Source organism: Pararge aegeria, chromosome 5 (assembly GCF_905163445.1).
Source record: "Pararge aegeria chromosome 5, ilParAegt1.1, whole genome shotgun sequence".
Lineage (NCBI taxonomy): Eukaryota > Metazoa > Arthropoda > Insecta > Lepidoptera > Nymphalidae > Pararge > Pararge aegeria.
Window position 1 is genome coordinate 17,195,789 of NC_053184.1, and position 57,418 is coordinate 17,253,206.

The window sequence follows — 57,418 nt, forward strand, 5'->3', positions numbered from 1 at the left end:
GCGTTTTGGATCCGTATCTCGTACGAGAAACAGCTCGATCCAGCCGCGGTTACGCATGAATTATCCTGTACTCGTAACTTTTTTCAGACCGGCCAACTTATACAGCGTCGTACTACAGTTATTGTTGGAATATTGTTAAGTAATGCGCTGTGACCCGCCCTGTCCCAGTGTATAAGCCTTTAAAACCATTTTATTTATGAATAGTTAAGGAGAAGCTCCTATATTAGATTGCCTATATGCCTTTTACATGGTTATCCAGCCATGCCACGTCATCATCCATCCAAACTAATAAAAGCCTGAGAGTATCCCCTCAGGCTTTTATTAGTTTGGATGGATTGTTTATGATAATAGTATTCCAATAACTGTTTACGGTTCCATTTGTTGCACAGCTTATTTGAAGAGTGTTATGTAAAAATAACTTTCTAATAATACCTAAGTAATGGGTTGATATGATGTTAACGATGAATAAATTATGAAAAAACTTCTCCTATTCCATGTTCCCGTGCTTTAGAAGGTGGGCACGTTAATTATGTTATCAGGGGATATATTTTTTGTCTCCTGCCTGTTCTAGCCCTGCAGTAGTATTTTTATACAAGAAAACTTGAGGCCGCAGTGACCAACAAACACAGCAATATACATAATAATATTTAAATTGTTGTTTATTGCAAATTTTTTAAAACTATATATCATAATTATGTGTAAATCAATTATATGTATATTTACAGATTTAAGCCGATCCCACATCTAGCAGTGAGAGTTGTAGCCCCATCGCATATGCGGTGTTGTCATTATAATTTCGAGCGGTCATAGGTTCTACGACAGATACAGACAGATGATCCTCCTACATCGCCTATCAGAATCATATAATCTCATAGTTTGGTCTATACAGCTTTTGTTGTAAGCTACTTTGTCTCTTGGACGAGGCCTTTGTGTAATATACACAGAGGCCTCGTCTACAAACTACGGCTTTCCACTGAATACATCTGTCTGTATGTTTCAGGCAGGATATACAGTACACTACTAAATGAGTGTACCGACAAATAAAGCCTTGATGTCATCTTTGACTATAAGGTCAGATGCATTAAGAGGAAACATAGTAATTTGTGTATTCACAAGTGCTACACAGGGTACAATAAAAATTACCAAAAAGCTTTGGCCTGGTTCCTTTTATTTAAACTACGAACATTTGCTCTAAAACTTTCAATTTATATATTAATTTATTTCATACAAAAAAAAAATAAAAAAAATATCTCTGTAAAGTGACATTACACTGTGGAACCCAATACATTTGATTCGACAGCGTCGAGTAGGCGAGTCAGTGATAGACTCGTGGTATGTGTGCTGCATTACAGAGTAGTAACAATTAGACTAACTATCGAGTTAAAAAAAAGTTTAATAAAAGTTGTTAATTTTCATGTAAACAACTACAGGCACAGAGCTTTCTGTTATTTATTCAATGTACAGTAACAACGCTACAGCTCATTCTGTTAGATGTGTGGAAATATTTAATGAAATGAAAGACTGAGATGGCAAATTAGGTTGATAACATCCTGAGATCGAGTTTATTAATTGCACATTCCCAGTTTGGTTCGATGGAAAAAAAAAGTTATATACAGAGTGTTATTTAACTGTAGAACATTGTTAAAGTGCTAGGAACTTTTAAAGACCAATGGTGCTCATTTAGTTCTACACAAATTACCTAATAATAATGATTTATGTTTCACAATACTAGAGAATTACTAGAATTATAGTAGGTTGGGTGGTGGGGAATATTCATAGCTGAAATTAAGGAACTCTTTTTGCAAATGCATCTAGTCGCAATGTTACAACATCAATGTTCTCGGATGGCTGACACTATTCAACTATTCAACTATTGGCTAAAATACGCAATTTTGTGAGAATACGTGGAATAAATACAGCCTATCCTATACCTATTGATAATCACAATCAACGCACTTCGTTGATCATGTCAATTGAGATTTGCGTTTTGTGTTAAACCAAATAAGCGCCAATTTGGCGTAGCGTAACCACGAAAATTATTGGGAACCAATAAAGCCGATAAGGTATTGTTCTTATAAAAGAGTAAAAATTTCCTACTAGGAAGGAGCATGCAAGACAGCAAAAGCTACTTTACTTAATGTTTGAGTTAAATCATCCTGTATATTATACCAACTTGTTAACATCTGCCATGTTTATTGTGTTATGTCTTGCATTTAGTGTGTGTGAAGTTTTTATGATATGTTTGTTTCAACCGTCAAAGTTGATATGTTTTAAAAGTTGACTAATGAACTACTTTACCAAAGTAGTACCCGCGTAACTATAGTCCGTTCTTACTTACCTGTATTATAATGTCTGTCATAGTTACTTATTAGTGTTCATTATGTTAAAGATATAATAAAAACATACATACATAGAGATAATCTGTTATTATTTTATTTGTTTACTCTTTTGTTTCTCTTTTTAAACATACAGTACAATTAAGGTTCAGTATAGTAGTACAGTACCAGTGGCGTGCACTTCATAAATGCACAAAAGCGTTGCCTACCCTAACATTTTCATATAACTGGCAACACAGGAGAATTTTATGCCATTTTAATGCTCTATGCTTACCCTGGTCTAAATTCCAAGACACGCCACTGAGTATAACGACTTACTGAACGTTTTTGGAGAAATGTAGGTATGTTTAAAAAATATATATATGATAAAAGTTGGATGGCAAGGATAGAAAGTAGATTTAAACATCAAACTCGACAGTACCGCAATAGTAAATTAATTACAGAATATAAATACAAAAGAAGTTAAGATGTGCTACCACAATGGCATGAGTGAGCGTCATGCCAGTATCCGTGATGGTATAAGAGTTGGTTTTGCTTAAAGTTGCGCGTGTTGATACTTTACATCAATATAAGTTCTTTTTACACATTTATTTATTAAAAAGTTATGAAAATATTGCTTACATTGTAAAACGGGTCAGAAAAAATGGTAAGAAAATATAAATAAAGAATGTTAACAAACCTTGACGTAAGTTCGAGGGATTATGGAAAATAAACTATATTTGTCTCTTTCTCATGCGAGAAACTGCCATATTGCTGCATGCAAGCCTAAGAAAGTCTTCTTTGGTGGAAAATGCCATTTTTTCAGCTTGTGAAATTTAAGAGACTATCACCCTCTGTTAAGCCTTAATATTATCTTGTCATCTTTATTTTAATAAATGTAAATTGACTTGTGAGTGCACGTAAAAACCTCTCGTAAAAACTATTCTAGAATAACCATCGTGCATCGGTATGCTGTCAATCCGGCATAAATCTCTGGGACTGGACTTTCAGCTTCTCCTTTTTTTTAACCTTCCTTTATAACGTAAACAATATTTACATTAAGTGTACCTAGTCAAAAATATTAAAAAAAAACAAATGCGGTAGCATAAATAAAAACAAACAATAAAATAAGATTTCATTGGTATGTTTTTGTTATTTTCTTAGCATAATAAACTTTACAGTAAAAGTAACGAAAGGGTTGTTAACGTTATGAGATAAGTAAGAAAAAAAGACTTCCCTCGCACGCAACAACGCAATTGTTTCTTTACATCCTATAACTCGTCTGGTTGGCTTCGCTTCAGACTAATGTTTTCTAGATATTACCCTCGGTACTTTATTGATACTTACGTATAGTATATGTTGCAAGTGAATAAAATAATAAGGAAATGTGCATAATAATTGTTAATAATGTTCGTAAATAAGTTACAATAAAAAACTGTGGTCAGTTTGTGATTTTTTTTATTTTTCCCTTTTTGTTTTGTAACACACATTTAGAGCGCCATTATTCATAAATACCATACATATAACTTAGAGTGTGCACCTCGCTGCATTCATCTTGCAGTGGGGTACACACTTAATTTAATCGAGGGACATCATAAATAAAACACAAGTGCAGCAGTGTTGAATAACGCTTGTTTAATATCTTGGATTACAAGCGTTACAACAATGTAGTAAGGGGCACATTACGAGCAAGTGTGATGAAAAATAAACATACTTGTGTGGTCTTCGCGTTTCCAAATGAAAAAATAATGAATGAACGAATACTTTTTTTAATGTTTACCACATACCTACAGGAAATATAATACAAACAAGTCCACACAAGTTATACCTAGGAACAATTCGGCAGCCTTATTGCTACAAAGCGATATTTCTTCGGTAACAAATGGCGTAAGAGACAGTTAAGAGAGAGTAGATGGTGCAAATTATTGTCATCATACTCGTTTTCTTTATGAAGTAATATTGTGAACGGAATTTTAATATTATTGACGTTAGTGCTGGTAGATGATATGACAACAGGTAGGTATGCAACACCGGTTTTTAGGAAAGTGAGGCAGGAGTGAGAATCTGAAATTTTATTATGGGGTAATGCTGCTGATGTAGATTCTATTCTTGTCCTGCAGAAGAGAGCTGTTCGTGCAATACATAAAATGGGCCCAAGAGAGTCATTAAGGGATAAATATAGAGAAGTTAAAATAATGACGGTGCACAGTCAGTACTTGAAAATTGAAAATTTAATGAATAGCAAAAATAATCTCGTTGTGCTAATAACTAATAATACTAGGCTACATAAATTCATTAAAAGGCAATTGTATATTATTTTATAACAATTTACCGAATAAAATCTTTGAGATTTCTCTTAATAAGTTCAAAGTTTATATAAAACGCAAGCTTACAGAAAAATCCTATTACAATGTTGAGGATTACTTAAACGATAAAAAAGCTTGGGTGTGAAATGCTTTAACTTCACTTCATAGCTTAATATTAAATTACTGTGTGATGGATGAAACGGTTGGATAACAAAAAACAAATTACACGGCTAGGTTTGTTGTGGGCTCTCGTAATCCGTAGAAGAAAAATAGCCACAGACCGCTTAACGAGTCGCGAAGCTGAAGTGGTAAAGGGCGGGACTAGCTGTGAAATCTGATGGACGTTGGGGTCCCAAGGTGCTGGAAAGGCGACTCCGCACCGGTAGCCGAAGCGTTGGTCGGCCTCAAACGAGGTGGTCGGACGACTTGAAACAAGTCGCTGTGACCGTGTGACCCAGGACCGTGGATTTTGGAACTCCCTAAAAGTCCTGGAACTATGTCCAGCAGTAGACGTCATCGGATGAAGTGATGATGATGAGGAATGAGGTCATTGAATATGTTTAAAAGGTGTTAGAATAAGAAAATCAACGCGGACAAAGTCCCGTGACTAGCTGTTAGTGAAAAATTGTACTCAAATAGATTATAGATCCTTAAGTGTCACAATCCTACAGTCACGATGATGAGCTATGATTTCTGTTTATTAATATTAACAGCTGATAAGCTGATAGAAACTATTTGTTATATAAGTCTTTTGATAAAATTATCGTATTAATAATATTTTATAAAAAATCGTCTACATAATTTCCACTGCCCCTTCCTGGACATAGGTACTTTGTAAAGATTTTTATACCTCAGTTTTGTCCTACAGGTGTCCAGCTACTCTGCGACTCTCTTTATATATGAAGCCCTAGTTCGCTCTTATTCGAAGAGTCGTTTTCGCAAACTGTCTGTGTTTGCCATACTAGACTGCACGGCTGTGGCATTCTAGTATGGTACAGTCGCCAGTCAAGCACCTTTGGATCTTTGCATGGCTAGTTCATGCTACAAGGCTCGCTTCCTGCCTCCTCCCTGCTTCTAAAAATGTCTTTATATCAGCACCTCTGAGCAAAATAGCTCATTTAATTACCCTCTTAAAGATTGATGCCCGTTTGCACTAAACCTAGGCATTGCCCAAGTCGAATTCCTAATGAACTCTCAGATGATAACTTAGTGAACGGTTGATGCACGCCTAGGAATCCCCTTAGTTTAAGAATTAGTTATTCTTTATTGCCTTGCTCGTCGTTAGTGAAAATGGGCCAACTCGAAGTTTGCGACCGGGACCTTCTTTTTTGAATCGTAATACAACCAAACAGATATCCCATCTAGTGATAAGTGCAAAACCATTGCCTAAAAGCAAAGCAACACTTCGCGGGGCACGCAAGGAACACATCCTGTATCATCCGCGCTGTGTCCGTCAACCTAAGGCGCCTCATCATATCGACCCATTACCGACCCACTGCAGGGCCGGGTCTCCTTCCACAATGAGAAGAGGTTATCCATCCCCTCCAACCATCCAACTCCATCTTAGATCTCCATCATCAGTAATAACCAGGTGAGATTGTAGCCAAGTTGTAGAGGAATAAAATAAAAACATAAAATCCTTTCGTATTATAATGTTACCTCACTTGACTTGACACACTTTGCCTCTTCCTGGTTTTATGACGCCATAAATTTGGGGACATGAAGTTTAGGTATGGTGTCATAAACGATTAAAGCATTTGACGCGGACGTTAGACAGCCAATATTCGAATCGATCACATAATCAAATATACCTTCTTAGGTAACTAAGAATTAACTAACTATTTACCGAAATAAAAAGTTGTGACTGGCGGTCGAATACGCACCATAAAGTCAATGTCAAAGTCAAAAATTCAAAAATCAATTTAATTGGGCCCATAGATAGTACTTTTGATTCATACATTACAAAAAACAAAGGTTTCTTCTTAGTATTTTGTTTAAGAATCGTAACAATTATTTAACGGTCGACGTAAGGTCAATACAATTAAGGAATCGTTCAAATAATTTAGTAGGTACCTAAACTTCAATCATTTAAGTAGGTACGTATGAATAATGACTCAAGGTCGTTGGACAAATAAAAGATAACTGATAATATTTCGTAGTCTTTTTGTGACTGAGCTCGTCCGGGGAAGTTTCATCGTCATGTTCATTTTTCTTTCGAAACAGGCCAACCTCCTTTATAAGTTACTAGTTGTACCCTGCCACGCTTCGCTGTGGCAGGGATTCGATGGTTGAGAAAAATAGATAAAAACAATCCTTGATGCGTATTATATTTCATATATATCATGCTAAAATTTCAGCCCGAACATTGCAGCACTTTTTGAGTTTTTGAAGATGTCCCTCCTACTTCCAGAGGCCAGACCAGTATTATATGAAAATTATAGATAGTTGCAATCATTGACTGCAAATCTTACATAGACTCTTGAGCACTCAAGTTTACTCAAGTTTTAGTAGTAGTACCTATTAAAGCATTTTGTGGCCAAGCTTGTCCAGGGAAGTCCCTACTAGCCCCATTTAAGCTGCCAAGCTGCGTTCCAGTCCGAAGGGTGTCATTTCATAGGATGTGTTCCTTGCATGGCATTCAAAGTGTTCCTCTGTTTATGTAACATATTATGGTTTTTCACTAACCATTAGGTTACCACAGCTTGGTCCATCATTTATTACTATAAAAAAACCATTAGGATGTTATCAACAATTATAATTATATAAATAACTTTAACGCCCCCACAATCTCCTCTAGGGCTAAATTTTTTCGAAATCTGATAGTAAGTGACCTTAATTTAACAAACATGAAACTTTTATTAAATTTTAAGTCTGTGGGAATTTTCATTTTTTTTCATTAGCACCCCCGTAACCGATTTTGTGAGTGAAACTTCATTCAATACATTCTTGTTTGCTCGTAAAATAGCCCAATAAAAATCTGTCCAAATTTCTTGTTTAAAAGAGTTAAAATTCGAAATTTAGTTTTTTATGATTTTTTCTAATCATTAACGCCCGCCCCTGCTTTACACTTCGGAGATTTAACACTTATAAAAAAGTTAGCCTATCCATTAAGTCATTGTATCCTCTACATGGATGCAAAATTTCAATTCCATCGGATGTATAGTTTAATAGTTTTAACGGAACAACCGTAAAAACTCTATAGATTTATATATTAGTATAGATAATAAAATATTCTCCTGTAAGAAAGCTCAGTTTTTTCCAACAGGATCATAGTAGGCATGTAATGTAAACTAATATCATAGTAGTCAATAAATATATAAAAAGATTTGTACTGATTTTAAAGTAAAACAGTATTTCGTAGAAAAGGGAAACATCTACCATATGGTTCATTGGTATAATAACTGGAGCGGAAGGGGCACGGTGTAAAGGTAAAGATAAAATTCGGGCTTCAAAACTGTCAATATCAACGATCCACGTACTTTACGACTTGGACCGCAAGAAAAACACGCTGACGACAAATGGATATAAGAAACCGCCATACTCGAATTGGGCATAAGTTAGTGGCATCTGCATATCGTTTGCGGAAGGTGCGGAAGTCATTTGTGGGATTGAGTATATGCTTTTATAATATAATTCCCAAGGTAATTTGTGACATACCAATGCACAAGTTTAAAACAATACACACACATTAAATTTAACACACATTTAATACACTGCTGTTACTACACGTTTGATGAATTTCTTAACGACAAGGCAGAATTGCTTGGTAGCAGACTCCGCTCTCATCTCTCACCAGATATAAAATTTTAAAGATTGTAAACTATAAAATTATGTTGAAAACGAGCTATCTGCTGAGTTTCTTACCGGCCTTTCTCGGTGAAATCTGCCTTCCAAACCGATGGTAGAGTCACTACAAACAGAGTGACTTGACGTTCAAATTTTTGATTGATGCTATCCACTAATATACATATAGGAAGGTTTAATTAAATAAAACAACGCAGCTTGTAACAAAGAAAATAGAAAATATTTATAAATTACAAAAATGTGTAACACTGCTTATTATAACATACAAAATACCAAATAAGCAATAAAAAAAATAATCTATAAGTTTTTATCGAAATGTTAATTACAAGTCTGAGGTTCCACTTCCAAAATAATTGTATCTATTTACATAGGCAAAGTTATTTTTGAACTAACGAAATAACATAATTAATTAAAGGCCAAACCAAGGCTTCCAAATAGAGTTCAAAGTGGCATGCGAATTTATAACCCATTACCAGTCGAGCCGGTTTGAGAAAGAGACTAGGTATAAGTGAAATACTTGCAACTTCAAATGCCACTGCGAAAACAGGAAAAACCCAGTAGTTTCAGGAATATGGTATCACGTAAATATAGTTAAAAAAAACAGGATGATGTGCCCTTTTTGATGTACAAAACCAGAAACGAACTAAAGCTGTACGCAGTGTACCGTGTGCAACACGGAAAACCGCATTATAATCGATCCATCCGTTTGACGCAGGTAGACAAAATCGTCAAATTCCCAACATTGTATAGGTTTCACTTTCAGTCATAGGTATTCCGCGTAACATTAAAAAACGTTTATTTAATTTTCAATCCTCAGTACCTATATAACTAATGAAACTTGGAATAAATAAACAAGCGGGTTACTAAATAGGTAATCTTAAAGCCAACACACTTGATAAGTAGGTAGGTTTATTTATTTGGTCACACAACATAGAGCTCCTATGTAAACACTCATGAAGAACCTAGAGTAAACAATAAAATATAACGTTAGTCGTAACTTTCAATGACAATTATGTACTAAAGTGCTTACCTATTTACATAGGTATATATTAAGTAATATCACTGAAAACGCTCTTGAGATAATTATTAGTCATTATCTACCGTCGTTAATAACGATTACGTTTTATTTTTCTGGACTGGGTTGCTAACATTCGAATTCGAAGCAGCAAAGTCAAAAATAATTATAGGTAATTATGCAGTTAAATTTTACAGCGCGAATTAAAGAAAAACGTGATTGTACAGTAAACGTAATACGTATTACGTTATGTAGAATAACAATACATGAACATGATTCGATAATAACTATTGAAGCGAATACAAACTCTTTTACTGCTAAATAAAAAAAAATAGTTTGAGAGATACACAAGTACGACTAAATTGGCACTCTATTTGCATGTAAAGTCCATGTTTTCTCTGGTATTACAATCATATTACTGTGTAATGTATGTAGATAGAAAAATAACTATCTCCTACACAGCATAAGTAGATTTTTATTGCAAATTATAACCCTATTTCTTCGGTTGAATGATGTATTTTGAACGTGAAAACAAACACCCAATTTCGTAAACATATATCAACTTCACACTCATTACGCTATATTGACTAAAATTAATAATTTTATCGCACAGAAACTTCTTGAAACGAAGATGATATCATTAATTGTACATATCTACTTATTGCGTACTAGCCGAATAGATACGAATACAGCACAGTCATCACAAGCCCGAGTACAACTGGGAACTTCCAAGAGGATAAGAAACTCTCTGTATTCGTCGTGGAGTCAGTTTCCGACCACTTATATTCTTTCCTTTTCGTTGGCACTTTGTCTTCTTCGACCAGTTCTCCGATGATGTATTTCTTCATCATGTCTTTGGCGTCAGAGCTGTGGCCTACGTCGTCGAAATCCTCGCTTGCGTCTTTCCCGGCCACATTTAAAAGGACTTCGTGACCTCCAGGATGGTCGTCCAGGAATTTAGTAACGTCATACACTACGTTCTCAATGACGAACACTGCATCCGTCTTCGTGTTTCTTTCGGCCAGACCCTTACGCGTAAACAGTTTTAGCTCAGACTCAGTCATGGTGCGATGTTAAATAATGCTCGTAATACACTGGCTATAGTTCAGCTGTTCGACTGGCGTTCGCCCTTGGACAGGTTGAATGAGAACTGAGCAACGCCTCTCTTCCCCTCCACAAACGTGTTACGAGTTATCAACGTTCAAAGTACGCTTATCTATACCCACAGTGGTTGCGATAATATATTAATGCGATAACAATGTTTGTTTTTAGGTTCCGAACGTCAAGATTCAAAAAAGATGCAGCCTTTCAAAGTTTGCTCATTAAAGTGACTTGATTATTATATTATATTGGTAATATGATTTATCACAGATATTTTATTAATTTGATAAGCATTCTAACAAATGTGCCGATAATTCTTATTTGATTTGATTAATAAATAGTTTCGAAGAAATATTTAAAATATATTTAATTATTTCGTCAAAACTATTTTTGATTCACAGCAATTTGTTGATGTCATTGTGCCGTTGGGTATTTTGATAATTATAGAAAATGCACCCGGAATTTTCTATAGACTTCAGTCTTTTATAAGACTCAAGACGATGCAGAGATACCTCGCGATGTCTTAGTCGTTATCACTAGTAAGTATGTTGGATTGACTGTAGTTAAAATGCTATATTTTACCTTTTCGGTGACCTAAAATCTTGAGAGGTACGGAAGGTCTCGTCGTTTTTAGTGAAAGGAGAAATCGGAGTCTTACAAGAAACATGAAAGTAAGGTGACGTATACCCACACAAGATCAAGCGGTGTTTCCTCACCTAGATTTTTACTTCTCCGCATGTTTCCATTAAGGTTTGGAATATTCTTTTAATACACCTGGTGGTACTTATTTATAAAAAAACATTCGAAGAGAACATATATATCTTTCAAGTTTGCAAAGCAAGCATTATTTATGGATCGTAGGCCCTTTAAAGCAAAAAAAGAATTTTTGAAATCGGTTTAGGCGACTTCGAGTAATCGGGTAAAATACATAAAAAAGAAAAGATTCCAACCAATTGGCAACCTCCTCCGTTTTGAAGTCAGTTAATGACTTTCAATTACCTCTCCTCAAGATCGCATTAACTTGTCATCTAACAAACAAAACAAAAAACAAGTATATTATTAAAGAAAAGGCACTAAATATCTTAATTTAAATCAATCTGCTTCGAATTGTCGATATGGCATTAGCTTTACGATAATACCTACTAAAAGGCATGGTATATGCGTGTTTCCGTGCTACGACTAATAGGCTGCCACTCGGCACTCGCTAAGGTCAACGTTGTGTATGATAGGGTTTTATTTCAAGCCATTGTATTATTAAACTTTGCACAATAAATAAATAAATATACTACGACAGTACACACATCGCAATCTAGCCCTGTTATGGGTACTAAGATGACTGATGAATATTTTTTAGAATAATATACATAAATACTTATAATATACAGATAAACACCCAGACACAAAAAATCTTTTATGCTCATCACCCAAACATTTTCCAGTTGTGGCAATCGAACCCTCGGACTTGGACTAAAGAAGCAGGGTCGCTGCCCACTGCGCCAATCGGTCGTCAATCTGCGAAGGATCGGACAATAAACTTAAGTTCTGATTGCAGCTACTAAAATAGGTATACAAGACCTACTAAAATCTATATTATATACTTGTAATAAACTGTAACATGTCTGATTTTGTATATTTATTTTTTAATAAATAAATTTACGAGAATTATTCACATCCCCATGTAGCTCAAGAGTAAGCTTAGCTTGTGTTATAGGCACGAAGAAAACAAATCATTTTTTTTATAATTAATATAGAGGCACATAAATACTTATTATATTCAGATAAACACCCAGATACTGAAAAACATTAATGTTCATTCAAAGTTCAAACATTTTCCAGTTGTAACCGAATCTACAACCTTGTACTCAGAAAGCAGGCTTACCGCAAGAGGAAAAGGGCCCTTAACTACTGGCTGTCCCGTCCGGGCACGCTTCGCTCAATTTGCTATAAATTCCCATTCCTGTTGGAAAGAAATTTCTATCAAACCATTCAAAAGGATGGCTTGTTAGTAGGTGAATAGTTTATGCTACGTGATTTAATAATAGATCAGTACACGCGATTAGTGCTGCGCGAAGGGTCTGTTTGTTATCAGAGTATATTTCGTTTATCACTCTTGATTTGTCGTATGTGAACAAGAACAATAAGGTGTTATTAATTCGATATTGTGTAGTTTAAATCAATATTGGATTCTGAAAAGTCAAGTAATAGTAGATTGTTCAACAAAGGTCTTTCGTTATGAGCTACGGGATAAATCCCAAGCAAGACGGATTTTAGATTTTTGGTTTTATTGTTGCATATAGCATCCTGATTGAAGCAAAAGGGGGTGCCAAAAACGAAGGCAGCTTTAACCCTGAGTTGAAATACTCTACTTTTCACATCTCGCAAGGAATAAAAGCAAGTTTTGGAGTTATTTATTACGATTATATTACGATCTCATATACTCTATGGTTCTAATGTAGAGTAAATAAGTACGTTTTGCTCAGACTCCGGAGCATCCTCAGGAAATGTCTATGTTAAAATGAATAATTGTTAAGTAACGCTTGCTTCCATCCAATATACATATTTAAAATAAATCTTTATTATTAAACTTGTAGGATTATTAATATTATGATATTACATCATCCTCTTTTGATCGACTATCTTAAACAAAACACGGTTATTGTGACTTAAAACTAACACACATATTAATATGGTCTTCTTCACTCGTTGAGCGTGAAGAAACGGTATCATAGAGTTTTCCTGAGGATATCTTTGATTTCTTTGTCTACTCCCATACTTTAAATCCTCTAAGATTCTGAAACAGTTAGCTTATTGCCAAAATATGAATGAATAACCTAAGATTTTCGTGGTTAATCAACATTTCTTAAATATAGATCAACGGGTACTTACATACCACGATGATATTTTGAATTTGTCGATATTTCGACCCAGTTGCATGGATCGTGGTCACGACGGGACTCATACGTCCTATAAGTATAGTCTACTATAGTCGTAAAAATTTAATAGGCCCATTTTGACATTTGTGCAAGACCATAGAATGTAACTTGGACCAAAACTGAAATAAACAATAAAATAAAAATCAATTATATACAGTGTTTTGAAAATTTTTTTGGGACGTTAAATAATATGAAGAATATATCGCGAGTATTCTTTTTGCGCTTACTTTATAGTAGCATGCAATTTATAATTGTTGCGAAACGTTTCGAAAACAGTTACAGTACAGTTCTCAGTCTTTTTTTTTTATTCTAGAGTTGTAACCATTTTTTTTTACTGAATATCGAAATTAAATAATGTGTAGTAATCTTTACTGCAAAGAATGAGCTTGGTTCTCAAAGCCGCAAATAAAATTTTGAATTGACGACACTGGGTTCTAAATAATGAGTCAGAGTTGATGGATCTGACCAAGCGGCACATGACTGAAGCGTCCCCGCGCGCACTGTGCAGTTTTTCGTTCCCCATCTTGTAAAGTTGACTGTGCGCTCGTTTAAGTTTGATATACACTGTTTACTTTTACGTTAACTTTGCCTCTTCTACTTTGGACATTAATTTAAACATAGTGATTTGACTAGATTTTTGTGTTTTTTGTTATATAGTACGAACTCTGTTTCAACATGTTGAAAAGTGGACGTGTAATCAACAGCCAGTCACGCGAATTGGTTGTGAAGTTAAAGGAATACTTTGAACGAACGAACACTTTACAATACATAATCATATTAATCAAGTACTGCTACAAAGTGGAATTGATTTATCGTGAGTATCGAGTACAGTCTTATGGTTCCATAACTAGTTACGTCGCGATGACAAATGACAAATGCCCGTTTTGACAAATGTCAAAACGGGCCTATTACTTTTTTACGACTATAATAACCATATCATCCCAACGGATGAATTAATGTTGTACTGAATTTCTTATCCCTTCTGCGCAAAGGATTTATTTAAGGGTTTAACAGACAGTCACATTCTTGATGCGTGATATCTGTATGAATTTCAAATAATAACGTCTGTGAATTTAAAAAAAAGAACATTATCAATCACGCAGTACGCCGCGCGTTATGAAATTAAGTAGGTTATTCGAATACTCCCCATTTTTCTTTGATATTAGTTTTGTTTACAAAAAATGAGCGATTCAAATTTTGACAGCACACAACCAGATATTTGTAACGCTGCAAATACATTTCTAACGATCTGCTACTGGATCTGTTTCAGTTTCTTTTAAAGCATTATTATGGGCGTAGATAAGTCTTGTGGAGCTATTGATAATTAGGTATTATATACTCATGTCATACTATTATCACCCAAACCCACCTTCGTGTAATCCTTATTATACAACAGTTGCATAAATAACTTTTCTTTAAATGCTAATGTTGATCGTTTATTTACTTTTTCTTTTTCTTTTCTGCACTGCTTCGTTGGTCTACTGGTTAGCATGTTCGACGTCGGATCTCTAGATACCATGTTCGATTTTCGGTCGCTCTAAAGGCAAACCATTTTTTCGGAGTTTGGAAATTCGTTGTCCACGCATTATTTTACATTAAAATTGAATTTTGTCAGACACAGTGCCAGCTCTAGCAACAGTATGTGCAGAGTAGGTAAATGAAGTCAAAGTTAAGGTCTTTTGTTGAAGTAGCCTTAGTGCAATATTTTTATTTCACAAACTTTCTGCAAAAAGTCAGAGCTAAAGAATTGTAGGCTTATTTGAGCTTCAAACAAATAAGATCCCTTTCACTCCGATGTCCAAGTATTACCATTCCTGAAAACCACTCCTCGATTGCGAGAGAGCAAATCTTTCGTCCTAAGGCTAAAGTATTGTGTTATCTTAAGAACGTGTTTTACATGAAATGAAAATAATAATAAAACTTCGTTACATTTTAGTATAATAGAATAGTGTAAGATTATTTCTTAGAAATGTAAAATTTGTAATTATGAATATTAATTACAAATTTTATAATAAAATTATATGAATTTTGATATATTATGAATTTTGTATTTTTTTTAAATTGTTTTTTTAAATTTATTATTGTATTTAATTATCTTTTGGTTTCTATAAGTATTTTATGTCTTTTATAATGGCTTTGTAAATAAATAAAATATGTATGGTTGTGTAAATAAATAAATAAAACTAAAAAAAAGGAAATGTCATTCGGGATGTAGAAAGAACAGAAACAACAATTTTATAATCATCACATAATTATATTATAAAATGATTTAATTACAATAAACAGAATAAGTATCATACTTAATGTACCTACACTACGAACAACTTACATTACGCAAAAGCGGACAGGATGTACTCTTCTCATATTTACATTTGTACATTGAGCGCTCGATTCGTTCATCGTAATACTAATAGGTCCTTCGCGTCGCTAGCGGTACCATCGACCAGACAATAAATAGTGCGGGGGAGGGGCGGGGCGCTCGGGGCGGCGCGGGCCGCGATAGCTTATATTTTACAGGGCGACCGGGCGCGCCTCGACTATGTACACTACAACTGCTCCACGAACTTCGTGAGCTGGTCCTGCGGCGTCATGGGCGGCAGCTGCTCGTCGGGCGCGTGCGGCGCGGGCGGCGCGGGCGACTGGCGCATCATGAGCAGCTCCGACGGCGTGGGCGGGCGCGGCGACGGCGTGGCGGGCGGCGAGCGCTGCAGCACGGCCACGCCGCCCACCGCGCCCACTCCGCTGCCCGGGAAGTAGCGCGTGGCCAGCCGCGGCGCCGCGCCGCCCGCGTACGCGCCGCGCATGCCCATCATGCCGCCCACGGCGCCCACGCCGCCCGCCGGCCCGCCGCCCGGCTTGTACCACGCCGGCGCGCCGCCCGCGATGCCGCTCACGCCCAGCCCCACGCCGGGCACGCCGCCCACTCCGGACACGCCTCCCACCTGCAAAGACTCGCTGGTCAAATATTTGCTGTTCACACAACATTCGTGCTTTCCAATAATGATGTAATTTTTCAATATCTGCATACTACTGATTTCTACTTTAGACTCAAGTCTGCATATGGGGATGGCTACTGTGAATATAAAGGCAAAATTCCATTGATATATCCAATATTTATTTCAGTAATGATATATTTATTTTATGGATATGTATATGTATATGTGCACCATCAACCCATTTTCTGTATTTGTTTTCTTCGCCATAGGTTGCCTGGAAGAAATCGCTATGAAGCGATAAGGCCGCCAAATTTTATAAGTTGTTTTGTTACACTTTTTTTTTTTATGTACTCTTTGTGGTGTGCAATAAAAGTATATTCATTCATTCATTCATCCATTCAATGTAGCTCAGATAAACAACAACGGGGTGAGTGGCGCACCTGTGACTGTTGGGGCAGCATCTGGTGCATCTGCTGCAGCCGCTGTTGCTGCGGCTGCATCATGTGCTGGAGCTGCTGCGGCTGCTGCTGTACGCCGCCCAGCCCCACGTTCACGTTGCCCACGCCGCCCACGCCCACGTTGCCCACGCCGACGTTGCCAACGGGGACGCCGCCACCGGCCTGTTGCTGGTTTTGGGCATTCTGTCAAAGAAACAATTACATGTTACAACAACTTAAAAATCATTCTTCTTTTCCTCGTTATACCTAATGCCACTGACACAGCGCCCCGATGGGTAACTCCAACCAGCCTAGGTCACTCCAGAAGCTCAGCAGGCCACCCAGGCGAGTGTTAAAAAGCATTAAGCGGCAGTGCCAAAACTAAGACTTTGAATTAAAAGCTAGTTTTATGCTACGCGCATGTTAACCTCATCCTGGCTGGCAACACGTTCGAGGAACCGTTCCTACTGGCTACTACCAGCCATCGCATCGGTAGTGGTGAGGATCCATATAATACCTAATATACTACGGTACAATTTTCAAATATAAATGTTATTGCAAAAATTTTTGTAGCTTTTAATTTGCGTCAATCTAACATTCAACAGTATTTTTTAGCTGTTTCTTATTGGATTTATTTGAATATTTGTTAATTTGCTATGATATTTTTATAATTACTCTCAATAACGCAAGGAGTTATTGAGCCTAAAATTCAGCTACCAAACACAAATAAATAATAATAAATAAATAAATAAATAAGTATACTACGACACTACGCACATTGCCCAAAGAAAGCATAGCTTGTGTTATAGGTACTACGATGACTAATAAATATTTTTATAAATAATATATTAGCTATTGGACCTTTGTTTTTTATATAGACTTTTTAATGATGCCCAAGATGCGTCTGTTTTACTTTATATAGTTTCTGTAAGAATCCCTAGGCCGTTCAGTCTTGGAAAAAACTATATGCCTTTAAAAGCTCGTGTCTCGAAAACAAATCTAGGGTTCTCAGCTAACTGAAATTCTAGTTTTGTATTCGTAAGTTGTGGCATATGAACTCGAGAAAAGAGTTCTTTACATATATATACATATATACTTAAAATATACAGATTAACGCCCAGATTAAGACCCAGATTAAAAAAGCGGAGTGCAGAAACACTTTGTTTATCTCCATTTGAGCTGTTCGGGAGCGTGGAGTGGAACCTCCGTCGATAGTGTGGGTGCTCCAATTGGCTTGCATAGCTTACCTGTGCTCTCTGTTTGATGAAGGCGGCCATGAGCGGTGGGTTGGATTTGAGGATCTGCAGGATCTCTTGCTGCTGGTTGTGGCTGGTGGGCGACCGAAGGGTGGCCATCAGCTGCTGTAACGCCTTCTGGTGCATCGGCGCCGCGGGCTGCTGCTGCGGCGGCACCACCGCCCGCTGTTGCTGCGAACCACAACACGCATATTACTGCGCCGCTCGCACGTACACACAAGCACACGGAACACGGGTATCGCACGTGTACAATGTACGCACGCGGGGTTAAAGTCACACATATTCAATAGTGCTATCCCTTTCCTACTCTACCGTGCCGATAAGGATACCAATATTAACTTATTTATCAAATGATCTGCAGATTTTGGGTTGGTAATTTAACTCAATAATAATAATAATTGTCACCATCCCTTAACAATTATGTAAACATAGACAGCACATTTTATTCTTTACTTTTACTTTAATTTTTTATTATAACCTGTTTCATAAAATCTACATATTAAATAGTTATTGTTGTTGTGTTAAAATGACAAGCAACCTTTGTAACATCAGGAACGACCTATCTTCTGTAACACAGGTATTTTTTTCTTATCTATTGTATTTAGCCTGAATAAATGTTTATCATTATTATTATTATTGTTATATATGTTTGAACGCTTCATAAGTGCCTGTGACAGGCCTACCTACATGACTAGAGAATTTTCGAAATAGAATTTGCGTGTGGTTCTGACATCAAAAACAATCCATTTTTAGTTTTGATTATACTTCACTTGAATATGGGAGTTGTGTTCGCTACCTGTATCTGCTGCGGCGCGTGCTGCGGGTGCTGCGGGTGCAGCTGTTGGTGCTGTGCGTGGTGCGGCAGGCGGTGGTGCGCGTGGTGCAGCGGGGGCGGCGCCCGGTAGCGCGCGCCCCACTCGCCGCCGCGAGGGCCCACGCCCACCCCCACTCCCACTCCCACACCGACAGAGCCGACCACAGGTGGACCCATAGCTGCTTGCTTGCCGTAAGAGGGCGCCTGCTGTCGCGCCGCCTCTTCTTGTACCTGCACATGTTACCAATTCAAAGCGTTATCGGTTAAGTATTCACAGATGAACAAATAATTATTCAATACTTGGGGCCTTAAAGCTTCTCACTCTGAAAGAAGACCCATGCCCTGCATTGGAGCCGGTAATGGGTTGTTAATGACGAATTCAAACGAATCTAACGGTACTCTAAAACACTGGTACAATGATAAAATGCGGATGCATATGGGGACTGACTGACTTTGCGATTATGGGTTTTACAAGTTACACCTTTAATATGGAAGACAACAAGGGGGTTTGATATCAGATAGACTTTCGGTTGTAAAAAAATGCTAAAAAACAAATCAAGTCTTGTCTATAAATTTGAATTGTTTCACAAAGCAGCAATGTGCATCTTCACAACATGTCTTCAAAAACAACAAACTCCGAATTTTTCTTCAAAAACAACAAACTCCAAACTTCTAGCAGATAAAAGATGATCTTTTATATCTGAGTGCCAACAGTTGTTTTAGGAAACTTGATTGCTTAGAAATATTAACGTTAACAAAAGACATAAGCATCGCGATAAAGTGATCAATAATTCACAATATGCAGTGTGGTGACGGCAAATCAGAATACAGTTGCCTCAAGCCTTCCGTTAGAAAAGGCTGTTAGCCAAGTACAGGTAGCATAGGCATATAACAATAATTGTAACCCCTGACAAGGGATAAAATTAACTTGTCCACCTGCCACAACACAGCAACAGGGAATAGGAGAAGTGTACGTGTACCATTTATTTCCACTTTTGCGTCAATGCTTGCAGAGTTGATAAATCTGTGGGCGTAGATAAAATGTTGTCCTTTCCCCGGGAACTGTCCATGCTAGCCACGCTGAAATGGACTGTTATAGGCTATTGATGGTGAGTGAGAGTGAGTAATTTATTAAATGAAATCAGATATAGGATACCAAAACCCATAAAGAGAAATTGTCAGCAACTGTAGAAATAGATATAACAATAAATACCAACATATTGATATAATTCTTTTATAAGTACGAGAGGTTTGCATCCGATATCTGGAAATGTGTTCAAGTAGTGTCCTGCTTTCGGCAGCATACCTTACCTAACTGTTGAACGCGAGCTATCTTATAAAAGCACATCTACCCAAAATATGTACCTACAAATTTGTGGAAACTTAACTGGTTTATTGGAATTATCTTATCTAATTTTGTAAGTATGTAAAATGTATAGGTGTTTGTTTTCCAAATAAATATGACGGCGCGTTGTTTAGATTTAATAAGGCCTGTCAAACGTTTATGGTAGCGGGGAAGAAAAGGATCGTTATCTTGATTTGCTCTAGAGGCGGGAAGAAACAGCGTGCCGTTTTTGCGACGAATCGCTGTTTGTTAAATTAAACAAATTACTTTACGATAGTCTTAATCGTCATACTGATAATTAGTAATATAGAGCGGAATAATTATTACTGTGATATAATAAATTCTAGGAAGGAATATAAAAGTTTTGTGTTTGTAATGACTTGTGTTGTTAATTTGCAATGAGTTCCGAAGAACACGCTTCTTCGTCTTCCATTTAAATAAAATATCCTGTGCAATTTACTCACACACGGCGGAAGTGTAACTTCTGAAAAGTAGCCTACGAGAGATTGAGGTGGCATGTAGAGTATCAGAACTATTATTATAAATGTGAGGTTTATTATTTAGTTTCCATGGTAATTAGAATAGGTAAAAAAATGTATAATGTTTTCTATCTCACTCTGTCCTACACATTTATGTGTTTGTTTCTTTATCTGGATATTATTCGGTTTCCTTGGTAACTTAAATAGGAAAAAAAACAGCTAAAATAGTACGTATATGCTAAAGCTGTCTCATCCTACACATTTTAGTATCTGTGTCTGTTACCTGTTGTTCTCTTATCCAAACGAGCGAGCGGAACATAATTACCTGCTGCAGCGCCTTCTGCACGTTGTGCGGCAGCGCGTGCGCGGTGGGCTTGGCGGGCGGCGGCGAGGCGAGCGCGGGCGCGGGCGGCGGCGAGGGCGCGGAGGCGGGCCCGGCGCGCGTGTTGGTGTTCATGGCCGCCATGCGCCGGCGCAGCAGCTGCTGTTGCTGCACGCGCTGCTGCACCTGCTGCTGCATCAGCTTCTGCTTGATGCTGCTGCAGAAGGGCACGGAGCACTTGGTCTCCTGGCAGTGCTTTGCGTGGTAGCAGCACAGCGCGATGAGCTGCTTGCAGATGGGGCACACGCCCTTGGTCTTGCGCTTGCAGATCTTGGTGTGCGTGACCACGCGCTTCATCTTCTGGCACGAGGGCAGGCGGCAGTTGGCGTCGCGGCACTGGCACGCGTGCACCAGCGACTGGATGCAGCGCTGGATGGACAGCTTGCGCGCCTCCTGCGGGTTGGCCTGCTTCATGTCGCCCGGCGAGGAGCCCACGTCCAGGTCGAGGCCGAGCTTCTCCATCTTGTGCGGATGGCCCTCCTTGTCGTAGCACGGGCAGCAGAGGTCGAAGTCGTCGCACACGGTGCAGTGGTAGCGCGTCTCCACGCTCGACTTGCAGCTGTTGCACGTGTACACGAACTTGTCCTGGCCCTGGTTGTGCAGCTCGTACAGCATGCACAGCGTGGAGAAGCGCGCGCGCCGCGTGGACGAGAACTCGTAGTGGCGGTCGCGCGCCATCGTCAGGAACGCGTCCCGCCCGTCCATCAGGTCGCAGTTGGACAGCGGGTCGGGGTCTTGGATGGGCTGCGGGGCAGGAGACAACGTATTACTTATTTTGACCTTGGAGAGATAATCTTCATTTAATCGCAATGACATATAGTGAGAGCACTTACAGCTAAACTAGCGGCAGACTGCGCGGAATGTAGCCTTATAACGAAGAACACCTCCTTGTGCTTTTCCATGGTGGCAAATATCTTTGCACTGAGATCACTGCCCTGTTGCTGGTCGCTCTGCTTCTTGCTGTTCTTTCTCTGGGCGGCTTTGGATTTGTTCGATTTCTTCGCCTTCTTCTGGCCTTTCTTCTTGCCGTCGGGGCCTTGTTCGTTTTCCTCGGATGACTGGAATATCTAAAAAATGTTAGACATATTCTCTCACGAAACCCTATCATTGAATGTATGGGTTTTTAAACAGTGAGGAAATGGTGATGGATATATTAATGAAAATTCATAAAATTCAAGTTTTAAATCAATTTAAAAGCTAACCTCTAAGCTCTTTAAGACAAAATACAAAAAGAGCGTAAAATGGGCACTGACTTTTAAGCAGGAATACTTTGAATTGCATCTTTTTCACAACAAATACCTACAATATAAAATATTGACAAAGACATTAAAAGATCCACTAATCGGCAAGTTTTTATGAAAGTATACAAGGATACTGACCACTGCCTCGGCGGCTTCGGCTTGCTTTCTCTTTTCTTCTTCCTCTTGGTCCAGTTCCTTGATGGATTCTTCCAGTACATTGGGCCAAAAGTCTCCTTCAAAGTAAGGCAGCTCCGCCGCAGACAATATATTATCCTCTATAGCTTGCTTAAGAATGTCTTTGTAATCTAATATTATCCTCTCTATTATACCTTTATCTAACATTTTTTTATACCATTCCTGTAGCCTCTTAGGCTTAGGAATCTTCTGTTCGGGCGGATGGCAGTGGAATATGTAGTCGTCGCCCTCGGAAGGCGGGCAGGCCCAAATATGCGCCATCGTATAGCCTAATTGCTTAGCGTAATCCAAATATCCTAATAAAATCTCGTGATACACGGCCGTCCTATATTGCCTCGGTTGGAAGAAATGTACAGAATCTAAATATGCTATATATACACGCCTCGTGTTTGGCGAAGGACTCTCACTACCATACTCCTGAAACAAAATTCATTATTGTATACACTCATAACACTGATTATAACTGATCTTAAACCATGAATTCATATAGACCTTTATTACAAGCTTTCAGCGGCATTATTAACAGTATCTATTAAACCAGTGGTCTTGCGTGTTCTTATAATGCATGGCATATGCATATGCTGAGCTGTACACCTTTTCTGTCTGGTGTTACAGACAGACAGTATGTTTCTACGTTGATATACGGTGTAAGTAACACTTCACATATACAAATGTATTTTTGTCTTTCATAACAGTTAGATAGTTATATTCATCAACAAACGATCCGGCTCGAAGGACCATGATTTGTTAACAGCGCAATAAAACAAATATTCAGCTGCAGATTCTACGGATTCTATCGAGAAACTGGCTGGTATGCAGATAAAGCAAAACCAAATGATTCCATACATCTATGTCATAAAAATTCCATCTCAAATTTGTTATTATGTTTCAATACAATGTCTATGGTTATACTTAAACAGGTCTAATAAGGAAGAAGAAATACGTACTTGCACATGCATCCCAAAGAAACAAATATCAGTGCCATCAACCTCCTCAAATGCAAATAACGCCTTAGCCCGATACGGGAATTCAGCGCATAACTCTCTTGACTCTACAAATCTCGTTCTCATGCCAGGTTTAACTTCCACAATCTGAAACAATGAGTTAAAATTATTACCTATTATTACACAACGCGTGACTTAGATATATCCAATACATTAATTTACTAAGTTGTGACCTGTATTACTTAGTAACCAATCCACTATAGGGATTTATTCTTCCTCTTAACATTTTTTAAAACATCATCTTATCTACACTATAGGCCACGGACTTCCCACCCCACAATGAAAACGGTTTGTGCAGTAGTAATGCGGATTCTTCACACGCCTTTGAGAACATTATTGAGAACTCTCAGGCATGCAGGTTTCCTCACGATGTTTTACTTCACGGTGAAATCCAGTTATATTGTAAACACTTAAAACGCATTTAAATTAGAAAGATAGAGGTTTGCTATTCGAACTCAGCCCCCGAAAATGAAGCCGAAGTCGGCCACTAGGCTGCAATTCACAGCGATTTTAAGATACAGTTTAATTATATTTTACTTTTCGCCCTCAACCAAGAGAAATCTTGAGGGCAACAGTCTAGATTAAGAGATGTTCAATGGTTTAAAGTTGAAGTACAAGACTGATATTGAAGTGTAATAAAGGTTAAATTTTATATTTTTAAAATGATGTTGGTAAAGCAACTGCTGAGTTTCTTGTCGGCTTCTTCTCGCTTATCTGCCTTCCAAACCGGTGGTAGAGTCACTACAAACAGACCTACTTGAAATAAATGTAATTAGATTTAATTTTAATAATAAAAAAAAGTTAAAACAGTTTTCATTACCTTGTCAGACGATGCAACCACCCTTATATGCACATCACCCGCGCCAGCCTCTTTTTTCTTAAGGAAATTATTAACTCTCGTCTCAATATAAATGCCAAGCTTCGAAGTGGGCAGTTTCTTAGCACTAAATTTGTTTTCTTTCCGCTTAGCTCCCTTCTTCTTCAGACAGTTATCACAGCAAAAGCCTATGGGCCATATTTGGTCGTGGTGCAGTACACATATTTGATGTTGCTTCCTCCCACAGTCCAAGCAGTCTACAAACGGTTCCTGCTCCAAATGATCGTTCTTCATCTCTTTGAATTGATCCTTTTTTATTATTCTAAAACGTAAACGTTAGCATATCACTTAGATGAAGCGAGACATATTTTCGGAAAAGAAAAAAAAAACAGTGTGTTTTTAATGCAAGTCAATAAAAAAAGTAAACGCAGCAAGTAGAGAAGTCAGTGGCACCATTAGGAAATTAAGTTATTTGTTGCGGTTTTTTATTGGTCTACTTTTTTAGATATTTTAATCATTTGAATATAAAACCCAGTAAAAAAATATATTTAACTAGTTGTTGCCCGCGTTTTGCTGGAATAATAAGTAGCCTGTGCTATTCTCCGTCCGCCAACCAACTCTATGCCAAAAATCAAGTCAGATTGGTTGCTCAATTAGGGCGTAAACTAACGGCAAACAAACAAACAAAACAAAACAGTTACGAATATAATATTAGTCATTTGTGTCCAAAACATGACAGAGAATGGTTACTGTTCTTTTTCTTTACACACATTGGCACTCTTTCTATTTTAATTCAATATTCATCATATGAATACGTTATGCGAATACATTTATGTGCATATTGATATTTTTTATTGTGGACATCGATACATCACACGTAACAAAACAAAATCACTGTGGTTGGTAGCGGATAACCAAACATAATTTACAAACATTAATTCCTTACTTATTAAAGCAAGTGTTTTTCAGTTTCTTACGTCCTGCAAGAGAACAACGGATTGTCGAAGTTTTTTTCCACATATATAGTTTACGGTTTGGAGGATAAAACCTATGTGGTTTGGATCTAAGCTCCCCTACTGCTACCTCTTTATGCTAGAATAGCTAAAAGGAGTTTGATGAAATTTTATATTTAGGTATCCTACCTACATTAAAACACAGGAAAGGACACTTTTCATGACGGAAAATCTGCGTTTTTTAGTAACTTTCTTATTCATACAGTTCGCAAATACTAGCAAAATTGTCAATGCGATAGTACTGAGCACTTATCGCACTGTCGTTAAATCTTATTACCAACATTTTATAATATTCGTTAATGGCCGCCAATCTGCATTGGAGCAGTGTGGAGTGTAAAAGTTCCAAACCCTGTCTCATATGAGAGGAGGCCTATGCCCAACAGTGGGACTAAGAACTATTTTTTACTAAATAATTAAAAATTTGATACCCATATTGAGGGAGTTGTAAAAAAATAAGCCATGTTGAACCGATTTTCATGAAACATAGTTTAGTTAAAAACACTCCAGAGTTATTCACCTTTAAAAAAAAACAAAATCAGAAGCGGTTCATCCGTTCGGGAGCTACGATGCCACGGACACACGCAGAAACTTAAAACTTATAACACCCCGCAGTCTTAGCGTCGGGGGTTAAATATAATAGATATGTAGATTGTTTACTCACGTCTGCGGCTGCAACGGGTCGTCGCCGAGCGTCACGGTGTCGCCCTGGATGTCGTTGAAGCATTTCTGGCAGAAGGTGTATCTATCGGACACAACCCCATACGCTTTTAGACTATTGCACAACGCAACAACGGCCGGCGAGCGAGGATGCGGGTGATGAAGCGTGCGCGGGCAAGGGCGTGCATGGAGGCCAAAATAAATTAGTAAGCCACGTCGTTACAGTACAGAGGAGTAGTGTTAGACAGAGGGGGAGCACGGGGGCCTAGCCGAAATCCATTTCCTCTACGCAATACGCGCAATATTCACGCAGCTAAACTATGCCAAGTTCACACGTATCATTGATTATTTTCTGAAAACTAAGTACGATTTATAGGATATCGAAGGAGCGCTAGTGACAGCACGGTTTTCCAGTATTGTAACTATATGGAGCTCTTTCGATACCGTATAAATCGAAGTTAACTTTCACGCGATCGAGTAAGTAGACACACGACGTACATAGAAAATGTCAAACTTGGCACTCGGTAAAAACCTGTCCTCATACCGAGCTTAACGACACGGGCAGAAATCAACTTCAAACGATCCAACACAAGTTGAACTAAACCAAATCTTGTCCCTATATTCAGAAACAGTACTTTAAAATATCAGTGTTTTCTTTGTAGGTTTCAGGTTAAACCAGTGTTAGTAAAGATAGTGACAGAAGTATGTCTTGCTTGTCTAGCTTTACCTGGTCACGCTTCGGTAATGTTTTCTGGGCATATGAACCAATAAGATTTGATTTGACTCAACACGTGTGACACCGCGCGGGGTAATAGTACCGTGTTGCCAGTGTGACCAGCTTGGCCGCATCGCATGAGGTTTTTCATATTTTCGTTTCAAAACGAAAGTATCAAAATACCACACAACGCAACGCTAGGGTAAAATATCGCCGAAATATTAATTATTATCAATTCAAACCAAAATCTTCATATCAAAGGATAAAGTTAGTAGGGCAATCCACCGGAATTTTACGGAAAGATTACCACTACTAAATTAAATTTTGATATATCTGAAGATGGTGGATTGGATTGATATTTTTTTTTTACTTTAGGGCGATAGTCGGTATTATGTTCAGCTTAGATAGACGTGAATATTGCGCTTGGAAGTAAGCGAGAATACCAAGTTGTATATAAATTACATTTGCAGTTACGTGACAATGCAAGCAAATGTTATTACCACACAACATGATCTCAGCGCTTGTATTTATGCTGACAGAAAATTGATTTTGACTAGGCCCAACGTTAAGCGACCGTACAGTTCAGAATCCACCATATAACGGGGTTTTTCGCGGCAGTTGTCTGTATTTAACATAATTTTTCCAATGATTCCAATACCGCGCAACTAAAATAGTAAAATATCAGGTAGTTACACTTTTGCCAATCTTACAGTAAACCAATTATCCGGCTGGCGAAGCTGGTGGTGACAATTTGGATTTCCTTTAACAAATTATATTGATACAATAGCGCTTACGCGGTATTGTTCCAAACGGTTCTGGATTATTTCCGGATAAATTCATTCATTTATCGTTGGTATGTATAGCACAAATACTTATATTATGACGATTTAGGAACTCGAGTATGCCTCTAAGCATTGTTCCAAAAGCAACCCGCAGGAGCTGAGTGAAGTTCTTTCATATCCGAACTGTATGATCGCTATGCTGTGATATTAGACAGTTTATGAGCCGGAAAATAATGGAAGAGACCGCGACATTGGAGGAACCCATAGCTCTATTCTATTTCTTAATAGATCTATTTCTTTCTATAGATTGTTGTCTAAGAAGGGAAATAAATAATAAACAAAGTAAGACTATCACATCAAAGCTACTTTTAAACCGACTTCCTAATGGAGAAGTATTTCAACTGCAAGAGTTTTTATCTCAAATCTTTTTGACAATGTTACTTAATCTTTTCCTAGTTAATGTATCATTTTGTATCATTTGCAAGTGTAATCTTTGTAGTCGGTTCTCTTTCTCGAAAGAAAACAGAAAACTAGGTCAGCTAAGTCATCAGTATACTTAAAACTAAGACTGGTTAACTCCTGGAAGTCGGTTTAGTTTTTTCTCTATCATGGACCAAGGTACATTATTCACTAACATATTCAACAATGGAAAGCGTCACCAAACATATTTGTTAAACAGGTATTAATGTTTCATAACTTTATATGGAAGAAAGCCCGTTACAAATTATACGCGATAGTAGGATAATGTGACTGTGATAAGCTAAAAAAAATTATGACAAACAGTGAAAACAAAATTTGAATTCAGACAGAGATATCAATACAAAACCGTGATTTCATATGAGCCGCTATAGGGCGTTGCGGAATTATTACTGTTGGTGTTGAAATTTTACAACTTGTTCCATGAAATAATGTCCTACAATAGAAATGCGGCAGCATTGACAACAAAACTTTATAGTTAATCGCATACTGCCACAAGAGCTCCACGCTTCAGTTTTAAAATTCAAATGACGTCAGCAATACGAGTAGACCGCAAACGGACTGCAAGCTCATAACCTCAATTTTAATGACAAGCCCAATACTTTTAAAGAAAATCATAAAGAATTATATTTTTAAACAATTTTTCACTGTGTTCTTTACAGTTCCTTACAGTTATATTATTTTTACTTATTACTTGCTTTTGATTAAGAAGTAACGATAGATTGATTATGGAAGGTAATAAAAAATGAATGATTATTTTAAGTATTCTTAAACTCTGAACTTTTTTGGTTTAAAAGAGCATTGCACAGGCTGATATGAATCTTTGGCTCATTACTATTTGGATTATTCTTAGGTGATGGTGATAACCTTTCAGATGAGACATAACAGTATATCAAGAGCTAAAAACACATGCGGCCAACTCGGGTTATTGTCACCGTTTATATTTTCTAAAAATGCATTTCGCGCGGTCCTTGCGAAACAGTGTGCGACTTATTTAATTTCCATTTTATGAATACAAGAATATGAAAAAAAAAACATTGCGACTATTTATATTATGAAACATGAAAGTCATCACAGGCGAATAATAGTTTTACCTAATTTGATCCAAAGTTTTCAAATAGTCTAGAAAGTTCCTCCACCGCCGCGGTACTGTTTAATGGCTTCATTATCTTATTATTAAATAGGTTCTAAACATTATATGATTCACACCTGAAAGTTGAAACACAAGGTAAATATGTGGGCGTAGCTAGGATTGGCCTCACGGGTCAAGTTAGTATATTTTAAAGAGTTAACTTAAACAAAGGTACTTAAAAGGTGTAATAATGTACTATGTTCTACAGACGACATCGCAAAGCGTTTTTGTGGTCCACTGGGCTACAATTTTCAAGTGTAGCATTGAGTCTCTGACGCTTTTTCTGTGACGATAAACTATCTCACACTCTTTTAAACGAATCATCGGCCAGAACTCGACTAAAGGTCGGACTACATCGGGAAATACAAACGTCCAATTAATTTGAATGAAACCATTAAGAATTCACTACCTCTCAGTGCAATCGAGAACAACGAAATCTACATAACGTTCGCAAGGGCGTGAAAAGTCTACCCAATCCGCATTGGGCCAGCGTAGATGACTACGGTTATAACCTTTCTCATTCTGGATGGAGACTCGTTCCCTGTAGTGGGCCGGTGATGGGATGATGCGCATTCGTAGTCTTTGTGAACACATCGTGTTTTTAATATTGACGTGTTGCGCCTGAGATTCACTAAAACACTTTATATCTTGCAGCTCAACGGACCACAAAATGTAGCTTAACATATTTCTTTTCGACGTCCAGATCACAAAAACTCATTGTTTTATAATTTTTTTTTTTTATAATCTATGTCCTGATTATTTTCCTAGCTACACCAAATCGTCATGGGAAAAGCTCATTCATGTGTTGATGGTAATTATACAACTAATGAGTCCAGTCTAAAACTAACGAAATAGATGCAGCCATAACTCAAGCGAAGGCTTTCGTACAACTAATCGTGAAACTCTCGCACGTAGGACGCTAATGTGCAAAGCAACGCGGGCGCAAATTGGCTTGGTTTAGCCTTCGCTTGTATTGTAGCTCAAACTATAACTAGCTCTTTATAACAGCTCCAGCAGCCTTAGACCAAGTGTAATCTATTATATCATATTACGTAACACTATTGAAGATTCATTACGTAAACACTGTTAATAAGATGGCAACTTTTAACAATAATTTGAAATTTATTTGCAGACGTGGGATGTTGCAAGAAGTATATATATTTTAACTAAAGAACGGGACTACGCAATGAATGTTCTAAACTACCTCTTACAGAACACGAAAAAACAGAAAGCCTGCAAAAACTTATAAGGTTTTTATAAGTTTTTTACCTAACGATATTATTCCTTCGATTGCACGTTGCCTAAGGCTGCTGCTAAGAAAGCGACAGAACCCTATGTTAAGAATGACTAAAGTATGAGCTAAAAGTATCAAAATGTAATCCCAAACACAGCCATACATGTATTCCTCGTAGTAGAAAAAAATATAGTTATTTCACAATGCAAGATGGATTGTCAAAATGTACACTACCCAACTACAGATAGCACAACTATAAATCAATGAAAAGCTCATTTTATGTAGAAAGTTTTGACTATGAGGTATCTTTGCCTAGAAAAAGTTATAGGTCGTATTGTGAAGGAGCAGGTATTTATGGACATAAAGTTCCTGTTATTAATAGCTAGCATTAAAAACGAATTTAATGTTTACTGTATATAATATATTTTCAATTCAAAAATACCAGCCAGTGAAAACAAAACTTTATCCCCCATTAATATTAGTAATACCGTGAATATTTTAACAATACGACTCATAAATTTTTTCACACAACACCTAGGTTATAACACAATAATAAATAATATATAAAAGGAGCTTTAAAATAACTTGGCTGATAGCTATAGGTATGGGACAAGTTTCCCATTATATTTTGAACAATGACTGTATAGAAAACAAAATGTCCCAATATATTTATTTTTTATGTCACTACAAGTTAGCCCTTGACTGTAATCTCACCTGTCTGTGCGGGCTAACCTGTTAGGGAGTATGGTAGTCATACTAATCCCTAATCGGTTTCTACGCGACATCGCACCGGAACACTAAATCGCTTAGCGGCACGTCTTTGTCGGTAGGGTGGTAACTAGCCACGGCCAAAGCCTCAAACAAGGCAAATATATAACATGTTAATATATAACAGCACTACCACTTTTATAAGTTACATCGACAATACCGACGTAATGCGGACAAAAACGGTTATTAACACCAATGAAATACAAGGCATATTAATTGTGTGGAGACTTAAAATACAACAAGATGCAAGAACACGTTCCGCGTACCTCACAAGAACTCGTGAGCAACAAACAATAGTCATTAGCTGGGTTTACACCAGACAATCCTAGCTTTGTCAGTGGTTACAGCTGTGGCCTCCCTTTGGGGCCACCGAGAGTTATGTTCGATTTTAATTTACGCAATTAAAACACCACTTGCTTTAACGGCAATGGCAAACATCGTTAGGAAACCTGCATATCTAATGTTCTCAACAGCGTATTATGTCTTCGCACTTGGCCAGTTTGGTACACCGGGTCCTAAATCCTTCTTATTCTGAGAGGAGATTTCTCAGTGGCGTGCACTGAGTTAATAACCAGGGTACGCAGCAGGAAGATTGCATCGAATGGTAAAAATTCTGCTCCTATAAGAGTTATATATAAATTTTAGCGTAGGCACTGCTTTTGTGCATGTATGAAGTGCACGCCACCGCTTCCCCTGTAGAGGGCCAGTATTGGGTTGTAATTGACGTTGATGATGACACCAGACGATCCACCGCGCTACTACCAGTCTCTTGGCATCTCGGTTACGTCGCGTGCGCGGTTTGGAAGCTGGTGTGTGAATCACATGATCGGGCGAAATGGACAATACACAAAATAACTGTTTAATAAATTATAATAAATAGCAGAATATGTTGCAGCTGCTATGGAAACTTGACGCCGCTTCTACAAGTATGAGGTTCGGCTGAATGATCCAGCTTTGGTTGGCTTATGCGTGAGCCGAATCAGAGAAATGCGATCCACGTTTCTAGCTTTACGATAGCGGATCGTGGATCGCCAATCAAAGTCGGATTGTCCAAGTAAACCCAGATATTGAAAATGTTTGAAGCGTCAATGTTATAGCTTGGAATTGCTTAAATATTCTCAAGCCTGCTAAGAAAATATATCTACACAGGGACACTCGTTATAACTTATTCAAGTGGTAAAATGCTTCAAAACGTGTTCCGGTTTGTGTATTTTACATGTATATCTATGGTTGGGCCTTCATACATATTTGAGCAATCAATATTCCGAACAATCTTTAGTCGAACTACGTTTTTAGTCAAACGTATGTATGGAATTTGCTCTACCCAAATCTGTGAAAGACACCCTGCGGTCGCCAAATTGTTAATAAAATCATCGGAAAATACAAATTGATGATAAAAAAAAAAGTTCTTAAATTCTTATAAATGTAGGAAATAAATTTGGCCTGAGTCAAAGTACAATAAATAAAATTTAATATTAAATATTGTAGTAATTAACTATTGGTAAATATGTATGTTATATTTCTGAATAAATTAACGCGTGTGCATTGTACATTCAGTTTACCACATTTTTTTCATACTGTGTACTATTTCATTTTGGTAAAAATATGTGACAACAATGCATCGATATCTGCCAATTGAACTTTGCATTTGATGTTTAAACTTTAATGTTTGTACATTGACTAAGACCCCAAACTTAAGTGTACGGAGTACCCTTAGTAAAAGTTATCATATATTAAAATATTTAGTGGGTTTTTATGGGTTTCCCTATTATAAGTACTAAAAATTCAATAATTTCAACAAAAAAAGGTAGCGTAAGGACTTTAAATTTAAAAAATAATCTTTAAACTATAAACTCGTACTAAGGGTGATACTCAGCCGCTACCACAACGTATTCAGAGTGCTTCCGCCTGCTTGTCACTCGAACGAGCTATTATTAACGTCCCCGGACTAATTTGAATAAGACGGGCATACGGCGCAGTGGTAGCACCCGAGTACTGCCGTGTCTAAGCATTTTAAGTGTATTGTAAGAATGAGTATAGTAAGAAGTAGACTCAATATACTCACTACACATATGGAAGTATGGTGTGGAGGATATAATCACCTGTTCTGAAAGCTGAAGTACTTGGCGTCGCGGGGGATGGTGCACAGCTGCTTGCCGTAGCAGCACAGCACCTGCGGGTTGAAGGTGTACTTCCGCCCGCAGCAGTAGCCGAGGCTCTGCATCACCGGGTCGATCTCCACCTCGAACACCTCCGACAACTGCACACAAATGTCCAATCAATTATGACCAAATCGGCATAGGTAGAACAATTTGTGGTCATTACCTCGAAGGAATAAATTGGTGTGACTAATAAATAAAAAGTTTTTGTTTTGGCTATGTTTTAGCAACCCGAAAGTTTTCAAGTACTGATTGCAACATTATAATTTTACAATATATTTTTTTTATAATATAGCAGTTTATCCGGCTCGAAAGACAAAGAATAAAGTGTGATTTCATAAAGTTATTTTTTGGCTCTAAGATCGCGTTTAGTTTAGTAACCCAAAAACTTTCGTTCATGTGTTTCGATTATATTATACTATCACCAGCACGTCGGTATTACCGTCTCGAAGGAGCAAAAGTGTAGCGTCCGTCGTGTGGCTACGGTATCGTAACAATCGTATATTCACTCACCTTAGTGCAATATCTGTAGACGCGCGAATTCTTCCGATTGTATAGCCACGCGTTCTCGAACATTAACCAAACATCGTCGACGTACGCCCACGGGTCCTTATAGTGGCCACGGTCTAGGTTGGACTTTATCGTCGACAGGTCTATGGGCCTTGTAACTATATCGAAGTAATCCGGGATGCCCAGCGCCGTTGCATCGACGGGCTGTCTAAACGGTAATGATTCTGGATCTAGTCTAAACAGCTTTTCTAACGTTGGCAGTAACGCTTGCCGCAACTCTTCGGGTTTGAACACAAACATCTTCTTTGGACCCCGGTCGGTCCCATCCGCTGTAGTGGTCTCCGTGGTTTCCTCTTTTATTTCTCTCTTGATTTCTTGTAATTCTTGTTTGATTTCTTGCTTGATGAACGGGTCGGGCCTTTCGAAGCGGTCGACCACGTCCTTGTCAGCAGTTTCGTCACGCATGCCTTTTCCACCGCAGTCTTCTTCTTGTTCATCTTTGATACGTATGTCGTCCGTCTCCCGTTTTATGTCGGGCGGACTGTCATCCGCGGCTGCGTTCTGTAATAAGAATATTCTATAAAAACATTGACTCGCAAAGCAGAACTTTGTTAAGCTAGTATGGTGGTATTTTACATATATAAGGCCGCTGAGACCTGCGTTATGAAAAATGTTGTCTCTTGACAACATAAAAGTTTGTTTTTTACATAATGTGGGAACAAATTCCTGGTTTTGTTCCTGGATGAGAACGTCTACCTAAATTGATGATTCCATACTTGTTCACAATAATGATTGAAAAACTGGCAAATGTTGATTTTGAAAAATACTGCTATCGTTTTTTCCTGGCTTCTTCTAAGTAGAATCTGTCTTCATCAAGCTAACTCGACGTATCAAAAGTGCTTATATTAGAAAAAGACGCAGTTTTTGAGCCGAGCACGGATACAAGTAACTAAAACAGTGGCACAATTGCGCGTTTATAAAATTAGTATAAGTCAAAGTCACAAGTCAATTTTTTTTATTCCAGTTGGCCCATACCACTTTCTATAAGTAAATTACATAAAAAAAGGGGAAAATGGTAGTAAGATGATAAAGGTTTACCAGTGCGGCCATTTGCGCGGAGACTGTTGCTGCTACGGAGGGCGGGCGCGACGACGGCCGGACGTCAGGCGCGGGGCTGGCGTGCGCGAGGGGCGTGGCCGGCGTTGCCGCTCCGCCCCCCGCTGGGGACGCACCGCTGGTGTCCCCCCGAAACGCCCCCGAGTGGTTCATGAACGGGCTGGCTACGCTGCGTTTGATATCCGCCGCACTGAGCCCCGGAGACGCGAGCGGGGGCCCATTGCTCGTGAGCGGGTACTGAGGCGCGGGGGACGTCATCGGCTGCCCGAACGGCGACATGCCCGGATTGCCCACGCTGCCCACGCCACCGACGCTGCCCACGCTGCCTCCGTTCGGCGTGTGCGGCATCTGTATACAATGCTTTCAATAAGCTTAGGTTTAGTATAATAAAAACAAAAACGCCGCCTGGAAAATCCGAAAATCGAAAATGTATTGACATAATAAAAAAAAAATGAACATACAATTTAATTCTTTATTTAAAACTCCTAGTAAAGAAAAGCTCTATTACGCCCAAGTCAACAGTCGGTTCGACTATGACATAGGATATTGCACACCAAAATAAAGCTTTTGAACTTATTGAGACTTCAATGAGACTTAACTAAAAAATAACTCTTTCTATATATTTTAAGTATGCTACTAATTTTGTTTTTTGCTCCTTATTTTAAGATTATTCATCTATTTTTTATTATAACTTGCGACTGTAAGCTTTATGAACAAAACATTAAAATTTCATATTGTATATCAATTAAGGAAACTTGTCAAAAAGATATGTACCTGATTGGGGCTAGGTCCAGGTGGGCCGACGAGATTAGGTTGATATGTCATGCGGTTGCCCTGCATCGTCAGTGGCATGCCAGGCGAGGGGATGCGCATCGCCGGAAGTCCGGGCTGCGTGGGTAGATTGGGCCGCCCCACACCCACGCCCACACTGCCCACACCCCCCACAACCCCCACGCCGGGCACGTTTGCCCGCACGTTCATCACAGCACTTCCGCCTAGCACGCCGGGTTGTTGTTGTTGCTGCAACTGGTTTTGTTGCTGTTGTTGTTGCTGCTGTTGTTGCGCCTGCTGCGCTTGCAACTGCTGCTCTTTTCTCTTCTGCCGTTTCTCTTCTAACTCCTTCTGTATTTTGTATATCTTCTCTGCGAGTAAGTGATAGTATTCGGAGCGCGTGCTCGCCATCTCGTACATATCGCCCTCAACTTTTTTCGCGTATGCTACTAGGTTGTGCATTCGTTTGTCTTGCATTGCTGTCGGGTCCGGCGTCGGAAAGATAGCTTGAACCCTTTTATGAAAAAAAATACAAGAACTCTAATATGTGCCATGATTTTTTTAATTACTTGATAGTCGTAAGATGCTAATACACCTTAAAAATGTATCGATTCCACCTTCCTATTACATTAAATCTTTCTTTTAAATTCAAATTCAAATTCAAAATTCAAAATTCATTTATTTCAAGTAGGCCTAATACAAGCACTTTTGAAACGTCAAGTCTGTCCGTGTGTAGTGACTCTACCACCGGTTCGGAAGGCAGATTCTACCGAGAAGAAGCCGGCAAGAAACTCAGCAGTTGCTCTTTTCCAACATCAAAAATTTACATTTTATATTTTAACATTCATTTTTCTATCTTGTGAGAGATGAAAGCGGAGCCGGATGCTTCCAAGCAACCTTGTCATTAAGAAACTCATCAATTGTATAATAACCTCGCTGTAATAAATGTGTTTTAACACATTCTTTAAACTTATGGATTGTAGGTCCAAAATTACCTTAGGAATCATATTATAAAAGCGTATACTCAATCCCACAAATGACTTCTGCACCTTTCGCAGACGATATGCAGATGCCACTAATTTATGACCATTTCTTGTAAGTCGACTGTTTCTATCCACTTTTTGTTTATAAAGACTAATATGTTGTCTTACAAATACTATATTGTTATAAATGTATTGTGAGGCTACCGTAAGTATACCAATTTCTTTAAATTTTTACGGAGGGATTCACGTGATTTAAGTTTATATATTGACCGTACAGCTCTTTTCTGCAATATGAATATAGTTTCAATATCAGCAGCTTTGCCCCATAATAAGATCCCGTAAGACATCACACTATGAAAGTACGCGAAGTAAACAAGTCTTGCTGTTTCTACGTCAGTAATCTGTCTAATTTTCCTGACGGCGTAGGCAGCCGAGCTTAGTTTACCTGCTAGTGTATCTATATGGGTACCCCACTGAAGCTTACAATCTTCCATTTTTAGTGATTCTCCATTTATTATTATATTTTTATTAACTTTCTTTACATTTGGTAAAATAAATTCCACACACTTAGTTTTTTTTGCATTTAAAAGTAAATTATTGACAGTAAACCAGTGCGACACATGCGACATAGCACGGCTTACATCGTCAGAGTTGTCTCTACCTCTATCAGTTTTAAAAATTAGAGATGTATCATCAGCAAACAGTACAATGTCACAGGTTTCACTGACATGGTGTGGTAGATCATTTATATACACCAAAAATAGAAAGGGACCCAAGATTGAACCCTGTGGGACACCCATTGACGTAGCCGACCCCTGCGACTTAATGTCTTTTATGCAAACCCTTTGGGTTCTGTCACTGTCTTTCATTTCATATTATAAAATTCTACATTTTCGGGTGATGATAATAAGTATCAAGTAGTTCTTGAAACTATGTGAATTCGACATGCAGTCAAATATTATTTAAAAAAAAAACAATAATTTCATCAATACTCAAATTCAAATGTACGTGCCGTATCGATATTGAGGCTGTTAAATTATTGTATACAGTTGTGATGCATTCTTTAAACAGGCTGGTTCGTTTATTTAAAAAGAGGATATAACCTGATTAGAAGAAAGATGCGTGTATCTATAAACTTATTTCAGTTATGTTTACACGCGCGTACTTTCAGGATCAGTTAGGTCGGATAGGTGTATATTAGCGTAAATTATCTTATGTTTCCGATTCATGTTTTAATTTTTATTAACTTCTATAAAATTGACGAAGCTGACCCTGACCGCTCTTAAATAATTAACACTTTAATAATGGTAAGATGTGCAGTAAAACTTACAGTTTATGAACAAGGTGGTTTCTGAGATCGGGTGTTATAGACTGGTGCCACTCTTTCGTCCCGGACACAGGGTTGGCGGTGACTTGTCCCGGCAGTTGCAGTGTGCCTGCACTCATCTGCGTACAACATAGTTGTATTAAGTTCTGACAACCCATAATATCATAATAAGTTTATCTTTGGTAAAAGGAGTCTAATTATTTATTATAGTAACATCAAATTTATTATAGGCAGCGTCAAAAGCTACTGAAAATTATTATATTGATATTCTATAACAGAACAGAACCTAACCCTAGATTGAAATCCAATCAGCGTGCATATAAGTATTTATTTGAAATGTTTATAGCTCTATGCTCTTGACTGCAATCACACCTGATGGTTAGTGATGATGCAGCCTAAGGTGGAGCGCGTTAATTAGAGATATTCTATCAGGGTATTTAAATACCAGTAGTAGCTTTTAGGGACACGTTTGTTGTCTCTTGCATGTACTGAAATCTAACTGATTTCAGTACATGCAAGGGAAATAAGAGTTTTTATTGGTTTATTTTTATACGCTCATCAGTTGCGAATATTCAAGATCAGTTATATCAGGTAAGAATAAGCTTAGCGGAATAGCAAGATAGATAGAATAAGCTTAGTGGGGATCAAAGCTACGTTTTCAGATGCGGGGTCGCCATTTAAGTACCTTCTCGTTACTGGCTTATTACATACATAAGAGCTGAATGTAACATATTAGTGAATATTAGTGCTGCTCACCAGCTGCTGCTGCTGTTGCGACTGCTGCTGCAGGTCAGATTGCTGCTGGTGCGTGAATAGCTGCTGCATGGTCTGTTGCTGCGGCAACACGTCCGACAGCCCGGGCGGCCTCGGCGTGGGCAGGCGGGTGAAAGGCGCTCTCGCGAAACCGCCCACCATCCCCGCTACTGACGTTGGACACGTAATGCCCAGAGCCTCATACGCTCGCTTCATGTCAGCACCGCCGCCCACGGTGCTCACGCCGCCCACGCCGCCCACGGAGCTTACCGCGCCCACACTGCCGACGGAGTTGCCCGTGGGTGCTGCCGTCGCTGTAACGCCTCCTACGAAAACATGTCCTTTAAATGTTGAAGGCCATTGGGTAGAACGGAACAAATTAACCTGACTGACTGACGCAGGCCTGCAAGGCACCGGTCGACTAAAGATTCCTTATAAAAAAATATTGGAGCTGACCTGGGGAGCCTAGTGTGTGTTTTCTTATGCTATCGTGTGTAAGTTAATTACGATTTATATGGAATGGAAAGACCATACACTAGTGACTATACTGTTTCCTAGTATCATAACTAGGTGGCGTTCTTTTTATTTCATACAAATCGTAGTTAAATTTCACGCGATCGAATTCGTGGCTATGAACTACATTGCTGATTTTAATAATATTTATATGAAAACCGTATACAGTTCGTATAAGCCGTGTGGTGAATCAGAATACAGTTGTCTACTATTCCCGCGGGTGGTATTACAAAACTTGATTAATCTAGCAAAAAGCTTCGAAGTTCATTTTATAGTTCTAGGATTAAATGGACCTAAATGGAGGGAGTTGTAAAAAAATATGTAATACGCCATTTTGTGGCGGCCATCTTAGACCGATTTCCTTCAAGCATAGCCAAGAACACGGTTAACCCGTGTGGGAAATATTATGCCACAAATAGACACACACACACGTCTAACTTACAATACCCCGTCGATTTGCGTCGTGGGTTAAATATACATTTATTGTGTGTTTACGCCACCAATAAATGTTTACTAATTATCATTAACAACTGTACCTGTATTATTGTAAGAAATCGCATTATTTTATCATATTACGCCAAATTTTATATTAAATCAGTGGGCATAAAATATGCTTTTTTAGTTTCATTTACCATACCTTATTTAACATTAGTGACAAATTAAAAGGAATCAGAAATGCTACTTTATTTACTTTATTTTGTAATTGATTGTTACTTTCATAAATTTAATCATGTTTTTTAATACCTTTTTCAGATTTTCTACATGCTTATTGTTCGGGAGAAAATGCATATTTAAGTTACGTAAAAAACATTATTCTATTGTCGCTTTTCGAATTATCACCTTGAGAGATCCATTTGAATAACTTTTGAATAACTTTTGAGTACTTTAATGATTAAAACTTGTGAACAACAATGCGATATATTTGCTGGAAAAACGTTTTAATATTGTTTCAAATGGTATTTATTGGAAGAAATTAGATCACAAAAAATCTTTCTACATACTTTAAACTCTACAATGTGATATATAGTAAGGGGATACCAAAACACAAGCCATTTAAAGTATTAGCAATACTTGACTTAGCAAGGAATAATTTTAATCTCAAATAACGTATAATCATTCTCAATGTTCATATAAAAATAGCCTTCAATTTGCAACTCTAACTGATTAAAAAGAATTTCCACGTTTATTATGTACGTGTGTTTAATAGTGTGTGAATTATTATTCTTTTAGTATAATCTATGACCAGAACTGCTGTTGCCATCGTAATCGGTGACCTTAAATGTAAACACAGCTGATGTCATGGTTGTCACAGCGTATATTTGTGTTAGGTTATTTCTCAAGTATTGATCTCAGGAAAAAATGAAACCAAGATTTTAATTTGTATATAAACTACTACGACATTATACCTCATCGGTTTTATACGCACTTTGTAACAAGTCTTGTATTTTTGTAGCAGTGATAAAACTATTGTGGTTATCAATTTTCGGGCCAGCACCTGGTCACATGTTTGAATATTTTCGTCATGGATTATTACTAGATTCACCTTGTATGGTTTCACTAAACAGACCTAAGTTGCGGTATCGAATATATTGCATGCGTTGTTCATCAACGGACTGGACTATATTTCCATTTTTAAAACATATACATACAAAAAGCAAAAAGCAATGAACATATTTTAGGATAAGATAGGTAAGAAAACACAGATTCTTCCGACGAGTCCTCCAACCGTTCGGATAGCATATTGTAATCAAAAAATCGACAAGAAACTGCAGTTTCACACATTTGACCATGTAACAGCACCTTGAATGGATATGTAATGTTATGTACGGATGAATGCGTAGTCGTTTAATCATTGATGATGCATATGGAATGAAGGTGCTTCACCACCGCTGTACCTGCTGGCACTGACCCCAAGCGATGGCATAATGGGCAAACTACAGTGAACGCGTGGGATTCAAAGCTACGGTTTCTTATGAGAGCGGAGACGCCATATAGCGGCCGTTATATTAAAATATTGTAAAATTAATTATATTGTTATATTTGGCTTTGCAATGAATATGTCCTAGTACGGAAAATAAACGGCATCCTTTAAGTCGGACATAACTGTCAAAATGCGGCCATCTCACCGTCATAATACGGACGCTATGTAGCGACTCCGCACCGCTTAGGAAACCGTAGCTTATGTAATGCTACAGTACCGACGTTGTTAAATAAATCGTTCGATCTATTTTATCAATCTGTCTCGCTCGAACTCATTAGAGAGCTATGTATTGAGTGAATATAGATGAATTGTAGCAATGTGTCTATTCATTCATTTCCACTCGACACAATGACTTTCAAATAAATTAATAAAATGAATTAACATAAACTCGGTCTCCACACGAGGTGGAAATATATTACGTTGGTTATAGGCCGTAACGAGGTCAAAAACAGCTAACTGTACTAACAGGCTCAGATGAGTGCGGCGGTACTATTGCGAGTACGCGACTTACCTGCCAGTGGGTTAACGGACGGGAGGGCGTTGGGTGCGGGCGCGGCCGCCACGTTGACGCTGACGGAGCCCACGCCGCCGCCCGCCGCGCCCACCCCGCCCACCGACCCCACGCCCGGCGTCGAGTGGGACACCGCGGCCGCTAACAATGGACAAACACACACATTGCTGCTCGTTCGGTTGTACACTCAACTTTCACGCATGTTCGCTATCCAATCTAACCAATTGTCGGTTGTCAAGCTAACCTCAAACTACGCTTCAAATCGTGCAGCACGTTTCCACAGTCAACATTGTGAAAAGGATGTTTCCAGTACCTTAATTATACGTATATTAGACGTATTCTAGAAGAAATAGTATAAGCACAAGGCAACACCTTTGGAGGTGAGAAAGAAGAGTTGACGTCTCTACATACGCTCCGAGTGTTTACATATCGGTGTGCTGTGTGTATCTTGATAAAATCGCATATCAAAATTAACTACTAACGCGGGTATAAAACTATTTCGTTTATTTTGATTTTGTGCATTCTTTTTTAGCGACGCGGCCGATTGACAGTTGGATGGTGTATGTAAACTGAGTATTGTATAATTAACAGTCAACGTGTGACACCACGTCGCGATGTGCGGTGATGTTGGACATTTATTTCTATCCTTCGTTTAGTGTACAACCGGACTTTTCTCAACGTATAGTTCGCAACAAACTCAATGGCAGGTCGGAATAGCTACATGTCCCCGGACTTGACACAAATAATAGGTACGCAGATGTCTGTGCACTTGTCTGCATTTGTTAAAATTTCAGTACGACCATTAAGTTTAATTGCGAACTTTACCCAGCTGAAATATCTATGGAATTGAAGATTCCAAGAAAATTTCCATCACTTATGGCAGCAACATTCCTGGAATTGTTATATTCCAACCGAGTATTAGTTAGTTGTTATTCACTCGCACCGTAAATGGTACTTGGTAGTTACGAAAGTGCAGTCAAGTTATGATTTACAAAAAGATTTAAATCGTTTGATATGATCGCCTAGGCTAACTTTACATTAGTGCAATGTTCTGCGTTAAATTGCGCATTCATTTGTCACTCGTTAGTTTACAACGACCGATATATTAAGACACCCGATTTTACCAAAAAACACAGTAGTAATAATTTACATTAAAAATGAAAATAGTATTCAATAGTTTTCGCTGTCAGGGTATATCTACGATTTAAATCTTTGTTCACCTTCCACAATGTAAAATAAACGTTTTTGTTAATATGAACGCATGGTCATTCATGATTTGAGCAAATGCATTATAAGTTATATTTTATTGGTTGATTAAATGTTAAGACTATGTAATGATAGAATGCCTGAAAATGTATGGGCGGGCATTTTGAGGCGTTATATAAAACATTTAATGTACACACACGTTAACACAAAAGCAACATAAGAGCGATTAGTAAATTAGACAAACATTTAGGACTCAAATAACCTATCTTAATTTGCAGGTCACCACCCAATGGTAAAAAAAACATATTATATGTGATCTATACTTCGTAGGGCGCATTTTCATAGGTCGAGAAACTGTTTTCAGGGAATTCCGCGATCTCACCCTGAATGCGTCGTCTACCGACCAATAAGAATGAGCCCGTAAGTATGATAAGAAGTAATAAACTAATATTACGGGTAATTTCGGTAATAAACATTAAATGGCAACTTTAAAATGACAGTATTGTTTTTAAGCAAAAAATAACTGAACTGAACTAAACTTCGCTATCCTTTTACACAGGGAAAATTGTATAAAACTTTATAAGACCAATACATTTAGAGAATTTGTGTACAGCCGATTAAAACCAGTCAAAGACTATTAATTTTGGTTTGGTGACACAAGAATGTTAAAAGAATAATAAAGAAATAATAATAAAACAGGATCACTCACGGTTCATAGTGTTTGTTCTAGTCCGGTCCGCTTGTTTGAGAGGTAAGCAGACGGGACAGTCATTCTTGTTACAATGCTTCCAATGGTTGATTATTTGTCGCGACGATGAACAATGAGGTACCGCACAGTTCTTCCCCGCCTGCAAATTGATCACATGTTAGGAAACATTTCAAATAGCCTCAATATAAAGTTGACCTTGAAATGGCCAAATCAGAACAAGTCACCTCCCATTTATGTCCCAATCCGCAAAAGACACAGCTTTTATGGATTGCGGCTGCTGCTATTCCTAGCAGCAATATTTGCTAGTCGTAGACAGCGGTGCTACAACAAATCGCAACGGGTCGGCGTGATACCAAGGACCAAATAAATCTGAGCCGCAAGCAGAAGAACAGGATATACGCAGGTTCATGATTGCCTTATGATAAGACAGAACCGCAGATCGTTAGAATTTCTAAAGTGTTTCTTGCCGGACATGTCTTAGCCTAACTTAACTCTGACAAGATTTGTATCGTAGAGATCTGTTTGATTTGTATCTAGTTAAGTTTTGAGGTGTGTCCCTTTGTCTTGAGAGGATACGTTTTTACCACTTAACTGATGATCTACGTGGAGGACGTTATTAAGTTGTTTGAGATATTTCTCAATAAACATTTTCGAGAGCCTTTTGAAATGTAGGGTTACATTTCAAATGGCTCTCGAAAATGTTTAAATGTTTAATTGATCTCCAAGAGCCCAGGGTCAAGTAAATCTTACGTCTAACTTTTTACGAAAGCAAAACTTGACATATCCGTCCCATTAAAATTTTCGGATATATAATAAAATACAGCAAGATTTTTGCATATACACTTTGTTGGACCTAATGCGAACGCCGCTGTCAGAAACTCGACGACCAACCTAGGACTTTGGATAGATAATGTTAAGAATATTGTTATTCTTCTTCTTAGCGTCTATTTACCAAGGTAAAATATTAATATTAAATAAAATAAAAAATTGAATTTTATTTTTTGGTATCACAATGTTCTAAACAATTACACTCAAAGATTTGAAATAATTATTTAGTGCCTAGAGTGGGTTCCTAATTTTGTGTTCCGCAACACAAAAAATGTACTTTCTCGGATAGCGTTACCAGGTGTCCGGAAAAAGCCGGACACAGTAAGGCGTGTTCATAATAATCGGTGTCCAGCTTGTCCGGCTTTATATATTTCTTTACTTTTTATTTTTGTTCGTACCCACTGAAAAAACCGCCGGAAACAAATGGCACAGAATCGTGAATTTTGGAACGCCCTTAAAAGACCTATGTCCAGCAATGGACGTCACTCGGTTGTTATTATGATGACGACCTATTAATACTGAGAAACAAAATCTTCAATAATCTAGAGTGTGACCATTTTACCCAAAACTCCGGACAAACTAGTTGTTCCGTCCGGCTATTGGGTTTCCTGACCTGGCCACTTTCAGTGACGTGCATACAGGGTATCCAGAAGTTATGCACTGAGCGGGCAGATGGTACAAAATGGATAAAACTTCCAGTACTAGTTACAAAAACATCAAGGGTAGGCATTGTACGAGTTATAGAAAGCCTAATTTTTTTATGACTCGCACTCGTACCGCCCGCTCAGCGCACACCCTGCGCATACCGTGTACGCTAGCCGCTCGTCGCGGCGGGCACTCACCTGACAGGACATCATGTGGTTGAGCACGGTCTTCATGGTCTTGCAGTGCGGCAGCGTGCACTGCCACGTCTCGCCGTTGGACTGCGACTCGCGGCGCTGGCACTTGTGCGCGTGCAGCAACAGCACCAGTTGTTGCTGGATGAGTTTGCGCTTCTCCGGGTCGGCGATGGAGCCCGAGCCCGGCTGCGGCGCCGCGCCCGCCGCGCTCTGCGTCGCCGCTTGCGGCTGCGACTGCGCAAACACACGCTGTAGTCGGGTGGCAGCGCAGCGCAGCCAGTTTAATCCAAAATAACAAAACAGTACACCGCGCCCGGCACTGTATACTGTATTCAGTAATCTGACATGTTGAATATTTAACTATATGTATGATTTTTGACACCGATTGATTTGTCGATTGAGTTCGATTCGCACTACTGGAATATGTTTGTGTGATGAACATGAACGTTTTTCAGTGTCTTGCTGTTTATCTGTACTTTATAAGTATTAATGTGTAATATTCATAAAAATATTCATCTGTGGTGTGTCCATACCTGTCCGCCAGCGGGCGCGCCCGGGGTTTGAGGGGAAGGGGCGGGCGGTACGGCCTGCGCCGCGCCGCCGCCAGCTTCGGGAGGGGGCCCGAACCGTACGCCGGCCGCGCGTTGCGCCGCACCGCCCGCCGCTGGCTGGCCGTAGGCGGGGTGGTAGGGCGCCAGGGGGTGTCCGCCGCCGCCCGGCGCACCCATGCGCGTGTGGCCGTGCCCCACGTGCGTGTTGTGCGCCGCGTGCGCTGCGTGCGCGGCGTGCGCCAGCCCCGTGCGCATGGTGGGCGCCTGCATGCCCACACCTACGCCGACGCCCACGCCCACTCCACCGACGCCCCCCACTCGCCCGGCGAGAGGGCCGTTCTGCATTGCCTGTAATAAAAAAGATACTTTATTCAAATTCAAAAAATGTTTTAATCATGTTGGCTTGTCACAGGCGCTTGTGGAGCGTTGATACATATATGTACTAAGTTACCATTCTTTTCAGGCGATGGAGATAACTACATTCGTTAATTTGAAACTAAAGCTAGGATGGTACCAAACACACCCTGGTCTAAACTTAGCCGGGCTTTTAGCTTCACGATTCAAATGATTCTATAGCGTTAGTGTATGAGTAAGATCACAGGAGTAAGTCATTTTAATAGCATTCAATTGAAATTCAATTAAATGTAGTCAGAGGAGTGATCAATATGTATGCACGCCACTGCTATCAAGCACTGTAAGAGTTTTTCGAATCGGAGTTCCTGAGATTAGCGCGTTTTCGGAATCATGTTCGAAAGATTAGCAGAAAACAAAAAACTCTTCAGCATTATTTATTAAGTACGTTAAGAGTAGTGAAACGTAAAGTAACAAGAGATATGAATATGCACATAAAAAAAGGTCATTACGCGGCTTTATCGGTAAACTGCGATCTCTAACCAGGCAACCTACCAAAAGAAATGGTTCAATATAAATATGAAAACGGCCAGTGCACTGTGACTTTCTTGGTTTAAAACAAAAGATTGCAGACACACGGAGGAGGCCTTACCAGACCTCAACCCGCGATTAACAACAAAATTACTGCAACTAAATCTGGTTGAACTGAGAGACAGTTGTAGGTATGATAATAGGGCACTGCCCACTAAACGAACACCTTTCCATTTTACGTATAACTGACAGTTCTGGCTCCTCAGCAACACTCCATGAAGCGCTCGGCGACCTGGGCGGCCTGCTAAGCTTCTGGAATGAGCTCGGCTGGCGTGACCCGCATCAGTGGCCGTACGTACAACGGACGGTCGGTTTCCGACCAAACAAGTGCGGACTTGCGACTTACTTGCGCGTGCGGGTGGTGTTGCGACGCGGCGTGCCCCGCGTGCGCCGCGTGGTGGCTGTTCGCCATGAGCGTCGGCAGCTGCTTGTTGACGTTGTTAATGATGCCGCCGCCCAGCATGCCGGGCCCGGACATGCTGCTATTCGTCACCACCATGTTGCCCACGCTCGCCACGTTCATCCCACCTGTGGGGAAACATAATTGACCTCACCCAACGGTACCAATTCGTTTAGGTTACCAAAATAATTGATATATAATACCATCATTACCGGCCCACTGCAGAGCACGGGTCTCCAACCAGAATGAGAAGGAATAAGACTGGGGCCTTATTCCTTCTCATTCTGGTCCACGAAGCTGGCCAAGTGCAAGTAATATTTAATTGCTTAAACGCACATAAGTAAATTAAAGCTGGTCACTAGCCTACCACCGTTTCTCGCCATAATAATACAACACTAACTTATTTTGAAAAAATAATATATATTTTTAAATATAAAAAAATATTAAAAATTTAATTAGATCTGCCGAAGACTTATTTCGGATTAACATCTATTCACAAAGGATAAATAAAGACAGCTGCCATAGATAATTAATAAAATATAATATACCGATTGCTCATATCGGCATTTTTTATCTGTAATATTCTCTGTCACGATACTTTTACTGTATACGTACATATATAAGACTGGTTGCGTTTTATTTTACGTCAAAGCAAACGAAATAGGTATCACGTCCAGCCCGGAATTGATTTAGGTCGCGAATGATCGATCAATGCCAACAGAGGTGCGAAAAATGGACGACTTGGAGGGTAAAGGTTTCGCCACAGTAACCGCGTATTTGTCGCTGAATTGATTTTACGATAACTGTCAAAAAACTCGGGCGCTAGCAGCAATGCGCAGCGTTATGACGCCTTAATGGCAGTGTTGTATTTCATAGTAGCTTCTGATCTATGTAGACGATGGCTGATAGAATGCGTAAGGATACCACTGCATGACACGAAGATCGCTATAAAAGCAAATGTCAAAGGCTGCTAGCGATCTGCGGTAGCTGTAGTTATGCTAGCGCCAGGCAATTTATTGAATTTCAGTGTGACATCCGTACGCAAAGTTAAAACGCGACGCTGTAACGGTATATAACAGGGTGCTAGGAACGCGTTCTGTTTGGCAATAGCTTTATATTACAGAAATTAGACGCTTGGACCATTTGCTGGTGTTGAATAACGATCCTGTCCTTTCTTGGATTTTGTAGTCAAACAAGGATAGGTTATAGTTTTGTCGCGTAATTCAATCCTTTTATCTGTATGCCTCAGCCATTTTTCGCAATTACGTTACTGCTACATAGGAACCTCTTAATGATAAGCTTTAATACACGTTATTCTATACCTCTTTACTTCTTTAGACTTTCTATTAAAATATAAAAACAAATAAAAATCTTAATATATATAAATCTCCTGTCACGATGTTTGTCCGCGATGTACTCCTAAACTACTTAACCGATTTTAAATTAAATTGGCACACCGTGAGCATTCTGGTCCAACTTAAGAGATAGGATAGCTTAGATCTTTAATTATAGTCGCAATTTTATTTTATTGCAAATTATTTGTCTTTAATTAATTGACAGTCACATGTTATATATATATATACTACTATACTCATTTAAGGCTTAGCGATACTGAATACTTTAAAAACAAAATCAAACGCAGACGAAGTCGCGGGCAACAGCTAGTAAAATATATAAACTTCACACAAATTGTATAAACACATTTTAATTAAGGGTTGCCTCTATTAATGTGGTAGCGTTTGGGTCATTTTGCGCTCTCGTTCAAGTTTCTTCGAAATTCTAGGTGTGACTGAGCATTGAGCAACTTTTTTACATACAACTAATAGACGAAAACGACACCACAATTTTGATGCCTTATAATTCCTATCATTAAGAGTGATAATTTTTGTTTTCAGAATTTTCAAAATTCGGTATTAATTTATTGCATACAAAAAATTAATAAGTCATGTTATTTCTCTAAAGTGTCATTACACTGTGGAACATTTTGTTCCACAGTGTAATGTCCGACTGTTGTAAAACACTGTCCCTGTGTTGGGGATGTTACATTACAGAGTAGTAGCATGTAGAGTATCTATGTAAGATATTGAATATTTCTCAAACTATACAGTTACAAAAAAGTCGCAGAACAAAAGTGGTTAGTTTTAATGTACACAACTAGGGGCCGAGAGCTTTCTACTGTTTTATATTTCACCCTGTGTATGGCGATATAAGCCAGTCGTATCTCACAATATACTTTAAATATAGCACTCACCTTGAATGGAACTCATCGGCATGGATGAATGCAACTGGTTTGGATGGCTTGTATTTGGTATAAGTTGCTGATGCATATTGCCCATGAGGTCCTTAGAAACAGACACGTTAGGCGGCGACTGCAAATTAGGACTTTTACTACCTAGACTCAACCCCAATGGGTTGTTGTGGCCAACTAAACCACTCTTGTTGCCCTGTGAAAAGACCAGCAAACGAAATAACACCATTAGTATATGATATTCAAGAGATACACTTAAAGCTACCCATTCATATTCTAGCCAAAGAGGTTTAAAATGTACAGATAAATTAAATAGATTCCCAACCCTGGCAACTTCTTTAGTTGCAAGTAAGGATCCTGGACATTAGACATTTGACATGTCAACGGCTGCAGTTGACATTGCGCAATTTAAATAATATAACCTGCATGCTAACATGTCTCTAGTTTTGTAAGTTGTAACTGGGTCTCCCAGAGAGAAGGATTTCTCTTACGCGGCTTGGCGGACTTGTAAGATTCAGTAATTATTAACACATGTTAAGTTTTTATAAATAGGACCAGAGCAGGCTTATATAGATAGTTTGTCCTGGTTAGAAAAGCCAATTTTCAAAACCCGCACTGGCACAGTGCATTCTTGGCAGATAACACAATATCTAACGATTGTTGAACCAACCCAGATATGGAATTCATGATCCAGATTGGGATCCAAAGACCTAAGCAGGTCAGTGAGCCAGATAGACATTTGACAAAAATGTAATCAAAGTTAGTACGACCTATCTAAAACTTGCAGTCTCAATATTATTTTGTTCACATATAAAACTTTGAAAAATGTTGAGCTCTAAATAAACATAGGTGTATCAATAAATAAAAGTAGTCTAATTTTACCCTCAGTATATCCTTCAGTCCCAGATACTCACTTGTTGCATAAGATGATTGTTTATTTGTCTCTGCATGGCAGCTGTAGGGTCATCTCCATTTAGCTGTTGTTGCCCCCCAGGGCCGGGTCCCTGCGCCGGTGGCTTGGGCCCTGCTACACCGGGCTGTTCTCCCCAGGAACCCATCAACTCATCAGGAAGATCTTTCTCCAGGTCAAACATGTCCAGGTTGGAGAACCCAGAATCTAGTGGAATAACACACATTAAAAAATTATTTAAAGTTTTAAAAATATTCTGATCTTGGCAAAATAAAAATTTAATCTCTTTTGATTTCTATCTATGAAGACTTTTCTAATAATTTTTATGTGCTTGATTTAAAAATGTTGGACACTTTTGTTAAATGATTAACTGAATTGTACCATGTCAAGTTAAGACAGTAAATTATATTTAGTTTGAATAATTTAGATTTGGGTTTAGTTTAATAGATAATAGTTAGTCTGGAAAAGGGTTTTAATTAACAGTCTATTTATTCATATATGTAGATTATTTGTTGTTATCTCTTAATTATTATATAACAATAAACTGTGTAACACTGGGCTAAATAACACCATAAAAAAATATTTTAACACAAATGTATATTGAAAAAATATATATTTATAAAAAATAGAGGAATATTGATAATAAAAATTCATTTATTTCAAGTAGTATTTATTATAAGCACTTTTGAATTGTCAAGTCTGTCTGTGTGTAGTGACTCTACCACTGGTTCGGTATTACATGAAACTGAAACTGTGAACATTCTAGAAAGTATCATAAGTTTTTCCTATTGTCAAACTATTTAGGTGTGTCTGGGTGTTTTCAAAATATTAATTCATATAATATAAGATCCCATTTTAAGTTCATAAAAACATTTCTAAATTTAAGAAAAAATGTGACTGCAATAATTTAAACATTAGAAGTAAGAATAAACTTACAGTGCAATATACTAGGTTACATAAAATTCATAATTCGTTGAAAAGAAAATTGCATACAATTCTACAATAAACTACCAATTGTCATCTTGGGAGATGTCTCTTAAAAAGATCAAAGTTTGTATTAAACGTAAGCTTATAGAGAAGTCCTATTATAGTATAAAGGACTATGTAACTGATAAAAAAGCTTGGGTGTAAATTATTGCTCTAGCCAGGTTGCTCTTCTAATAATTTAAAATGACATTGTGAGATGGTGATAACAAAAAAAAAACACCTGGCTAAGTTTGTTGTGGGCTTCTTCTTAGACCAGGACGCATTTGGATCCCTTGTAGCTTTAGTTTTAAGTTTACAAATGTGGTTATCGCCATCATCTCACTACCGTGTAATTCTTATGTACGCATTAAAAGTGCCACCTATGGGCCTACTTGAATAAAGATATTTTTGACTTTGACTTTGAAATTATTCTATTCCAATTTGTAACACTTCAAGTAGTTTGTAACCTAACCATGTAAACAAAAGATAAAAGGTGGAATATATTCACCTTTTTTATGACAATTTTTTTTTCCTGCACATTTCAGGACATATCATCAATTCTACCCATTTTATACCACTCTTTATAAGATAGACCATAAATTCTATTCATTTGAAAAAGTTTTGTGTGTGTAGTTTAAATGCATGTTCTAGAATGCCTGCATAATCAAATCTTTACATAGTATGAAACAAGGTCATATATGTCTGTCTGTTTATCTTATAAAATTTGATAATTTTCACCGATGGATTCTATAAATTATAAATCTTAATTATTTTTTTTTGTAAATAGGAAGCAAAACTGTTTTACCACATACTAAACATTAAGAGGCACTTAAAAATAATATACATGATAATTATAAATGTTCTAAAAAAAAAATCTTTTTCATAGCTTTGTGTTATGGTTGATTTATCTTTGTTTAAAACTTTAATAATTTAATAACACAGTTGTCATATCTTTCATTAAAACTTCAATAATAAGTAGCACTATTTGCCATGCTAAGTGCTTTTTGCATAGGTAGGACAGCACATAAATTCACTCGTTCACTCAAAACAACTTCACTCTTTTTTTCTAATGCAAAGCCAGGGCAGGTCGCTAGCTTTTTATACAGGGTTGAATAAAAAATACCAGAAAGCTCTCTGCCTGGTTTTGTTTACAAAAACTCTAAAAGATTTATTCTAAAACTTTTTTTTAAATGTTGGTTTCTAAAATATTCAATACATATTTTACATAGATACTCTACTATGTAAAATATGTGCGCGACCAGGGCGCGATTGGAACCCTCGTAGCTTTAGTTTTAAGTTTACGATTGTAGTTATCGCCATCACTACTCACTGCTATGTACACATTTTGTATATAATAACGCATCAAAAGTGCCATCTATGTGCCTATTTGAATAAAGATATATTTGACTTTGACTTTGACTTTGACTTTACTTGTTACTACTCTGTAATGTAACATCTGCAACAGCGTGCGCACTACGACTGTGTCGTGCGTGCTCATAGCGGTTTGGAAACAGGGGGCATGTGTTTAGTTCCACAGTGTAATGTCACTTTAGATAATAACAAGTTTTTTTTTGGTATGAAATAAATCAAAACTGAATTTTGAAAAGTTGTAGAACAAAAGTTGTTACTCTTAATGATAGCAACTACAAGGCCAAAAGCTTTATGGTATTTTTATTTAACCCTGTATAGGAAAAAATTTAATATAAATTAAAATGGTACTTTCATACTAATTTATTGATTTTCACTGTGTTGGTTCTGTTAATTTAGTTGGGAGATTTTTGTTTTATATTCTTTAATAATTCATATTTCAACCACCTTCATTTAATGTACTAAAAACATACTTAGTGTAGAACTAAAAAAAAAAAAATGAGTCAAATTATTTTTTCTAAAATAAAAAAAAATTATTTAAATCTGTCTAGTATAGATTAGCTTTAAAATTTTATTTGTTTCTTTTCTGTTTAAAATATACTATTAACTAATAAACATTTTTTTGTTACACAATATTTTTTAATATAATATAAGGATGTTTAAACCTGACAATTGAATTGGTTATTGTGCACAAAATTTTTTCCACTTATTGACCTGAGAAATTTCAAAGGGATGGGAAAGAATTTATATAGGTAATAATGACCAACCTGCATTAGAACAGTGGTTGGTTTTTGCTCTGAAACCATCTGATGAGATAGGAGGCCTGTGCTCCCCAGTGGGACAGGGTAATAGGATGATCCACAACCAACTCTATTTTTGAATTAATTTAACTATTGATTGAGTAAGGAAGTTAGAGCAGGCCACTTGTTAGTTAGTTGCATTCTACTAATTACTTTTTTATATAACCTGCACATAGAAAACCTTCTTTATGATCATTTATGCTGCACAGATATTAAAGTTACTACAAGGATATATTATAATATGAATAACTGACCAGTAAATTTTACTTTTCACTAATCCTAAGAGGAATGAAAACAGGGCATCAAGCAAAAACAGGTTGTATCACCCTAAAATTTATTCACTAAAGGCCACCAGTATAACTTTGATAGATTATTCACAAACGTTAGAAGTTTTATCTCAGATATCACATATTATATTACACATTTCTATGTTATTTAATTTGGTATCCTGTTTAAAATGTACCCTGTACTTGTTTATTTGTTTTTTCATTCAACTTTAGCTTATTAGAGCACTTATAGAAATTGTTAAAAAAGACAGAATACTTATATTACATAGATGACAAGTTCACAATTTTTTTGTCTTTTAATGTTAACCATTTCTAATACTATTTAGTACAATGTTATAAAAATAGAAAAAAAAATATATTGTGCCAAATTATTATTCAACAAAAAAACTTTTAGATTTTATATAAATATTAATACAATAAATAAATAAATATTAACTCAATATTTTACAGAATGCTATATTTTCCACACATAATATTATCAATATGCTCAATTGCATTATTTTGTAGTCTAAAGATATAATTTTTTTTATTAAAATGATTGTCATTGTCATTGTCTGGGTCCACTCATGCAGAGTAATGCATGAGTGGACCCAAACCAGCATGTATTAAAAAGGTTCACTTTTGTATATAAAGGCTTGTTGGAAAAGGGGTAACAACCTGATGGGGTATTTCAATATTCATAATAATGAAAATCTTTTGTTCCACAAGTATTTCCTGAAATCAATACTTTAAGAGAAATACAGCGTTGCTTTTTTGATTAGTATCATGCAAAGTTGTCTAAAAAGAATATGCAGTGACAACCAAAACATCAGCTGTGCTTTTAAGGTCAAATGGGGTCACTGTCAGAACACAATAACAACAGCCAATAGTTATTTAATAATTGTTTTAAATTAATAATGTTATAACAATAATTCAATCGCACATAAAGAAGCATGTAAATACAATTTAAAGTTAATTTCAAATTCAATTTTAGATTAATTTTATTTAAAACAGAAATGTATGTTATTTTAAATAATAACAGTATTTCTAAAATGTGAATTACTAATAATTTGGTCCTATTACTTACTGTTTACAACCTTCTAGTTGTCAAGCCTTCTAAAATATGTTTATAGCTAAACAAACACTATTGTAGTTACTTAGTGAATAAACAACACAAACATGAAATGAACTGGAATTTAGGGTTTTATCAATATATAATTTTGACACACACATACACAGTTTGTTGAACAACAATTTATTGTGATATGAATGATTAGTTTTAAGACAACAAATCACAATTGATCAGAATTTCACTCTTAAGTCTGTATTTATTCATTAGAACATGATTTCTCACTCATTGTTTTAACTATTTTAGTTTCAATTTTATGAGTATGAGCAAGTATTGATAAATGAATGACTATTTCTTGTACAAAATGTGAGGAATATGTTATGAATTGATAATAATTTTATTCCTAAAGTATATCAGACTAGTATACAGATAGTAAGTATCCTTTCAGTTTTATTTATATTACTCTCAAGTTACTGTATGGCATGTACATATATAACAACTAGGGATATTATTGTTGTTTAAAAAGAAAAAATTAACATTTATATTAAATAATTGTAATATTAATAATTAGAAGGTTCATAATTTAGCTTTAGATTTAGTTATCATATGGTAATGGTTATATTTAAAAAAATAAGTAAGTGTTTTAATTATGACAACATGATTTATGCTATTAATTATTAGAGGTTATGAGACAGACTAAACATATTTTTTTCTTATTATTAGCTAGCTTTGATATAAGTTACAAATAAAGTGTTTGATTGTCATAATAACAAAAGTTAAATGTAGGTCACCCATCAATTTTTATCAATATAATCTGAATATCAAGTATGAAACAAACTTTCCTTCAGAGTAAATATACTAGCAGGGAGGAATATGGTAAGTTAAATTGAATTCTACAACATTTTATATACTTATTGGAGATAAGTCCATACCATGTTTCTTAGTTAAACATGTACAAACTTTTGTTATAATGAAAAAATATTGATAAACTCTATATTTAATTCGCTTCCTTGTTGTATTCTAATAAATAACTTGTTACAAAACTTTTTGACTGACTTGAAAGCGTAATATTTATTACTGACCAAGATGTGTATGTAACAAATGTATGGTAAAATTTTATCATAACACAAAAATATCGAAAATAAGTGCTATAAACCTAAAGACTTGGGTATTTAAGCGATCCATTAGCTTCCAGCAGCCCAAGAAACAATAATACGACGCAAAACTTACACGGCGCTAACAAGAACGACGGCAAAATGTCAAAAATCACAGAATTGTAATATTGACAGCGGGATTTTAACACTTTGAGAAACTCGTAAAATCACAAAAGTACTAACCTCCGGTGTCAGAGGGACCCTGGAAAGGGTCCCGGATCATCTTTGCCCGCTTATTAGGCGGCTCGTCCACATGATGATCGGCCATGGCTCTGTTTACTAAACGTAAGCCGTCGTGAATATTTCGGCCCGCCGATTCAAATAACACTTTTATGTCTTATATCTTCAAGAATTAACATTTTAGAGCGATTTGTCATCCATCACAACGTAATTCACCCACATCCCGATCGTTCGATGTCGTCCAAACCAATGAAGGCACATATTAAAATTTCTCACTCAAGTATTCGCCATTACAAAGCTCCGAAGCGAAGAGCTACACAGACCCTCTCACCATCTTCCGACGGAACTAGCACAATAAATGAAAACAATATCACCAGATTTCGCTACTTAATAGACCTTATTTTACCGATCTAACTACGCGATTTCACTTAACACTTTAAAATATACGGAATGGTAAAGTTTATGATAAATGATGTAAGAAAAAACAGAAAATTTACACGACAAATTCCGAAATACTTCTCAGTCTCTCCAGCGCAAAATGGCGGCTGTTGATGAAAACTTTTTCTACGCTTGTCAGAAAATGTCGGCCTATAAAGAGACAAAGCGCTGTGATTGGTCCAAACCGACCACGTGATTGCCGGATATGCCGACTTGACGCAGGATCGGTCCAATAGTTCTGACGTCAACGCGTACAAATCCGAAATGTACCGAGAATTTCCGAACATTCTTCAGCTCAAGTTAGATTACGAAAATACAATTAAATTACTCATTTTCTTGAGTAAAAATGCTCTTGGAGTTATAAACATTTGGTTTTAAGGCTTTCCATATTAATATTTATATGAAATATAAAGTAACAATGAGATTTACAAGAAGTATTTAAATTTTCCCTCCAAATCGCGAATGACCATCGTCCATACGACGTGGCTCTAGGTCTATGGTCTCAAGTTCAACATAGACAATTTTTTATTTTTACACAAAGACACACTTCCTATTTTAGAACCACAGATTAAAGTCTAGAACAAGTGATGCTCTAAAGAACGTTCGTGCCTTTCACGGTGACTTGTCCTCTATGTTACAATTATGGAGGGTAGAGGTAAGGAGAGTCATCTGTGTATATGAAAAAGTGTCGTCAAAATGTATTAAATTAGGATGGCGCCACATTTGCATCAGGGTAACTCTTAAAAGAAGCGCCAAATATAA

General features: G+C 37.5%; 2 protein-coding genes across 8 annotated transcripts; both read right to left on the minus strand.

The window, feature by feature from the left end:
* Positions 1 to 9,316: 9,316 nt before the first annotated feature.
* LOC120624006 (cytochrome b5-like) lies at positions 9,317 to 10,600 on the minus strand. The gene has a single exon (XM_039890307.1). The coding sequence runs from the start codon at positions 10,502 to 10,504 to the stop codon at positions 10,109 to 10,111; it is 396 nt and encodes a 131-aa protein (XP_039746241.1). The 5' UTR covers positions 10,505 to 10,600; the 3' UTR covers positions 9,317 to 10,108.
* A 5,107-nt stretch (positions 10,601 to 15,707) lies between these two features.
* LOC120624128 (CREB-binding protein) lies at positions 15,708 to 56,787 on the minus strand. 7 transcript variants are annotated; one of them, XM_039890489.1, is made up of 24 exons: positions 56,222 to 56,787; positions 50,420 to 50,622; positions 49,509 to 49,701; positions 47,204 to 47,385; positions 45,898 to 46,263; positions 45,368 to 45,598; positions 43,698 to 43,836; positions 41,783 to 41,923; positions 38,781 to 39,103; positions 38,028 to 38,143; positions 35,718 to 36,228; positions 34,926 to 35,303; positions 33,831 to 34,388; positions 33,261 to 33,418; positions 26,055 to 26,165; positions 24,384 to 24,702; positions 23,507 to 23,650; positions 22,503 to 22,976; positions 21,957 to 22,190; positions 21,067 to 21,867; positions 18,900 to 19,148; positions 18,095 to 18,274; positions 16,851 to 17,051; positions 15,708 to 16,416 (listed from the first exon to the last, which is right to left on the minus strand). In XM_039890489.1, the coding sequence occupies exons 1-24, from the start codon at positions 56,304 to 56,306 to the stop codon at positions 16,021 to 16,023; spliced, it is 6,693 nt and encodes a 2,230-aa protein (XP_039746423.1). In that variant the 5' UTR covers positions 56,307 to 56,787; the 3' UTR covers positions 15,708 to 16,020. The 7 variants fall into 7 exon arrangements, with proteins under 7 accessions (XP_039746423.1, XP_039746425.1, XP_039746422.1 ...); XM_039890491.1 differs by having other exon boundaries at positions 26,055 to 26,135; positions 34,926 to 35,291; positions 49,509 to 49,713; XM_039890488.1 differs by having other exon boundaries at positions 34,926 to 35,291; positions 49,509 to 49,713.
* Positions 56,788 to 57,418: the final 631 nt, after the last annotated feature.

Coding starts and splice junctions, on each gene's coding strand:
- LOC120624006 (XM_039890307.1), bottom strand. CDS start 10,504: ATGACTGAGTCTGAGCTAAAACTGTTTACGCGTAAGGGTCTGGCCGAA.
- LOC120624128 (XM_039890486.1), bottom strand. CDS start 56,306: ATGGCCGATCATCATGTGGACGAGCCGCCTAATAAGCGGGCAAAGATG. Junction 26,166..33,260: donor TACTTCAGCTTTCAGAACAG/GTGATTATATCC, acceptor GTTGTGCAATAG/TCTAAAAGCGTATGGGGTTG. Junction 16,417..16,850: donor TGCTGCCCCAACAGTCACAG/GTGCGCCACTCA, acceptor GAGTCTTTGCAG/GTGGGAGGCGTGTCCGGAGT.